A 63,019-nucleotide genomic window follows, 5' to 3' on the forward strand; every position below is an offset into this window, starting at 1 on the left:
ATTTTTTCTCAAATTGTTTGTGCGGTTTTTTTTTCGGTTAAAAACACTGACAAAATTTTCAAATCGGGGCTCAACATTTGAAAAAAAATTATTTTCAAAAATGAGGCACAAGAACCATATATGATAGTTTCAGAGTTAAGCTCATGATTTTCATGGCTCTGACCAATTCTTTTGGTAAACTTTTATGGAGTTCTTAGGTTTTGCTTTCATTTTTATGCATTTTTAGTAGTCCAGTGACTTAATATTCTCAATCAATGACCATTTGGCATTTTTAAGTTGTATAATTGAACCTGCACAATGCTTTCAGTTGTTATCTACTGTCTTTTACCAATTTGAATTTAATCGTTTTAGGAAAATGTCGAGGAAATTTAGAACTTTGCCAGTGTCTTTTTTTCTCTCAACTTCTGGCGTAGTCCCTTTAAAAACAGGCGCAAAACACGTTTCCGGTATAGAATAGGTTAATGTCTGGAAAAACTTTTACAAATTTAACTAATATTTTCTTGGTTTTGTCACAACGAGTTTTGATTTTTGAGCATAATTGAACACTTTATAAATTTTCTACGTTTCCTTGTCGGATTTTCACATTATTTCCTATCTGATTGAAGAAAGTCATGATCGCAAAGATGCAGAGCGTTGCAAAAACGCATATCTAAATATGTTTTCTGTTTTTGTCAAATATTTTATGCTTTTGGGCTGCGACACACTTCTCTCGCAATATTAAGTAAATTTTTGTTGTTTTTGCCTGTGTTTGTTTTTTGTTCGTTTTTGTATGAAATATACCTAATAATATGAGATCTCAATTGCTTCCCAAGGACGTATAATTGAACTTATTTAAAGATTTCAGTTTAAAGCTATTTCTTTAAATGTCATTCAAATTAACTGTTGAAAAAAGTATTTTCAAATGTCTTATTTTTGCTTTCCTTCTGGTCACCACGTAACTCAATTTCACTAATAAGAAAGATTGGGGACGGCCTGTCTTTGTTGTTTTTTGGTAGCCGTGTGATTTTGTAGTCTCTTTAATAGCAGGACAAATGGCTTGCTGAGATGTTGCAATATAATCCATTAGGTTTTTGTTGAAAACTTATTTCACGACTTTTGAATGTATTTGCTTTCAGAAAACATTTTTCGATTTTTGAGCTTCTCCATTTCCTAATTGGTTTTTTTGGTCATTTTTCAACGCAGTCTCTGTAAAGACAGGTCACAAACCGTTTCCAGTAAGCTGTAATTTTTTTTTTTCAACGGTTTTAGTTGCAACCATTTGTTTCTTATTACTGTTACTACGCGATTTCAAAAAAAAAGATTTTTTTATAATTGTCGATTTTAAATTTTTTTCTTTTCGTTTAAACTGTAGTAATTCTGCTATGTCCCATTGGTTTTAAAATATGGATCAAATGAGGGTTTTTAATGCTCTTATTGACGTTTATGGTTTTAACGGATTCACAGCCCTTTTCCCGCGATGTTTAATTTAAAGTTTTTAAATTCTGCCAGTATTTGACTGTCTTTTTATATTCGTATGACGTACACTGGATAATGAAAGCTCTCAAATGCTTCCTATGCGGATTAGAATTGAAATTTTTGTGATTTCAGGCAATATCTAACGATATTAATCTCTTTGAAGTTAATTGTTTTCAAAAATAGAAACGTATTGTTGAACTTTGCAATTTCTGTTGCTCTTTCTGTTGACCTGTATCCAGTCGCATTGAGGACAGTTATCCATATCTATTCCAATGAAGTATAGGTTAACTATACGTTAACTTATTTTGTTTAGGTTTTATCTGATGCGAGTTTGGTTTTGTTATGATTTTTTTTATAAAATTTGTTATGATTTTCTTGTTATGATTTTTTTTAAAATATAGACATCGAGTTTCGATCGTAATTAATGTTTGTTGTTTGATTTTTTGTTGTCTTTTCTAGTAGTCCTATTGACAACAAGTTTCATAGGCCCGCTAGCCTGACATTATTGTATTTCATTATTGTTTTGTGGGACGATAAATATTTTTGAAAGTTCTCTATCTCGCCATGATTTGGTAGCCAATTAAGTCAAGAATTTATATGAGCGGGTTCGGATCATTTTGTGCGTAGATAGAAGAAACCAAAGATTTCTGGATATTACGTAGCATTGAATTATCTTTTCCAAACCTTCGCAGTGAAAAACCAGTGAATGTTAGCGGTATACATAAGAAAGATCAGTTCAGTTTGGACTATCAGTACTTAAATCAAGGTAATCTGCATGCCAGAGACGATCTGCAATCTCTGACAAGACAAAGATACTTGATATATCTCAAATAGGCGGGGGCTGTGGCAACAACTCAGTTCGAATTTGTTGCTACCTTGAGCCAAGCCGAGAGAACTATGCAATCAAACCGCATCAACTAAATGAAAACATTTCCTTTATATAATATTTTTTTGCAAAAAATGCTATATAACGAAAATGTTATAAAAATGTTTTAGCAAAAAATTCAACTCCTGCTTACAAATCAGACAGCAATTAGAACTACTTATATTGGTAACAACTTAGACCGCCTGTTTTATGTACAATATGTTTTATTAGAGAACCACGTGAAGAATAAACAAGATTAAACCATTTCACACAAGCTTAGACGTTAATTTATGAAAACACCATTTACATGAAAAAATCGGGATCTAATCTGTTTTGCCCCCCCCCCCCCCCCCCCAGCTTAGTGAGCATAAATCTTTTATGACCCCCAGGCGCTCGTGCTATTTTGTTACATAGTAACGCGCTTTATAACAACATATAATTTGTAACGGGGGGTCATAAAAAACACTGGGGACCGAAACAGAATAGAACCAAAAATCGTTATGAAAATACCATCAACTGATATGGAAAGACCGTGCTTGACCCAATTAACGTATTAAACGACTTCAGCTCGACTCAAATTATTCACGCTCTACCTTTGCTAAATCCACATTTTCATCGACTTTTGCTACCAATAACTGTCAATAAGGTTGTGATTGTAACCATTTTAACACCACTAATTTTTGATTTTAAGGTTGTGATTGTAACAATTTAAACACCACTAATTTTTGATGAAAAAGAGATCTTTTTATTGGTTTTTCTGCTTTTTTTTATTCATTTCAGCGAATGATACATCACATGTTTTGCTCACTTCCTTATATTAGTCATAAAAGTTGATTTTGGAAATTTTACTCCGGTCAAATAATTATTTTAATCATTTGCTTGGGGTTCAAATTCAAGACCTCTTTCAGTTTTTCTATTCCCCATCTTCCTCGATTCATGTTACGACCGTCTCAGCTGGTGAAGATATTTCAAAGAACGATTATTTAAAGGTAAAATCTACCTTTAAGCAGCTTATAATCTGACTACACCAGGTCAGTTTCTACTGGGTTGTGTAGGGTTTTTTGAGGGTCCATAACTTTACTTCACTCGGTAAATTTATTAGTGCACCCACGTACGTAAGCTGAAAAGAGAATTCAAAATCCAATAGATTATAAAGAGACCTCGACCCAGTTTAATATTTATTAAGCAAGATCACTCGACGAACAGTAGTTTTCGAAATTTTGTTCAACTATTGTAAAATGGATTATATTTTGTTTATTCAATTTTTTGCTCTGTAGGACTTTGTTGCTCATTGTTAAGAAAAAAATAACGTAACTGTTGTACATCCGCGGTCTGTACTTGAAATTTCATCATCAATGAAGTTTACACAGTTTTATATTGAATGCTTATTCTCTCTTTTTTATTTGGTAGATAAATTAGCACAGATCCAGCACTCAGTTTTATATTGCAAAATTTCCTCTATCTATCTCGTTTGGTAGATAATAAAGATTAGAATGTTGACGGATGGGGTTGGAATTATGTGCAAAACACGCACATTACTTAGCCGCCTTGTTTATATATATATATATATATATATATATATATATAAATATATATATATATATATATATATATATATATATATAGATATGTATGTATATGTAGTATATATAAATATGGGATATATATAAACGCAAACACACACCCAAACACACACACACACACAAAAACACACACGAACACCCACCTGAGCACACATACACAAACACGAACAAGCATTAAAATACGCACACAAACAAACACGCATAAAACCACTCGCACTCATTTACACGACAGACACACACACAAACACACACACACACACGTATGCAAACACGGTTACAAGCATGGACTTACAGATATATTCAAGAACACACACATTTACGCGCATAGAAACACAAACACACACAGAAATATACACGCACAGAAATACACATAACACACACACACACACACACACACACACACACACACACACACACACACACACACACACACACACACACATTCTCACACACACTCAAACGCACACACACACATTCACACACACAAGGAAACACACGCAAACATATACACATGCACACACATACACAAATGATCACAAAGATACACTCACTGACAGACACAAAAAACACACACACAAACGCACACTCACAAACATATGTACACACATACACAAACAAACATACACATGCACAGACATGCTTACACACACACACACACACACACACACACACACACACACACACACACACACACACACGCACGTACGTACTTTTTTAAAATTTATAATGAGTTTTATATTACAAACCAACCTTCACTTTACAAACCAACTTGACGTTTGTAACCTAAAACAATTATGTTAAATAAATAGATGTGATAGTCAATTGAATTCAGATGGCGCCTGGGGTTAGTTGAGAAGCATCCAGGGTCACTCCGTGGAATAATTAATTCTTCATTTGACAATTACGTACGTGTTTATATGCGTATGCATGTGGGTGCATGTGCGTGCATGTGTGTGTATGTTTTTGTATGTGTGTGCATGTGTTTGTAAATGCGCGTTTGTGTTCGTGTGTGTTTTTGTTTGTGTCTGTCAGTGAGCGTTTAACTGTGTTCATGTGTGTGTGAGTGTGTGCATGTGTGTATTTTTGTTTGTGTATATATGTGCATTTGTGTAAACGTTTATGTTTGTGTGTGTGTTTGCGTGTGTGTGCGAGTGTGTGTATGCGTGTAACTGTGCGCATGTGTGTATGTGTGTTTGCGTGTGTTTGCGAGCATGCGTGCGTGTGGCGTGTGTGTGCGTGTCTGTGTGAGTGTGTCTGTGTGTCTGCTTGCGCTTTTGTATATATATATATATATATATATATATAAATATAAGTGTTTGTGTGTGTGTGTGTTTGTGTTTGTTTGTTGTTTGTTTGTGTATGCGTGCGTGTGCTTATAGTTGCCTGCGTGTGAGTCTGTATTTGTAAGTTTGTGTATATGTGTGTATGTGTGTGTGTTTGTGTGTCTGTATGTATGTACATGTGTATGAGAGCATGTGTGTGCGGATATCTTTTTATGAGTGTTTGTATATGTATGTTTGTGTGTTTAAGTGCGTGCAGGCGAGTGTATGTGTGCGCGTGTGTGTGGTATGTTTTTATATGTTTCTGTGTGCGTCTGTTTGTGTGTATGTGTGTTTGTGCTCGAGCGTGTGTGTATGCGTGTGTGCGCGTGTTTTGTTGTGTTTTTGTGTTTGTACGTGTGCGTAGGTGAGTGCAGTTGGCTGTATGCGTTTTGTGTGTGTTTGAACGTTTGTGTGTGTGTGTGTGTTTGTGTGTGATTGTGTGTATCTGTGTGTGTCTGTGTGTGTTTAAATGTGTGCAGGTGTGTATGTGTGTAAGTGTATGAATTTGTGTATATATGTTTTTTGTGTGTGTATGTGGTTGTTTTTGTGTGAGTGTGTGCGCGTATATATATATATATATATATATATATATATATATATATATGTGTGTGTGTGTGTGTGTGTGTGTGTGTGTTTGTTTGTTTGTTTGTTTGGGTGTTTTCGTGTGTGTGTGTGTGTGTGTGTGTGTGTGTGTGTGTGTGTGCGTGTGTGTGTGTGTGTGTTTGTCTATGTGTTTTCGTGTGTGTGTGTGTTTGTCTATGTGTTTTCGTGTGTGTGTGTGTTTTTTGTTTGTCTGTGTGTGTTTTTGTGTGTATCAGTGTGTGTATTTGTTTGTCTGTGTGAGTGTGTGTGTGTGTGTGTGTGTGCGCTTGCGTGAGTGCGTGTTTATCTAATTTTCTTAAAATCAAAATCCAGTGCCTTGAAAAAACTCAAATCATTGTGAATTCTGCAATATTTATCAAACCTCTGTTACCATGATCAGAAGTAGTGAGAAGTTGGTATAAAAATGACCATGCGATAAAAGTGACCATAGTATTACACCCACATAGAGTTTTGCACAAGTTGAACTATGATATAGCCAACCCCCAAATTAATCCGGCATTTGCATCTCTTGTCCTGAAGTTGACTTAGTCGTGTCCAAAAGTGTTCAAGTACATCCGACTGTTTTATTGTTCAATGACTTTGAGTGTGTGACTGAATCTTATCTTTGAATGATAATCTCTCAATTAAGATCTGACCGCGTCCTAAGTCTTGATCTGCAAACTAACGTTGATATGCTGTGCTGTATCTTTCAACCGAACTGCCTTTTAACAGAAAACTTGTCTCTGTAATAATGATACCTAACAGTTTGAGTTGACTCGCCACATACTTGCAATCAAGTTTAGTTTGGAAAATTGAAACAATTTGGAACAATTTTTCTTTTTCAAGACGACGCAAAAATGCGGCCCAGTTATGCGGTTTTTTGCGGTTTTTTTTAACTGCTCTGAAAATGGGCAATCCATTTGTATAAAAACATCGTGCTAAAGGTAAGTTGCTGATAAACTTAAGCTAGATCAAATATTGAAAATCATAATATTCGCATTTTTAGCCACTAAGTTTGCTGTGAAGTTTTATTAATAAAGCTAACTTTTGATTAAGATTACAGCAAATTCATAACCTAGAATAAGTTTGTCTTCAAATATTTCTCAAATTAGGTCTTGAGATCCTGTAACTCTTAACTTGCTCAATTGGTCGCACGTCTTCGAAACTAGTTAAATATTGTTATCAGTAGATAAATTAATTAACATTAAACTTTCCTATCTTTGAACTTGTTTGCAGTGACTGCCAATGCATTTTCTTGAGTATCTATATGCTGAGACAACAATTTACAATAAAATTATTCAACATCATAAATCATAACATAAATTAATTTGACAGTTTTATCAACGGTCAGTTATTTTTTTGCAATTTTGAAAATTGGTGGGGTAATTGGGCTTCAAAATTAGCAAGAAACATCAAAATGATTTTCGTGAAATTTTTGCTGATTGCTATGATTGGCATTGCGGTAGTTTTTGGCGCTCATAAAAACGCAAAATCAAATTTGCTGAGCAAAATTAGATCGGAGAAAATTGACGGTGAATTCAGCCAGGAGTGGGAAATTTGGAAGAAACTATACAATAAGGAGTACAAAAGTACCGAAGACGAAGCTACAAAGTATTCAAACTGGCTGACAAATTTGAAGTTTGTCAACCAGCACAACTTGAAGGCAAATCTGAACATGCATTCGTTCACGACTGGACTGAATGAGTATGCAGATTTGTCAATTCATGACGTCAGAAACACGATGAATGGATACAAAATGAACCAGAAAGATATATCAAGAGTGAAATCTACTAGGAAAATGTTTACCAAACCAGAGAACTTCGTAAGTTAAAAATCAATCCGCCTTTTTGTTTGGGTTCAAAATGGATCTGGAGTTGAAATTTTTGGATATTGTCAGCAATTGTCTCATTATGCAAAAGGGGGCTATTCTTGAATAGAAGTAAAGCGAGCGATTTATTAAGCAATTAGAGACAACTAATAACTTTCCACGTATGCGAATAATTTGATAAACTGAATAGAATAAAATACGCTATGCTATGACAATTAACGGAATTTGAATACAAAGTGAAAAGAATATCCGACTCGCAGTTCGGGGGCGGCTTAGCCGCGATAACCGAACCGCGATTTCTGGATTACAACCCACAGCGCATTAGAGGCATGGCCATGAACAGCGGTACGAATTAATATTTGACTATCTAAACTGTAGGGCAAGTACTTTTGTGGTAAAGTATAGCTGATAAGGGGGCAATTCTCTACTAGGTAGCAAACGGATGGTAAACTGTTGAAAAGGTCTAAATTTTTTATTCTGTAGATTTTGATTTGAAAATTTTGGTTGCCAATGATATTTGTTTTCAGAACTTGCTGCTACTAACCCCCAAATACAGACCAAAGTTCGTCTTCTAAGAAAAGTCAATCCTCTGTAGTCTTGCAAGACAAAGTTAAAATTACAACATTTTTGCAAGAAGTTGCATCATTAACTTCCTTTTCTCACGATTCGGACAATATAACTTCCCTTTTTTAGAAAATTTTTTGAAGATTAGTATGAAATTTTTGCGTTTCTTTGGAAGTGTTACTTGATTTTCTAATACGTAGTATTGTCTTTTGCATTTTCATATTTTTAATTGAATTAGATATCAAGAAAAACCATAAGTAAATATGATCATATTTATGTCTCCTTAACAATGTCAAATTTTTCTTGATGACTTGAATTAATTTTACTACTAGAAAAGCGTTCTCAATTTTTCTACGTGGAACGTTTTCCTTATGTAACTGATTTTTATTCAAAATAATCAATCAATAATTTTTTTGAACGACTAGTTAATTTTATATGATTACTTGAGAGAAACTTATCTTAGATGATTCAACAACGCCTCGTAAAAATGAGTAGAAAGCATTTTTGCAAAATCTAAGAATAAATTTAGACGGAGTAAAATTTCGGTGGAAATAAATTTTCTTTGATAATAAAGAAACGCATCATATTAATTGGTTATAATCATGCTTTTATTTCTGAGAAATCATCATCTACAATAAATGTTCTCAAGCGTTTTGATGTAGAATGAAGTTTTTCTGATTTAAATGTATAGAGTTCATAATATAGAGTTTTTAATTTTATATCAAAGAACTTGAAATGGAACAAGTATTACTGAGTTGAAAAAGGTACGTGTCATTGACATGTTTGATGCTTGATTGCTTGAAGAATTTCAAACAACTTTTATAGGTCATCTTCAGTTTTTAGCCCATTAATATCCTGGTACTGTTCCCGGAACGAATGCACAGAAATCTCTACTCAAATCAAAAACTACTACGTCTAAAAAATCGCAGCAAATATTTTCCTTCTGAGGTTAACGTGATAAATTTGGTGCGTTGCACTGTAACAACCAGTTTCTATTTATGTTTACAGCAATTATCTTAAACCGTATGGCAAATCGAATCGAAAAACGGACCAGAAAGTTTCTCATGTGGTTTTAAGGGTTGCATGTCATTAAAAATTTCTGCATTTTTCTGTAAGTTTAAATGTGTTAGGAATAAAGTTACTTCAATGAATGATTTATAGTCAAAACGTCCGAACTGAATTGGCGCTGATTGCATACCTATTTTCTTTCCCACAAATTTGAAAAAATTTGCTATAAAACTCTGTGGTTGAAATGCAGCGATGAAGCAGTTTTTAATGAAGCCAGCAGGTTTCAAGGAGCATGGCTTGAGCATTTATTCACATGGTTGACCTAGATTCTCATGAATGTGCGCAAAAGCGCTCTCGTAAATTGAACCCAATGGTTGATAAGTTAAAGTTTAAATGTTTTCTTTTTTAACGAATAATCATAAATATTTTGGTTTGTCAAAATAACGAATGCATGGATGAGGTACTGAGCCTCTTCTGCTTTGAAAATGGGCTATAAACTTGTATACCTTTTCCACTGTTAAAAACTGGGGATAAAAGTGGAAGAATGGACAGGTTAAAAATTCAACCCTATGTTCACCCTTATTCTACTTTATTTTTGTTTTTTCCACTTTTATCATTTTTCCTATCGCGGGAAAATGATTTATGTTCTATTTTTTGTCGTTTTTTAGTAGAAAATTTGCCACTTCAAGCGTGAGTTATAACGTGTTTTGATTCCCTCATTTTAGAAAGCGCCCGATCGAGTTGATTGGCGTGAAGAAGGGTACGTCACAGGTGTGAAAAACCAGGGACAGTGCGGCTCATGTTGGTCATTCTCCACCACTGGATCTCTGGAAGGTCAGCACTTTGCCGCAACTGGACATCTGGTTTCACTCAGTGAACAGAACTTGCTGGACTGCACAGGTCCCTACGGAAATGACGGGTGTGATGGTGGTCTGATGGACAACGCGTTTCTCTATATTTTGTACAATGGAGGAATCGACACTGAGAAAAGTTATCCCTATGAGGGCGAAGAGAAAAACTGCAGGTAGGTCCAGAGGATGTCCAGGCAAAATATGCAAATATAAATACCAAAAATAAAAAAATACACTTTGTGAGAAAATTACTCAAATTTTACCGTGTACTTTGCAACCTTGTTCAAATTATCAGAAGTGTTTTTTTTTGGATATTCTCATATGAGTGAAAAATTGTATGATGCTAGGCCCTTGCTATGCCTTAGCGACGCGTTGGACTTGATATGAAACTATCTCAACTTAACTTTGAGATCAAATTTACAGCGTAAATTTAGGGACACTTTTATAATACCAAGCGATATTTTATTATCTCACCATTGAGCCCAAAGAAGAAAAAGAGATTCTTTCTTTTGTATGTGGTGTTTCGGTTTTGGGCAAATGTCATATAAATGTCAACCAGAGAGAAAAATATGACAAATGGGACTTTTTCCGGAAATGTGAAAAACTCAAGTGTTCCAATAATCGAAAAACCTATTGTTGAGATTGGTTGATATATAAGACTCGCACATATACGCACATAATTTTTCGACCCCGCTCAACACGTTTTTTTTACTAAATTGTGCGCCAAATGAGGAACAGATAGAAAAGCTTCAAAATTCATAAATAGTTCAAAAAATGGTTCATCCATTAAAAATAGTTTAAGCTAAAAACGCTATACAAATCGAATAATAAGTTATTAGAAAACCGATGATAAAAGATTAAAAGAGTAAGAACTTAATGTTTATATATTGAAAAAACTTAATGAAAAGTCAGCAAAACATTCGATAAAAATTCAATTCAACCGATAGACTCGTAATTCACCCGAAAAATATCGGAGCTGTCTTAATTGAGAATAACTGAGAAGTAGACACAAAACGAAAAGCGGTAATTTAAAAGATACGATTAAACTTTTTCGAAACAACGAATCAAAGTTACAGCGTAAGTTTAGAGAAACTTTTGTAATACCGAAACTTTTTGGAAACATCTTATATCAAAAGCATGGAAACAACTAGCTATCAACTTAAAACTTTAAATAGGTTCATTTGATTCTGTATAGGACGCCATTGAGCTTTTAATATCCAGAATGTCGTAAGCTACAAAAAAAATTAGCATAAACTAACCAAACTCAAAAAATCTTCCCAAGGAAACGACGTCGAAGCCTATAAAATCAAAATCTATTCAATAAAAACTTATATATAATCAATTGCTACTTCTTTTAAAATCATGAAAGTGATTAATGACTTGTCGGCATAAAGCCATTAATGTGATCATCGGAAAAGATAGGAAAAGAAGACCACAAATTGAAAAATGTCCGTAAAATTAAAAGAAAAACATTTGAAAACTCGCAGCGTCAACGCCAAAGAGCATTATTTAAATCCTAAAATAGCAAGGAAGATTACAATTTTATTTGAAAGAGAAATCAACTTTTCCGTGCTCGAACTACTCTAAGAGGTAGAAGAATTCGTCTTAAACAATTGTTTTCAATCAAACTTTTGAAACCATTAATCATAACAACCATAAATTCTCAATTACAAAATAGTAAATATATTAACAGGTCAATTTTTAGGAAGTCAATTGGACAAATCATTATTGAGATTTAGACAAAATGTATAGAAAAATAACAAACACAAATTTACGCCAACGGTATTGAAGCCAAAAAATTATAAGACATTCCCTGAAATTATCCTGTTACTTTTTTGGCCTTCAGTGTCACAAAAAAGACTTTATTAATTAAGTTTTGATTTCAAATTATTCTGTTTTAAAGTTAACATAAACTAAAAACTTAAAAAGGCAAAAAGAATGTTTGAAAAGGTAAAGCGCCTTGATACAATTCGGATAATAATTGAATATCAAAACTCCAAACGTAGACAAAATCTGGTCCTTCCTATAGCTCTGTTTCCACTAAACGAAAAATTATTTCAATTGTTAGCAAAAAAAACAACTTGACAAAAATGCCAATACAAAAGGGTTTTTCAGCAACAAACCCTTATGTGTGTTTCTTTGGTAGCTTCTTAGTTACCGCATTAGATATTTTATTAATTACACATAGTCATGAAAAGAAAGCTAGAACTTCAAGTGGTGGCGAAACTTAAGAATTCAGTACGATTATACTTGAACAATTTTTTAAAGCCAAAAAACCACGTGTTTTAATTCAGAAAACACAATATTTGTTCCTTTTACCTCATTTAATCAGAAGGGCGACATATGATCAATTGAATTTTTAAGAAAAGGAAACTGTTTTTAAGCTATGCAAAAATGCAGAAAATTTTTTAAAAGGGGAGTGACCCTAAAATACAATCCAAAGCATTTTCCATGACATAAATCAGCGATGAGACCAACAATGGTCTTGCTATTACGGCGTGGCCGTTAAGAGAAGCAGTTGATCCAATTAATTGTGTAATAGATTTTTTGACAAACAATCTTAACATATCAACTTTTAATGATGCTATGATATAATGAGTGTATAAACATTAGTATAAATTAGCGAAAGACCGCTAAATTGTTACTTTCAGAAATCGGAGGAAAAATAGGCCTTTTCTGGGTAAACAAAGATTTTGTCAGCCCATTTATATATGCACTAGCGGTCGAACAGAACAAGTCAAATAAGCATATTTGTTGCCTTTTTTGAAAAAAAGTGCTGAACTGCAAAAAAAAATTAGCCAAAACAGTCGGTTCAAACACTTCAACAACTCTCTTTTTATCTTTAAACGTAACATCAATAAGACTATCGGTATAAATTTTGTTGTATTTTCAGCAAAAATTAGTCAAAATGTCCACAAAAATCACGAAAATGGTGGGTCGATGAAACAATGGAAGTTAGGTTCACGTTCACAAAACTTTAAACCTCCGCAACTCCTCGGAGAATGCGATACTCAAAAGAATGTTTTTCATTTGATTTTTTTACGCTTGATAAGGTTTTGAATGATACGTTAACAACTCTTTTAGATCTGTTAGATGAATATATCAATGGGCAAAAATTGACAGATAAAAAAAGTTCAGCATATAGTTACCCTCCCCTTTAAAGTGGGTGGGAACAAAATAAGAGAAATTCTTTTGAGTTCGGTGTTTCTCCTTTCAATAAATGTTATGTGAGTCTCAAAAGGTACAACATTCGCATGGTTTGTTTATTGAAGAGATATGCGATGTGTGCTTCCCCCAAAATAACTGTACAAGGAGATTTGATCACGTATACAGTTCCATAATTCAATTTCACATTAATATAATATCCTATAATTTTCTTCAGATGCCAGACAACTTCTAATATCAAGACAAACATTTTCATACGATGAACACGTCTAGAAAGAAAACCCCAAGGTAAAATATCACCACAAATATAATTGATAGCAAAATAAACCACAGAAGTGATTACCTCCAGAAAATAATCTGTGAGGGGAATAAATCTCCCCTTTTGTGTTAACTGTATAGAGGCATGCAAACATCGATGGTATAACGAACCAAATAATTGAGAAAATAAACCGAACCAAATAATTGAAATGTATCAAGACGCTAAATTTGCTGCTTCATGAGGCACCACATGACGAGGCAACACTGCTTTTTGGTGTTCTCTCGATTCAGTATGTGTGTATACAAAAAGTGTTGAACTATATACTTTTTTTGTTTGTCTGTTCCGAAAACAATTATTATTATTATTATTATTATTATTATTATTATTATTATTATTATTATTATTATTATTATTATTATTATTATTATTATTATTATTATTATTATTATTATTATTATTATTATTATTAACATTATTATTATTATTATTATTATTATTATTATTATTATTATTATTATTATTATCATTATTATTACTTTTATTATTATTATTATTATTATTATTATTATTATTATTATTATTATTATTATTATTATTATTATTATTATTATTATTATTATTATTATTATTATTATTATTATTATTATTATTATTATTATTATTATTATCGATGGTATAATACCATAAGATTCTTTAAATTGAGTTGTCCTGCTTATCATAGGAACAAAATACTATTATACTACATAAAATTATAAAATCTTAGTGAAATCAATGTTGCATTTAGTTTGATTTAGACAGTAATGCTCAGTTTCTTTGTTCCCCTTTACATAAAAAAATTAAGTAAACTTGGCTTGAATTTCATTTACAGATTGTAACAGTAGCTTTGGGATTTTAGCCGATAGCAAATTTGAAGTAGAAATTTTTTCTCGAATTTGTTCAAAGGTGTGATTACTCGATAAAATTTTGTGACCAGTTAGGTTTGCTCGAAAAAGTCTCTCGTCACATGTTAGCATTTACAAGCTCTAACACATTTGTATTGAAGAATACTATAAGGACTATGATAAAAACTTTCAACCTAACTATCAGACTATTACTAAACTGTGTCAACTCAGAAGATGTGTCAGAGTTATTAAATGGAGTAATGAAGTTAACTGAAAATTGAGGTTATAATTTTATTTTCTACATGAAAGCAATCAATAAGTATTTTCAGTTGACATTTTTCTTATGGATTACGATGAAGGCATAATGAGGTGTTTATATTTCGCACGATTAGACTTCCCGACCTCACAGACGGAAACTGAGCATGTTTAGACTTCTGTAGAATCTAGACTATACACTTTTGTTTTCACAACGCCCCTCTCTTGCGCGTCCACTTTTTCTCTGGGTACACCGACTTTTGGCTTGGGACACCCGCCTGGGATTCCAATTAATTTTCCCCTATAACAGAGGAAAACAAGATGGTTCGCGGTAGACTGCAAAGCAGCTATAGTTCTGAAGCTTGTTAAAAACTTTTTTTTAGTTCTGAGTCCAAAAGCTCGTCTGACTATCAATTTTTCGAACATTAGTTTTTTTAGCAACCTAGAGGACGACTATTTTATTTCCACAAATTGACAATTAAGGAACCTTTAGTTGATGTGATTTTTCAATCGATGAACAAGCCATTGCTTCATCGATTATTATGCAATATAAAACTGATTTTTAATGAAGTCTAATTTTCAAAATATCAAAAAAACACCAGTTGAAAATTCTAAAATTGCGAATGAAATGAAAGAAAAACTAGATTCGAATATTCCGTCAAGTTTTGTTTGTTTTCACATAAACTTAATTTCAAATAAAAATTTCCGAGTTCAAGAATTGTTTTTTATTTTCTCCTAACTAAAAAACTGGAGTTTTTCATTGTCACTTATCTCACGTAAGTGAACTCTGGTGTATGTTGATATCATGTGTCAATAAAATGTCGATCAATTGGAGAATGCATTTGCAAAGTAAGAGAGAACTTCAGTTTAGAGGAGCCAAGCACTAGTCAAAAAAATTTTCTTCGTTTTTTTCAAATTACTTTTTTTGTTGTTGCTACAAATCTTGCATAGGCAATCAACTCGCAGTCAAGTAGAACCCCTAATGAAATTGATAATAGATATGATACCAATTTGACTGTTTCAAACTGAATTTAACTCTCAAATGTGAAAAAATTGCCAAAGAAAACATGTTGATCGTTCTTTCTTCGAGTGGATATGTCTCTTTTGTCTTTTGTCTTCATAGTAAATTTAGGTTTTTTCAATTTGCCATGTAATTTCAGATTTGGGTTATTTGTTTCTTGATGAAAAAAAAGGTGTACCACTAATTACTTCACTTTTCAAATTAATTGGAATAAAAAGTCAACTGTTAGCTAGTTGAGAGCAATATTTTTTTTTCAATTCATTTCAAGGATTAGTAACAATCATTACGAAGAAAATGAAATAAAAAACAGCTTCTTCTCTATTCAGAAGTCTAAATTTTGGGTAATTAGGTCCAACGTACCCGATTTGTGTGCCACTCTGTCTCTTAATCTAAATCTATTAATTTGGAAATCCTAAACGAAAATTCCTAGCCGAGCGTCTTCTATTAATTTTTTTCCATATTCATATTTTATGACATTTTTATGTTTTGAGTATTTTGGATTCGCAAAAACTTTTTTTTAAAAACTTTTTTCCATCTTCAAATGGTAACTAAGAAGAACAGAAAAAACGCGTGAAATGTAAAGGAAGGCATTTTTATTGTTTTTGTTTCTTGAATACTTTATTTTTTCGTAGCTTCTTTAAAAAATTCATTTCGTTTTGTGTTTTTAGAGATGTTTGTATAATCAAATTTAATCTTTTCGGTATAGTGTACTAATTTTTTCATCACATCTTATTTAGTAAAACATAATAATGTTCATCTTTTAAAAATTTTTTCCCTTCCGATTCCCTTCCTTACGCTTTTACAATAAAATTTGCAGCTTCTTAGCAGAAGAAGACTCTAAGAGCTACAAATTGTTGTTTCTCGCATACTCTCCCATCTTTTACATTCTCCCATTTTGAAAAATGTTGGAACAAAATCTATTACATTCAGTTCAAAATTTTATATGTTCAGAAAGGACTCAGTTAATAAAACCCGACTAAGAAATTTAACGAAATGCAGTTAATACCTATTACAAAACAGGTGTGAGTTTATAACTCAGCGCTGAAGCAGTAGCTGGAAATATATTCATTCATAGTGTCGTCATATTTTGATACAACTATTTGAACATAAAATTATTAAAATTTCTTTGAAAAATTGAGATGTTTACAAGAGCTCAGTCGCCATCTCTTTGGGAAAAGAGAGTCTCAAACAAAAGTTTGAATCAATTGTTATAAATTGTCCCAAGTTTTTTTCTATATCAACTGATGTTGTTTAGCATTTTTTGTAACTTAACAACATAACGGTTCTTATTTGAGATATATTTGCATAGATTCGACTGGTGGTCTGTGGGGGCAACTATAAGTAACTTCTACGACATTATCAATGATGAAGAGGCTCTGAAAGAAGTAGTGGCAGCAGTCGGACCAATCAGCATCGCTATTGACGCATCTAAACCCAGTTTCCAACTATACTCCGGAGGTGAAAAAGTACAATCTTAACAGTTTTCAATCTTCCGATTTAGGCTTCCGTTTTTAGGGCTTAACGACAGCACATGTTTAACAAACCTCAAGGTCACGTAATTTTTTTAATAATTTTTTTAAAAACTTTTTCTAAGACTTTTTAAGATTACATTAAGCTCATTTTAGGTAAATTTTTTATTGGATATTTTTGTTTACAATGTGGAAAATAGGAAAATATGCTCGTTTACAATGTGGAAAATACGCCCGAAAATATGTGGAAAATACCTGAAAAATTTTATTTCATTACTGTAATTGCGTAATGAAAAAAACCTTGCCATTTTTTCTAGTTTTTCTAGTCTCGATAAAACGAAGATATAAATCTCGTTTTTTTTCTATTTAACTATTTTTATTGATACTTTGATTGAAAACTAGTTAATTAAATTAAATTTAGTTCACGATTTTCTTACTCATTTTTACGCACATTAAAAACTCTCTAAATTATTGTCTGATCATGACCTCCTCATAATATTGACTGTTAAGCGACAACAGTTTTCTCATTTTGGAAGAAATATTTTTAAAGCTCAAGTTGTTTTAAAATCGGCTATAAGATGACATCGATAATTGACAACTTTAATCGAAAATGGTAATTTTAATCGATAATTGTGATACCGGAATTTTGCTAATGTATCCTTTCTCTTACCTGTCCAGCTAGTCTGGTTACTTAAAGTTGAAAATTAACTTTTTAATTGCAGCAAAGCGGAAAAAAGCGCTTTTTAATTGCAGCAGAGCTGTGGCCATGCCTAAACGGCCCGTGGGACCTGATATAAAACTATCACAACCGAACAAATCACGACCAAATCTCAAATTTAAAATGGGGTTATTTCCGTGGGGGTTTATTTCCTATCTAATTTTTTCTGTGGGTTTTCTAGTTTTTTTTCCGTGGGGGGTTTATTTCTTAGAACCCCTCTGATCACATTTTTCGAGTAGCATACGCAGGTAAAGTTGGCACAAATTATATTATCTGTAATAAGACAAAATTGAATTATAGATCATAGACTTAATAGACTGAATAATAGACTGAATATTTTCTGATCAGAAGCCAAAGTCTGCAATATGGCTTCATCATACTCTGAAAATAGTCTGATCAGAGCCAAAGTCAGGATAGAATCTCAGCTTGAGATATACCATATTTTTAAATAATTTTTTTGTCGAATATAATTTTTTCTCCAAATAAAGCAAAAATAAGTAAACCACATACACTAACAAAAAAAATTTTGAAAAAAAATTACACTGAGAATGTGGCAATACGAAAATATGAGGAAAAACAACGGCTCTCAAGCGTTTTCCCTGGCATAAATCAATAAATGAATGAATTATTTTTTTTTTCAAAATTGCGGGGAATATTTCACTAAGTGTTTTTACTAAGCGAAAAAAAAACGCATGACACTTTGATAATTTCACAGGCGTTTATGATGAGCCCGAATGCAGCTCCACCGCAGTAGATCACGCAGTGCTGCTTGTGGGGTACGGCACTGAAAATGGAAAAGACTACTGGCTGGTGAAGAACAGTTGGGGAACTTCCTGGGGAGATGAGGGATACGTGAAGATGTCCAGGAACAAAAACAACCAGTGTGGAATCGCTTCTATGGCTAGCTTCCCTGTTGTTTAGGCAACTGGACTCTCTACCCAGACTCGACTCCAAACTTAGTACGCTTTTAGAAGAAGGAAACAAATTAAGCCATCGTAACTACTCATCGATCATTACCAACTAGAAGTTAAGGGATCATTGAAGTTATTAACTTATATATAAAGTGGATTTCGCTGATGGAAGTTAGCAAATTTGGGCGAAAAAATTATGGTGTCTGCTCTAGCCGGTAATGACCTCGACCAGAAGAAAAAATCCTGACTTGCTTTCACAAAAAATATTTTGCTAATAGAGACTGCTGCGCTTATTTTTAATAAATTGATAATTCTGCTTACGTAATATTCATTTTGCTTCTATTCTAATTTAGCATTACGAACAAAGATAAATTCAAAATTATAGTGAAATGATCTAATAGTATTACAAAAAATTACCAGCATTCTAGCATGGCTGATAGTTGTATACTTGCTGAGAACGATAGCGAAGAAGCTTTTCAATTTTTCTGGTAAATATAATTACCGGGCAAGATTTCATATTTTTTGCACAGCGCACATTACGTGGCCAATGTCCGTAAAGGCTATTTTCAATAAATTTTGCGTTTTCTGGAATTGAGTGACAAAACTGTTCCCTGGTTTTCACGTGCAATATTCAATTTTCAACCATGGAATGTAGTTACGAAAAACAAGAAAATAAGTTAATTATACCTCGTGGAAAAGGCTTATATTTTGTCACCAGCTTTCATGGATAAATGTAACCCATTTCTACAACCTTATTTAGTCTAAAACTTTAAGGCCCGATTTCGTTTGCAAACAATTGAGACTCAAATCAAAGACTTAATGGTTCTTGAGAACAATGATATGAGTAATCGCAACACTGTTAATTGTCCTCTTAATCTGCAATTGTTATCAGTAAGGCAATTTATGAAATTAATCACCAATTGGGCTTTTTTCAATTCGGTCAAATTGATATTATCTCAAGCCTTCGCAAAGAGTCACTCATAGTGTGGACACTATTGAGTTATGTCGTGGAAAGTATTAACAAGAGATTGTCCCAAGTTTTCGCGCTAGCCCCAAAACACTTTTTGGCAAAAGTGACTTCACATTTATCCAATTTTGAAGCAAACTTAGTTAACCTAGTGTAACTCGTTTCCACACAAGCTTAAAATCTAATCATAAGACGTTGGCCGTGAAAATTCCCGGCAAATTATAGTATTTATACTCATTTTTTTCGGACATTGGCCACGTAATTGCGTTGATTCCCTGTTAGCCAATTACTGTCGAGGCTACTATTCTATTATTTCACTTCATGCTTCTCTGTCGACGAGAGAAAGTTTTAAAAAAAATTGAAACAAAGATCTATGAATGGACATTTTAATGAGAAACACAAAACCAATTATAAATTTTGGGTCCTGTTAAATTAATTTACGAACTTGCTGCTCGAAGGTATCTAAACTTCGAGTGAGACAATGGCCCAAGGGAATTTCTAGAAAAGGATAAAAAACTTCAGGCAGCGAAAATCAAGTTAGGGGTTGAGAAACACCACTATTGGGAAACTTGATAATCGTGCCACAGTTGAATTAAGCAGTGCTATCCAATCTTAGGGGAGCAACCACAAATGAAAACCTGAAGATGTTACAAAAGAATGTGAATAATGTGACCTAGCCCTCAGTTGATCTAAATATCAATCATTTCAACGTCCTGACCATGAGAAATGGCACTTAACCTGTAATTAGGGAGCTCTTTTTTCACATTATAGCTCTCCAACTTCAGACTTACATTGACATCCACGAGATAAACAATCTTTCTAATCACTACAAAAATTAAAAAAGACAACCAATTCCCTAAAATTCATCATAAATAATTGCTAAAAAAATAATTCACATTTGAGTTTCAGTTTAAATAACATCTGTTGCCAAATTTAGTGGAGAGATAAGAATTGAAGACAAATAACTGTTCAGGAGCTTATTATTTTTCCTTGTTTTTAGTCTGACAATTCTCTAAGTACTCCAAAATTTTCACAATTAATAAAAGACGACATTCACATTATGTATTGAATACAGCGGTTGGGCATTTATAATTTTTGGCCGACAATTTTTTTTGTTTAAAAAACAATAAATTGCTCTTTGGGTTATGAGAAGTAAAAAAAATAGTTTTGGGATATATTTTTTCCAATTGTTTGCCCAGTCAACCCATTAAGAAAACTTGGATGTTTTTTGATCTTTTCTTTGTTTCATGCAAATATTACGTTTCTAGAAAAAAAACTCTGACTGGGTGTTAATCGAGTAGAAAGAAAAAAAAATTTTTTGTTGTTAATTTTCTGCCTTTTTTTGCTTTTCCAACTTTGAAAAAACGTGGCCTTATCTACTCTACGACTGTGTAAATATTGCCACTTTTCTTGCCTGGCTATTGCAACAGAAAAATTAATGAGAGAGGCATGCTTACTGTGACAGCTATTCGGTATATACAGAGAGGTTATGCCTGCCTCCTGTAACATACCGGAGAGGAAAAATTTTTAGTCAAAAACTATTGGATGTAAATTTTTCGCCCCCTTGTTAGTTTCTGCCAAAAAATTGCTTTTTTTGAATTTTTTTTCAATTTGAAGTTAAGGTTTTTTTGATAAGACGAAAAAATTTATGTGGCTAATTTTTTTAGTGTCAAATTAAAGCGCATTTGACATATTGATAAAATTTGCCTCATTTTGCTCTACGCTTGAATAAATATTGTCGCCTGTTATGCGGAGTCACTGCTACAGACAAATTAACATGGTTGTTTCTAGAGGGTGACAGTTAGTTATTCAGGAGCCCCTGAGAAGCTGGTTAAGCCTCTAGTAACATGCAGGAGGCAATTTTTTGTAAGAAATGATTGGTTGTTTTCTATTGTCGCCATGTCATCTTCTGCAAAGAAATTCTTCCTTAAAAACTTTTCTCGAAAGCGTTTTCGTTGTTTTAAGAGGTGGCTTATTTGTTCTGATAAACTTTTTTGTCGGCTTCGTACGCTGTCAACCCATTGAAAAAAATTGCCTGTTTTTACTCTTCGCTTGTGTAAATATTATCTTTTCGGGCTGCTTCTATGCCGTGACATTATCCCCGCAATTTTACATTTGAAGCAATTGGTTGTGAACAATCCACCACTAAACTAAAACTTCTGCCATTGTGTGGTTTCTTGGACTATTGTCTGCAACAAAAAACACTAATTTTTTTCTTAATTGTCTTTTTATGTGATATTCGAGTTTTGGATGTGATCCGTCGCCTCTAAATCAAATCATTTTTGAATTCTCCTATTGTTAGTTATTATACAAAGTTTATTTAATTTTATTACCTTTTTTCTGTTCTATTGATGCTTGGTAGTCAGTTATTTTTTTATTAGAGACACAATATGTTAAATATCAAGTTATATATATATATATATATATATATATATATATATATAAAGTGATTTTATTCATTGGAAATTTGTCTTTCATTGGAATTCATTCATCACAGAATCAATTCAAGTTGTTTTGTAGGTCTTACGGATTTGTCTGCAAAAGTAGCAGGATCTAATAATTTGATCTACTGAGTTCATGCAAAAAAGATAATAAGTTCTTTGTCTTTGATTTCTGAAAATTTTCAAGACAATATATAAACACAGTCAAGAACCTCAAATCTCATGTACAATTTCTATAGGAACATCTGGAATTTGCCAAATGTTCCAAGAATCAGTTTCAACAGGGTTATTTTGTACACTAATAAAGCATTTTTCTAAGAAATTACGTATGAAAACTTTTTAGGGAACTGGTTTCAGGCAGTCGAAAAAAGGATTGTGTTTTCAAGCACCCAACTTAAGAAAATTTTTTTGAGAATTAAATACATGGACGTTGCCATAAATATGTGTTTGATGCCATTTTTATTCGGAGAAAATTTGTGTTGTTTCAAATAAACTTCACTGAAGTGTATTGAAATCCAGTCATCAAAAATTTTGCCATTTAATTCCGCGTAAAGTGGTAGAAGAAGCACTTTTGCTATTGACCGACTGAACTGCTACAACCCTGTTGATTGAAGCAAAAAAATAAAAAAAAGACTGTTTTCGTATTTTGTTTTGCAGAAGACTACGGAGTGAGTCAAGATTTGCATTAATAACTGAACTTGCATGAAAATTTTTTAATAATTTCCGAGAAAAATGCTTGGTGCTGCTAGTTGTATAAAAATCAATATAAGGAGAGATATTTCGTACACAAACTGAACAATTTTTTTCTAAGAGATCAAATATAAATGTATTTAGTCAAAAAAATGGTTTTGGTTAGTCAAAAAACAATTTTATGATATTAGGCACCTATTATAATCTTTTGTTTTGAGAATTGATTAAAGAACTTTTACCTGAAAATAGAATAATATGCTATTGCTAATTTTATCCAGAATGTTTTGAATTATTTTTCCATTGTGTTAGGTTTTAAATAAAAGTTGTTGAAGTTTTTTGCAACCCAGTCAACGCAAGCTCTTTGTATAACTGTCAATAATGCAGCAGAAACGAAAAATGCAAGAACAACCGACAAAACTTAGTTCAAAAATCTTCGATTTTTTTCAGCGAAGTAGAGTAATGGATATACGGCGTGGTTGAAAAACTTCTGATCTCATTGTTAGTTTTCTTAGGACTTATTATTTGTTGTTGCTGACTGTTTAGAAAATCAGTTAGATGAGAAGCAGTCCATGACTGAATCTGAGAACTTGTTTTCTGAAAATATGACTGTTTTTGTTTCGAAAATTGGTTTTAGGCAGACAAAAGTGTTTTTCCACTTTAAACGACCTTTGACATGACATTTGTTTATCCTTTTAGAGTTAGCTATAAACACCTTGCCTGAAAATAGAAGAAAAACTTAGAGCCCTTTTTATTTAAAAAGTTTCAGTTGATTATCACTTGTTTTAAGTTTCAAAACAATAATTTTGAAGTGTTTAGCAATCTCGTTAAATTTCAGCTTTTTTCATAATTATTAGCAGTGCAACAAAAACAAAAAGGGAATTCCAAAACCTTCGGATAATTTGAAGCAAAAAGATCATTTTTTCCACAACTGTACACAATCGGTATACGGAATCAGTCATAAAGATCATTTCATTTTATTACTTTCTATAATAGTTGAATCGTTATCTTGAACCATCTGAAATTAATATTCATGAGAAACATAGTTGCAAAAAAAACAATTGGAACAATTTTAAAAATCGTACTGATTAAAGGTTTGAAGATGCAAAAATAAAGAAAAAACGATTTGATTCTGATAACTCAACTATTTCAGAGAAACTCTCTGTGTTTCTGTTTTTTTCTTCAGCCATTTTCTCTGTGTGATGATTTGAGTATGAAGACTGTGTTTTTTTATGTTCAAATTCGTTGTATCTCCAATTGACAGAAATATTTTGATAGTAGGAAACAAATTGTCTGCTATATGCATTTAGTAAAATTTAGTAAATTGTAAAATAAATGAAAATCAGGAATGAAATTTGTCCATGTTATGATTATCAGAAACAGGCGATTGAAACAAAAGCGCATTTGTCACGTTTCTTGTTCTCCCCTCAGTATAGGCTCCCTATGTCTCCAGTAGCTTCGACAGACCCGTACCGAACCCCCAGAGCCCATCAGGCCTGATTCAGAGATTTTCCAGAGGCCAAGTCTTGGCAGAGAGATGCCAAGACTTGGGTAGCGGAGCCAAGACTTGAGACCTCTCTGGGCAGAGAGAGGCCAAGACTTGGGTTTTTCTGGGCAGCGAAGACCCCAAGTCTTGGGTTTCTCTGAGCAGAGTTAAGGTTGACATCATAAGAATCCGGAGTTTTTATTTAATGAGGGCAACTTTTTTTTATAAATTTGGTGCCCAATTATACGTTTTCTGTCAAAAAAACCATTTGCAGGTGAAATTCGTGAACTTCACCCCAAGACTTGGGGCCTCTCTGGGCAGAGAAAATCCAAGTCTTGGGTTTCTCTGCCAAGTCTTAGAATCAATTTCTTCTCTTCACGTTCACTGATATACAAAATATCCCCATGATAAAGGTAAAAACTGAGTATTTGTTTCAAAAATGGACCCATGCTTATGTATTTAGTCTCAAAAAAGATTAGCTGCAATCTTAAGTTCAAAAAAAACGTTTGCGGTTTAACTAGTTCAAATTACCTTGTGGACATTTTTAAACAATAAACAGTCCTTAAAACTTACACAGTTGATAAATAGAGCCTAAAACATAAGCAAAAAGTTATTAAGAAAGTAACGATACGAAAAGATTAGTTTAATTCGTTCGCGGTCGGTTAAATTAATTCTGTTCTAATTTCTGTAAAAAAATATTTTTGAAACTTTGTCACCTTCAAGAATTCAGCAAAGATTTTTGTTGCATATCTTCTCCTCTGAGTCTTTGTGTTTTGTGTATCAACGGTTGGGGAATTATAAGCTGAGTTTCATTTGGTTCCTAATATAGAGAGAAGCACATTTTTGATTTTCACAGATTGTTAAGTAACTCAATCTCCCAATATTGATTATTTTTGCAGTCATTGTTATAAGTGAAGAAGAAAAACGCTCAGTTCTGAAAAACCAATGAGAGAATCAGCACTGAGAAATTCATGGTCAGATTGGATCAATACTTACATTTTACGTCTCAAAAAATATTAGCTGAAAACTGAAGTTAAAAAAAAATCGCGGATTAACTGGATCAAACTACCTTGCTGACTTTTTTTAAACATTAAACAGTCCTTACAACTTACACAGCTGATAAATAGAGCCTGAAATTTAAGCAAAAAGTTATTAAGAAAGTAACGATACGAAAAGATTAGTTTAATTCATTCGCGGTCGGTTAAATTATTTCTGTTCTAATTTCTGAAAAAAAAAAACATTTTTGAAACTTTGTCACCTTCAAGAATTCAGCAAAACTTTTTGTTGCATATCTTGTCCTCTGAGTCTTTGTGTTTTGTGTTTCAACGGTTGGGGAATTATAAGCTGAGTTTCATTTGGTTCCTAATATAGAGAGAAGCACATTTTTGATTTTCACAGATTGTTAAGTAACTCAATCTCCCAATATTGATAATTTTTGCAGTCATTGTTATAAATGGATAAGAAAAACGCTCAGTTCATAAAAACCAAAGAAAGAATCACCACTGAGAAATTGTAACTACGAATCAAAGATCCCCTATATCACTGGGATCCAAGTCAAAAAGAATTTTTGACCTAGCTTGCTTAGGAAAAAAGTTAGATTTTCAAACGGTTTTTTCGTTGTTTTGCAAAATGTATTTTTAAAATATATTTTTTTCAAGCTAGTCAAGGAGTTGTTCAAATTTATTGTTACTACGAATAAAAGTTCCCCTATATCACTGGGATCCAAGTCAAAAAGAATTTTTGACCTAGCTTGCTTAGGAAAAAAGTTAGATTTTCAAACGGTTTTTTCGTTGTTTTGCAAAATGTATTTTTAAAACATATTTTTTTCAAGCTAGTCAAGGAGTTGTTCAAATCTATTGTTACTACGAATCAAAGTTCCCCTATATCACTGGGATCCAAGTCAAAAAGAATTTTTGACCTAGCTTGCTTAGGAAAAAAGTTAGATTTTCAAACGGTTTTTTCGTTGTTTTGCAAAATGTATTTTTAAAACATATTTTTTCAAGCTAGTCAAGGAGTTGTTCAAATCTATTGTTACTGCGAATCAAAGTTCCCCTATATCACTGGGATCCAATTCAAAAAGAATTTTTGACCTAGCTTGCTTAGGAAAAAAGTTAGATTTTCAAACGGTTTTTTCGTTGTTTTGCAAAATGTATTTTTAAAACATATTTTTCTTCAAGCTAGTCAAGAAGTTGTTCATATCGAGCGTTACTACAAATCGAAGTTCCCCTATATCCATAAAATCCAACTCATTTTTTTTGCTTTAGCTTGTTGTTTTATATATATATATATATATATATATATATATATATATATATATATATATATATATATATATATATATGTAATTTTCGGTATTGTATTGGTTCTTTTTAGCTATAGCTCTTCATTTCTCTTCAACAGTGAGTATTGAATTTGTATTTTTAAGGACCTCTTTGGCCTTGAAAAGGTGACCATACCTTACCAAGAGCCACGAACATAGTTTAAATAGCATTCATAATCATATTTGGTGCTTTATTTGTACATAAGGGTACTCAAACTTATGTTAAAAGTGCCCATGAACCTAGAAAATGCACCATTCTAACCCTCTGTCCAGAAAAAATCAAGTCTTGGATCCTTTCTGCCAAGAGAAATCCCAAGTCTTGTGTCTTGCCTGCCAAGAGGTCACCAAGTCTTGGTTGTACTCTGCACAGAGTGACCCAAGACTTGGACCTTCTCTTGGCAGAGAGACCCAAGACTTGGGATTTCTCTGGGCAGAGACCCCCAAGTCTTGATTTTTCTGTCAATAGAAACCTCAGAGATCGACTCTGGAGTGTTCTCTTAGCAGCCTTGTATTTGACATGATCAGACTCTGAATCAGGCCTGGGACCTTGTCTGATTTTTTTCTGAATCAGGCCTGATGGTCTCTGGAGGCTCAGTACGGGCACTTACACTTAGTGGCCAATGTTTAATTTTAGTTTGCCCCATCTAGTAAGGTATATTGATTGCGTCACATTAGGATTATGTTTCATTTTTGTTTATCTGTTTTTCTCTCCCTGCCCCCTTTGTTTGTGGCGCAATTATTAGGTAAAGTTTTGCTTTTGTCCTGCTCTACACTCGCCTCTTTATGTTGTTTATGGTGGCATACATGCACGTTTGTGCATTGAATTGTTTATCCTGTTCTGTGTTATTCAGTTTCCTCTTCTTTTCAGGATATCGAATCAATAATTTGTCGAGAAAGTTGAAAAGAACCGAAACCGAAAAAAATTGAAACAAGAAAGAAAAAGAAGAAATGTTATTCTCTTTTTTGTTCTGAAAAATTGATAAAACTGTATCTCGCTCACAATACTGTACAAACAATTTTCTCTCCTCTACAAGGATAAGACGTAGGACAGTGAGTTTTTGTTTTTTGAGAGCTTTTTTTCGCTCTGTTTGGGCCATATTTTTTCTTCCTTAAAAAGGGATAGCTCTGCAAGAATCTTGCAAGGTTAACTTTTGCTTTCAACTCGGGTACTCAAATCAACAAAAGATGTCATCAGTCATTTTCTGTCAACGATTAGATGTAACAAAATGTTGGTGATTACACCAGCTGAAATTTACACCCACCTTGAATTATTTTGTTTGATACTCCTCCTTTAGGCAACCCTCAAACAGGATACAGTAATTTGTCGCTTTGTTCTGAAGTTGTCTTTTGTCGTGTCCGTCTAAACTTTTGTAACTGAACCTGACTGCGTCTTAAATGGCTTGCAGCTGAGGACACAATCTTATCTGATGAGATTCCACTTTCAATTGAGAATTTGTAACATTTGCTGTCTGGCTTCTGACAATCGAGAGAGTTGCTGACAGTCGAGTAACAAAATCATTCAACCGAACTGTCTTTTGAAGATTTCCCAGGCTGAGTTCACAGACCGAAAGTCGATATGTCCAGACCGAAATGAACGCACAAGGGAGTGTCGTGCGTTCAAAATTACACGGTCTGGAAAAACGAATGAACGCCCGATAGTTTGGTCATAGGCAACTTTGAACGACCAATAAATAACTCATGATCAGTAACTCGTTAACAAATCGAACTTTTTTTGCTTCGGACTCCATTTCTGTTCATTGTTGATTCGAAAAACAATTTAATATTTTCAAAGTGCTTTTGTATACAGAGAACATTTGCAAATTTCAAAGACAACGAAGACCCAAGTTTATGTGAAATCATTTTTAAATGGACTGTGAAACCTCAAACATGGCCAATAAGGATTGTCGTAACGAATACGATTAACGGCATAAGAAAAATACCTAAAATCTTGGAAAGGGAAATTTGGCCATTCTAAATACCCCCCCCCCAGGGCTGTTATCCGCGCTGCCCGCTTTTATCAACAAAAATTATCACATACTTGATCAACAAAATCGGCTATTAGAATCGTCGTCTTGATGTTATTCTGGTGTTAGATCCCGAATTGGTGTACACGAGAGTTCTCGAATCAAACCCACGTGAATAAGTTTAGTTAAATAATGTTATCGGTAGACAAATTGAATAAAAATAAACTTTCGTATCTCTGAAATTAATTGCATTACTTTTGAGACGAATTTTTACACCTACTTATAGACAAATTTGTCTAAAATTTCTTATTTGATGAACACTAACTGGTAACTTGACCCAATTTTATAGACCGTCATTTCCAGTTAAGAATTTCAGAAATTAGTTGTCAGCTTATATTGCATTAAAAACAGGAGACAAATTTGGTCAGATATTTAAAAAAATGAGTTTCGCGGAAATTTTGTTGATTTCGCTGATTTGCGCCGCGGCAGTTTCTAGCGCTCATAAAAACGCAAAATCAAATTTGCTGAACAAATTTAGATCAGAAAAAATTGACGGTGAATTTAGTGAGGAGTGGGAAATTTGGAAGAAGCTATACAAGAAGGAGTACAAAAGTACCGAAGAAGAAGCTACAAAATATTCAAACTGGCTCACAAATTTGAATTATGTCAACAAGCACAACTTGAAGGCAAGCCTGAACATGCATTCGTTCACGACTGGATTGAACGAGTATGCAGACTTGTCGATTCAAGACGTCAGAAACACGATGAATGGATACAAAATGAACAAGGAAGATAAAATGAGATTGAAGGCAAACAGAACAGTGTTCACCAAACCGGAAAACTTTGTAAGTTGATGACTTCATCGGATGAAAAATTTTGAGCGCGCGTTGAATTTTTGAATCATGGTTGTGCCATAAAGTTTCAAATTGTTTTTGATCAGTGTTCCTTGAGAACAACAACATGATTCATTTTTTTTGCTCGTTATGGATCAGATTTAGAAGTATTAAATCAACTTTGTGCACATTTTTATGTCCGACAAGTCAATTGTAGTAGGAATTTTAAAAACGTTTCCCATTCAGGTAAAACTTATGCAACCCTGGTACGATCTTGAAAAAGTTTTTGGTAATAAAGCGTTTATGATATGCACCCAATTGCGCGACCTGTTGCTGTCTTATTGCAATGTTGATACGACAGAAAAAAAATGTCATTGTTTTGATTATAATCGCTTCAAGACCTGTCAACATTAATCTTAATTGTTATTTGAACAATAACATAAAGATAATTGTCTAGAAAATCAAGATCTTGCATGCCTCAAAAAAGCGCAAACAAAAAGTATCTAGTGGCGCTTCCCAACGATTTCCATTATGCCCGCTCCTTCCTCTTTTCTCTTATTAACTGATCAATTTGGTCTGTACTATATGCCCGAATTTGAAAAATAGATTAGGATCAGTGGGAAATTAAGGCAAAACCTTGCGAAGACAAACATAATTTGTGCTATAACTATGCAAAAATTTCGAACTCAAGTTTTATGGTTAATACAAAAAAACCCACTTAGAGCGGCCCCTGAAAATCCTCCTTTTTCCATAAATAACTCAAGCGTTCCTAATAAAAATTGTACATAAAAATAACTTGCAATTTTTTTTTTGAAATATTAACATTCAATTTACAATAATATAATTAATGTTTCAATAAACATTATAATATATTTTAGCATTTCATTTTAGATTGCTCCAGCAATTATGGCAACAACTTTCTCCATTTTTTTCTACACTACATATCTCTACTATTTAGAGTAATAACGGGAAAAACGTTTCATTACGTTCTCCATTTTTTTCTTGTAATTTTGGCCAACGTCTTTTGTAGGGGCGAGAATAAGTGATGTAATATCTTTAAAAGAAAATAAAACAATTTACAAACTTTTAATAGATTTACAAACATTTTTTGTTAACTCAATCTCATGTAAAGACGATTTTTAGGAATATATGGATTATTTATCTACTTTGGGGAGTCACGTGAGCGCTAAAAAGCTTCAATTGGATTTCGGCGTTCCAGCTTTAATTGTTTTAATTAATTTTTGCATAATTTCCACAAAAGTTTTCTAAAAAATTATCTATTGGCTACAAATTTGGTTTCAACTAATCGAGTTTACGTCTAATATGCTACTCCTCAAAATAAGCATTCAGACACATAGCTTACCTTATCTTTCAAGGTTTTATAACATTACACCAATATTTGTTCAGACTCATCTGAAGTGTCTTACATGATAAGTGATTTTTTTAAGAATCCTTCAAGATTACCATTTTATGAGAAATCTACAACGAATTGAGACAAATCGACTGGCACGGTAACCTTTTGCTTTTTTCAGATGAATTTGTTTGCTGAGCACGTTCAGATGAATTTGTTTGCTGAGCACGATGAATTTGTTTGCTGAGCACGTGAGATTAGTGAATTTTTTTGGTGAATTTGTTTTATAGATATTTGTTTTTGTGATTTTTTTTGCGATACTTATTCTAGAAAATTAACGAAAGAGTTAAAGTAGGAATTGGCGACAGTGAGAAAATGTAGTTCAAAATACCTCGAATTAGAAATGTAGGTAATTTAAATCTACAAAGTCTATTTTTCTAATAGCTTGAAAACCGTCAATGGTATTCGCTGTCATTATTTTTTTCTTCGTTACGGTAACATTCTTACCAGTAAAGAATAAATTTCAAATTATTAAAATGTTTTTAAGATTAGTTTTTACATTTTTGACGATAAACAATTTTAAGTCTATAAATAGATTTCAAAATTAAATTTTTGATTGCGAGCATACGCTTGATGAAAAACGAGATAGAATGCATGTTTCACCATGGATCCTTTTACAATATCTCTAACTGAGACTGCTTAGACTCATTACATGCCATTCTTTTTAGAAGGCGCCCGATCGAATTGACTGGCGTGAAGAAGGGTACGTCACCGGTGTGAAAAACCAGGGTCACTGCGGCTCCTGCTGGTCATTCTCCGCCACTGGATCTCTGGAAGGTCAACACTTTGCCGCGACTGGACATCTGGTTTCACTCAGTGAACAGAACTTGCTGGACTGTACATCTTTGTTTGGAAATTGGGGATGTGTGGGTGGCGATGTGGATAATGCATTCATCTATATTTGGCTGAATGGGGGAGTTGACACCGAGAGGAGCTACCCCTACGAGGGAGAGGTCGGTGACTGCAGGTGGGTTCAAAGACGATTTCTTAGCTTAAAACAACCCCCCAGCCCCCACCGCCCGAATTGACGACCGTACAAAGTTGCTGGTAATCAATCATAACAAAATGATGCATTATTTGAACGCAAATTTTGTAATATTGGTTATAAATCCACAAACTAGAGGCCAATTTGCTCATTTTACATCAAATAAGATTGATATAGGTTTGAGGTTGCAGCATCGTGGAAAACCGAGAAAAGTCAAAGAAAAATACGTTTCCAATATTGCCTCCATATTGTTCCTACGTTACTATCAGGAATCTTTTTATTCAAACAAACATTCTTCCAGAAGAACTCCAAATAAGCAAAGTTTTGTTAAATAAGTTTTTCTATTTTCTACTGCAGACACAAAACTGCTCAAACAAAAGCTTCAAAATAATCCATAATATGCCAATCAATGTAAATCAGCATACCCATAGCCTCTTTTTGGCATCAAAATTTAAGTCAAAATCTGGTAACTGTACAATTACGCATTTTATACGGAAGTGGAATAAACTTCCAATTACAATTTAAGAGATGTCCAAGAGAAAGTTTAAGCAGAAAAAATGATTAGATGGCTCAAACGAATTCCGATAGACAAAAAAGGATCAGGAGACAAATAGATTTTGTGTTAGAAATTTTGAAGAAAAACGAACCTTAGGTTGTTCTAATTTAAAAAAATACTTTTGCTTGGTTTATAATTTTCAGTCAGATAACTTTAACCAAGTCGCTACCGAGTATTGCCTCATTTGGTAACCACGCAAGCGTTATAGAAAGATTAGCCAATCAGAATCAATAACTATAAAATGGGTCTAAATCTTTGCAAAATGCGTGCAAAACACCAAAACCTTTCAGATAACACAACGTATTTGAAGCCTATTAATAAACTTGCGCTCTTAGTCTTAATAAATTTAGGTTTCAAAAAAAAATATCGCGGCCAATCTTAGACTAAGACCTGTCAACAAGTAATGCTATATTTGACATTTTGATGCCATTTGATTTTGCCTTGAACGTCATGATGCCAAAAATGTTTGTCTTGATGTTGTTGAGATGCTATCGACTGAAAAATTTTATGTAACGAGTCGGAATCAAAAACGCTGATTTTTCACCTGTACCTAGTGTTTATATTTAATTTACATGTATCCGGCTCAAAAATATGAGGAACTAAGCACAAAAGTGATAGATTAGCGGATGTGTCGCACTTTTTGAGCCATTAGGTTCAATTTTTAACCGTTGGGTTAAGTTTACCAGTCAAACTAGGTTTAAATGGACATAGTCTGTTCTGCCCCTCATCCTCCCACCTATCTTAGCTCTGTTTTGAACCCCCACCAATTAGTAAGTACTACCCTGGCCGACCACTTAGAGCATTGCAGTACTGAACCATTGTAAATCCAGAGACTGTATATTGACTGGTTTATTTTTGTACAGATTTTGCTCATGTCACAATCTACACCGATCAATGTATTTTTCAGAGTGAAATTGTACCTCTGAATTTAACCCAATTTTGATCTGATCATAACTATTATCATGCAATTATCAGCCTAATTAACGTTAATGTTCAACTCTTGCCACCTTGCACCCACAACGGAACCCGAACGCACCCCTGACGTACCCCGAACGCATCCCAAAACATCCCAATCGCTCCGTGTCAGTATTGAGAATCAGTATCAGCAGTAGTATGTAGCGTGTATGTAGCTGTTAACTGAACTTGTCTATACAAATGCATGCATTTTGCATGTTTTTCTGACATGCTCAGGCAGTTTCATCATTTTCAAAATTTTTACTGTTGTTTTTACTATGAAATTACTCTGAACAGTCTGGACAGTCTCAAGTTAATATGGAAATAGGCAGGTTCAGTACTGAAGCACTCTGGGTGGTAAGCCCGGGTACCTTACTTAGCATGTTGCCATAGATTCAAACGGTGGTCTGTTGGCGCAACTATGAGCGACTACTATGACGTCAGCTATGGAGAAGAGAACCTGAAAGCTGCAGTGGCTCTCATTGGACCAATCAGCATTGCCATCGACGCATCCAACCAGAGTTTCCAACTCTATTCAGGGGGTAAACCTTAAAAACCCTGTCAGTCACCCCTGACCCCCCGAGTCATCATGTTATTTGCATTCCCCAATTATGCGCTGGAGGGGGGGGGGGGGTGGGGGAGGTGCAAAATTTACCAAGGCAAATATAAAACTTATAGTCACGAATGACAGTTCAATTAGAGAGCAAAAGCAACAAAAATAAATGAGTTTTGTATTTTAACGGCCATTCGTACAAAGACAGTCATAATACATCTGGTGTTCTCTACACTTCGTGAGAAAAGAAGGATCTATTCTGTTTTGCCCACCCCCCCCAGCTTAGTGAGCATAAATCTTTTATGACCTCCAGGTGCACGTGCTATTTTTTTACATAGTAACGTGCTGTGTAACAACATATAATTTATAACTGGGGGTCATAAAAAACACTGGGGGGGGGGGGGGACAGAATAGATCCGAATAAAATAATGCAAACCAAATCTCGACAATGACGGCAAAAGTTCAATAAAGAGAAATAGCCTTTTCCGCGATTATAGATGTCATAGTTCTTACAAATTTGCATACATTTTGCAATTTGTGTATATAATAGTGAGCAAGCTACAAAATATTCAAAAAAATGGTTTACGATTTTTTAACACCTTCTCACTTTGATTTGAACTTAAATGCAAACGTTTGACCTTAAAGTTAGAATGTCAAAAAGTTGCAAGTAGAGAATTTTAATCCTTTTTACATCATCTGGTTTTCTCAATTCTCTTCTCAAAAATTTTCGGCAAATTTGCGGCGTAAAAATATATTTAAAGTAATCTTTAGAACAGGAAGCTCAAATTTAACTTCACGGCTGATTGCTTGAGGTTGAAAGTTGCGGTTTGATTTGTAACAAATTTTTGTACTTTTTTCGTCTTTTTGCTGGCAATATATATTTTTTTATGTATAAAGGAAACATAATAAATAATAGTGAATTTCTGCTATTACGCAGGTATATACGATGAGCCCGAATGCAGTTCGACCCAATTGGATCATGCAGTGCTTCTTGTGGGGTACGGAACCGAAGATGGACAGGACTACTGGCTGGTGAAAAACAGTTGGGGGACTTCCTGGGGAGAGGAGGGATACATCAGGATGTCCAGGAACAAAAACAACCAATGTGGAGTCTCAACCACAGCCAGCTACCCCGTTGTATGAGTAATAAATCAGTACTTCTGACACTGGATTCGAAAACTGGCTCCGAACACTGATTCTTATTAATGGGGGAAACATATATACACAAAATTTTTTGAGCTTGAACAAAGAAAATATATTTCTCTATATTCTTCCATAAATTGTTTTGCTTATACAGATTACTGCTTGTTAGATATAGTTTTGCTTTTGATGCTAATCTGCTTCGGTTGAAATTTATTTTTTGGGACCGCTGAAAAATATGCATAGTATGAGTTGATTAACCTCTATGATCGCATGAAGGTGTCTCTATACCCATGAACTATTCAAAACAAAAATTTTAACAGTTTTCTAATTATTGAGAAAAATGTTCACCAAATTTTTTTTACTGTTTTCCGCTATACAAATTTGTTTAGTCTGAAACTTTCCCCATAAGAGTTTCGTCATCAATAACTTACGATCTTTTTTAGATACTAAATTTTCTGTTGAACCAAAATATGCTTAAGTGCTAAATAAGTTCATATTTATTTTTAGAACTCAATTAGTAGTCCAAAGAACTACCAAATGTTTTGTAACCGAACAAAACTACTTGTTATATTAACTGAGCGCTGTGCTGTTGCAACGGCCCGCCCCCATCTCGCAACCACAATAAAATTTTGGGTCTTTCCCATTATAGCCCCCCGAGCTTAGTGGTCAGATAACCTATAGCCCCCCCCCCCCATAACGGTAAATATACCATAATGGGGGGCTATAATTTCATGGGGGAGCTATAATGGGAAGACCAAAGATTTTCAGGCTACAAACCTTCTGCAAGATGTAAGACTGACTTTCAACTATGCAATAATTTTTTTTAGCAGGCCGATATTTTCTGTGGAGAGAAATTAAAGACACCAATGGAAAGAAATTGGGAAATGCTGATCATTACAAAGATTTCTTCATTTTTTTCTCGAATTTTTGAAGGAAAATTGAGGAACGATGGTTTACTATTAAATCAACTTCACGGTTTACACAGCTAAAACCATTTGAACAATTAAGAGATGAATCAATTTTAGCCTAGCAAGAAATGGCTAACAGAAGACTCTATACAGAAAAGAGATGCTGTAGCAGTTCGACGGTAAGCCTGATTACTTTTAAAAAAATTAGGCAAACATTTTCTCTTTTGTAATTCCTCATTGAAGTTGTAATTTTAAAACACAGAGCAATTTGGAGTTTACGATTATCAGAAAACATGTGCACTATGACATTGGCTTCATGAACTTTTGCTCTTACTAGAAGAATGTTCATCTTGATTTTTTCTGGAACAGCTCGTAAAACGTTTTCATTGATTTTTGTCTCGTAAAAAACTATTTTTGCTACTTGAAAGTCAAATTTAATATGAACATTTGCCAAGAAAAATTTTGATTAAAAGGGCTGGACCATTTTTAATGGATGCTATGGATAAACGAAGAAAGCATATACAGTTTATTCTCCATTTTTTAAAAAATTTAGCCATAATTGAAAGTTCAAAATATTGAAATGTTTGTTTACTTTAATGCTAACGTTCACAGCTTTAAATGTACAGATTTTTTCAGGTTTTTTTGCAATCGAACTTAGAAATGCCATTTATTGTTGCACGTCAAGATGATTCTTTGAATTACGGTTTGAAATTCAGAACAAAAGTGTTTTTGTACCTAAATAGTTTTTTCACATAAAACAGTTACGTTTTAGCAAAATGTTACTATACCTCATTTTAGTCTTTATACACAATTAAATCTTTCATTTAAGAAAACTTGACCGTATGGATCATTATTTTTAGATAAAATACTTTTTTAATGTGACGTGTATTCACACAGAGAACAAATTTTAGTCAAGATTTATGGAAAAAATGCGAGGAACACTCTGACATTAGGAAAGGTTTCAAATTGATACAAAGTCATGTCGGCTCACAGAGAAGTGTCACAACTATGATAAATTTTTAAAAATTTCGACTCTCATCTAACACAAAGAACGTTTTTTTCCAATTATTATTATTTTTTAATCACGCCTTAAGCGGGTTGGAAAACGCAGTGCAAACGAACATCTCAAACTCTCATTATTAACATTTATGAATTATCGCGGGCAGGATGCTTATAAAAATGATATAGGAGGCTGGTGAGCACGCGTGGATTGCAAGTTGTTTTTATCATCTGTCAAATGAAATCTCTGTATTCAGGTTCAATAAACATTGTTAAGAAATTTTACGGATAAGTTTTTGTGAAAATTGGTATTTGGAAAAAATGATTTGTGTCTGTGATCATAGTTAAACGTATAGTTAAACGTATCATAAAATTAAGTTAATGCTGAAATCAGTGAAGAAATATCGAACAAAATGTGAGCATTTATTGTTTTTTAGCATTGTTTTCATGGAACGTCGTACCATCTTTGTGTTTTTCAAGGTCAGCAATACTAATCGTTTCCTAACTGTATTATAGCAGTATAACTCTAGCGCAAGAACGTTTAATTTTCAGCTTACTTTTAGCTTCCACATCTGTTACTGTTCTGTTTTTCGAAATTTATCCTGACTCATTTTTTTATTTTAAAAGTAGCTTTTTTCATTTAGCTATTTTTGCTATGTTGACAATTTACTGCAAAAATCGACGTGAACTAAATGCCACAAGTTTTCAGAGAAAATAGAGTATCTGCAACCAATTGTCTTAGCTCTATAACAGTTTTGCTTGTGATAAGTAACAATTTTTTCAGCAACTCTGTTCTTTTTAAAATTTAATCAGACTTATCTCCAATCCGCTGCAGTTATATGGCGAAAATTGTTAGCCGAATTGCTTGTTACGTTCGTTTTTTGTCTCTAAGACACATTTAATAGAGACTTCGATGCTTCAGTGTTTTCCGTGCCCAGTTTATCTAACCAGTCATTGGCGACAATTCTTTATGAAATCGCTCATTTTCTGTGGAAAAAAGTGCCTTAAATGTGTAAAGTATTTTTCCAAAAGAAACGCAAAATTACTAGTCGTGTAAATCTGCTTGTGGTTTGCATTTCATTTATTTTGGCAATTCTCCGGTGGTTAACTTTTTAATATAATGAGCAATGTTTTCGGGGTCAAAATTAATTTCATTGTGTGAACTTTCCTTGCATCTGGCTGGCACCTCCAGCTGTTAATTTTTTCACCATGTCACTTGTGTTTACTCTTGCAAGTTTTTTAGGTGAAATTTTTCATTCACTCGAGCATCACTATTTTGAATTAGATATTTCTAGAAATGTTATGTACAAAAAGTTACAACACCTTCGTGTATTGGCTAGATTAAAAACTAACTGGAACTGCGAAAAAAGCAAACAGATTGAAAATTCTTCTGCAAATTCTGGCATAATTTAGGTGAACATTTAAAATAGGCTTAAAATTGATCAAAACTAATGATCTAAGCTGTAGAAAAAACCTATTGTTCTTTAAAAGCTGAGATGCAAATAATAGAAACAAGAGAATGACCTGCAAAATCGATATTTTTTACTGGTGCCTGTAAGGCAATCAATTACATCATAGTGCTACAAATTTGTAGCAAAAATTTACAGGATTGAAAAATGATTATAAAAAGCGGCAAAAACCGCAGTGACCAAAAATTATGATTGCATAAAAAATGTTATTACTTGAAATTCGAATTTAAATTTCTATTATTTTAAATATTGGTTTGCAAAATTTAGTTGGAGAATTTTTGGCATGTTTTGCAACAATGGAATTATACATTTTGATGAAAAATTTAGGGGTCCAATTTATGTAGTTTGTCAAAGCGATTAAACAAAATCTAAATGGTTATTATAAGACTACCTGATATTAATAATGGTGAATTTGAATGCTTGGAGGATTAAAAAAACAGAAACTGGGTCAAGTAAGAAAACTGTCTTAAGTCTGATATTTTAAATACATATACTGATGAGAGTCCTGCTGGTAGACAAAATGCGCAGGAGTGGATTTTCCGAAAAGAGTATTAGGATATAATAATTGGTATCAATTGAATTTGATATCAAAACTTCTTGTGATCTGGGTTACTAAAAGCTTGATCATTTAAGGCTTGCTTGGTTTCGGAACATAACCATGAAGCGTAAAACTAAATGTTATCCTGATTGGTTCTATATAGATTTGAAGATCAAAATGGCAGACATTCTCCTTTCTGAGTTTGAGAAATAAGCAAGATAAGAAGATGAAATTCAATTTCTCGACAAAGCTTTTCTAAGAAGGTAAATAACATCATGAACAGTATTTATAGAAACGCTGTTAAACTGGGTTTTTTAAATTAAACTAAGGGGTAACTGGCATCGGTAGCAATTCCACATTGGTTTTTCTTGTTCCTGGACATTTTAATATATCCCTGTTCACCCCAAGACGTTCCCCAGCTGTTTTTCACAAGCCAGTAATCCTTATTATCCTCCACGCCGTATCCCACCAACAGCATTGCGTGATCAAGTTTGACCCTGCTGCACTCCGGCTCGTCATACACGCCTAAAAACACAATAATTATGTTTGGAAACAATTGTTTTTTTTTCCAAATCAGTCCAATGCTGCTCGCTTTTTAAACTATAACGTTTAAAATTTTTGAAACTTTTTTCCTATTTGTATTTAAAAACAATTAATCTAGAACCGGGATCGAGGATTCAGTGGCAAAAACAGCTAATTTTGTAAAAATTGCGATGATAGATGAAAATTAACAAAAAAGGCAGGGAAAAATTTTAAAGTAGGAAATTTCATTTCTATTAAATTTTCCAACAGTTATGACAAAAGTTCTCCACTTAAGAAAAATATTGCCAAATATGCTAGAAATAACATGATTTGCGGTAACTCCATAAAATATGGAAAATGAATGAATAAATGTGTCTCATTTTTAACCGCACCAAGGAACGTTTTTAAGATGACAATTTATAGAAAGCAAGTTTAAACTATGGGAAGTATTGAAATTAATCTATTAAAAATAGATGGCTAGTTTAAATTAATGTATCTGTTGCTTAATGTATAGTGAATTTTTCCTCGCGTACATTTTTTTTTTGAAATAGAGGAGGAAGGTTTTTAATTTGTGGTCGGAAAGCAAGATAAACATTTAAATATTGCATGTTTTTTAAGCATTTATTGATGAAAATGTTTACCAAGCCACCAGAAAAACAGATAAAAAAAACATAATGTTCACAAAATTTCTTGGCTTGATACAATTAACCACTTTCATAACTTAAAACTCATAATTCGTTGGCAAACATACAGATGTTTATATACACAGCACTAGAGTCCCTGCAAAGTTTTGTTTTTTATAAACACACAAATTTTAATTTTTTAAGCGGTTCTCCTACTTTGAACACTTCAATCTTAAGAGAGTAGTTTCCGTTATTTTGCTAACTTTTCCTCTAACTTTCCTATTCTACCTTTTTTCAGCTCAAATCTTAAACATATTGTTTGAGCCTGGTGTGTCGTTACGCCAGTATTTAAGTTACAGAGTTTTTTCATAGATGGTAACAATAGGTTGCAATCGCTATTATATGCATGTAAGGAACAGTCAAAGAACATTTACTACACTAACTTGTATTTCACTTTCTGCAATCATACCCCAGTCGAAAAATAATGAGTAATTTATAAAAATTTATAAATTAGTTTATAAAGATTTGCAAAAAAGATGAATCGTTTTATAAACATTTATAATTTTTTGCAATTTTTGCATTTATCTATATTTTATTTTTAAATCTTTGGATTGTTTTATAAATTATTTGTTAACTTTTGGCTTAGTTTACAAATATTTATAAAATTTTGGATGAATTTATGAAGTCGAACAAAAATCTTTGTCCAGCAAATAATTGGAAAAAACCTCCGCTAAAAAAAGCTCTAAAAAATTTTACTGATTGCAAGAAAACTCAATTCAAAAATTGAAAGGAAAAAGTTAACTTCAATGAAAACCAAGACAGAAAACACACAATTTCGGGTATCGGGCAACAAGCATACCTTGGCAAAAAAATTAGAAAGTGCTTCAAACTTAAAAATCCCGTCCAATCAAGATTTTTCCGGTTAACAAAAAAAAAGAAAACTAAGGAGAAACGCCCACCATATTGCGACTGGAGCACTTGTTGCGGTTTTTTTCAATTTTTAAAATACTGAAATAGAGAACAAAATCATCAACGCATACAATTTTTACTATATTTTAACAGTTATTTAGAAAAAGAAAACCGAAAACTCATTTATGAAAGCACAAAGTTTTGGTATCAATCAACAAACGAACTTAGGTAAAAAACCGAGAATTTTTTTTCAAAGAATGTAAAACTGGAGTCCGATAATTTGATTGCAAAATTGTTCACAGTTAAGTTTTTTAGACTTGGTTATTTCAAAAATGTTTAATCAGTTTAATCAGAGGTTGTAACATGCACAATAATACTTGTTACAACGTTTTGTGTTCGAAGTTTTTTCTTCAACTAGCTGCCATCATTTGTACAGAATATCAGGTCAGAAAAAGTCTGATTGTTGGCTTTCATCATAACATTATTTCAACTGCTGGAAATTAGTTCACAAGTAATTGTCGGATATTTTCTGCTAGTGCACCCCCTCCCGCTTTGTTTGGCATCCCCATTTATGCATATTCAGATATAATGATAAAGCTAATAAGTTTATACATGAAATTTTCTGTCTAATATGCATTTTGATCAATATGCATGATCAAAGAGCACATTTGAAATTATTCTATGTATCTCAACCATAATTTGCAGCATATAACGTAAACATCAATAAAAATGTCTGTAACGTACCATTTTTGGTGTTATCGGCTACACTAAGTGCTCAAATTTTAAAATGTTTTAAGGAAACTACTCTAAAAGAGCTTTCAATCTACCTAGACACCCACTCCTATTTCAATGAAATGCAAATATCACTCATACAATTTGCCAAAACTTAGATTTTTGGGGGTGCTAAATTAATGGCTACATAGGGTGGGGGCGCTAGCAGAAAAGATCCTAATTGTCATAAAACATTCAGAAATCACAAATCTGTTCAATGTAATCAACTTTACCTAAATTTAGTTGAATCATTTTGAATTTGCATGGCAAAACAATTAAGTTTCGTCGAATCGACAGGTTCGTAGATCCATTGTCAAGCAAATATCAACTGAGAATGCTTTACTAAGGTTCTTCTTTTTTAATGACAATTTATAGAAAGCAAGTTTAAACTATGGGAAGTATTGAATTTAAATTATTAAGAAAAGATTGCTAGTTTAAATTGATATATCTGTTGCGGAATGTATAGTGTATTTTTCCATTCAGCCTTTTTTTGGAAAAGAGGAGGGACATTTTTAGTTTGTGGTTGGAAAGCAAATTGTACATTCAAATTTTGCATGTATTTTTGCGCATTTAGTGATGAAAAAGTTTAACCCGCCACCAGAAGAAAGAAGAAAAAACTCAGAACTTTCATCAAGTTTCTTGATACAATTAATCACTTTTATAACTTAGAACTCATAATTCATTGGCAATATTACAGATGTCTGTATATCCAGCACTATAAACCTTGCAAATGTTTGTTTTTCCAAAAAACACACAAATTACACTTATTAAGGCGGTATCTTCTTTGAATACTTCTTTGTTGGGTGTTCAAAGCGGTACTCCTACTTTGTTTCTTGCCGGCCAAATACTCATAGGCGCAGGCATGAGACTGAGATGAGGGAGTTGAGTTAGAGCATTGAACAGTGCCCTTGAAAGAAGAGAGCAAAGTGGAGTAGTCGTCGGTGGGACCGTGTATAAAAGTGGCCCTTGAGTCCCTGTATTGCCAACTTCTACCTGTTGGAAATGTCTCCAATGAGCGAAACATGGTCTACTGACTCAAAAATCAACAAAGTAACGAAAGTGAAATCGAGACTAGTAGATGAAGTTCGACCATTTAGTAGCGATTTGTCTAGACTCCAATGAAAGTCTCTTGTGAACTCTAATAAGCCTGAACCCCCTTGCCAGTATGCAACGAAAGCAGGGTAAGTACGGTTGAGATGGATGTGAGAGAGCTTGGGATGATTGCTACACTGTATGACTGAATTGACTGAAAGTTGATGATTAGTGGATGAGAAAACTGTGTGTGATCCCTGTGCACAATTAGTATCTGCAATAAAAATCTACTAGTAGGAAAAATTGTGTAAGGTCCAGACAATTGATAGATGTAGTGATAGTCACAGAAGTACATCAAATTATAGTGTTATATCTGTGATGGCCAAGCTTAAAAGATAAGAGAGGCTACTTTACATGTCTGGTCCAGACAACACATGCTCTACTATGTCCCGAAAGATGGTTTAAGGAGACTTGAGGCTCACGGGACTCCTCCGAGAGCTGGACCCCAGACAGTCTTTGCATCAAAACTTTGGTCTTCATGGCTTGGAACAATTTTTCTAAAAGTTTGATGACCAAATACCTCAGGCTTCGGCCAAAAGGGAGGTGCACTCCTACTTTGAACACTTGAGTTTTAATAAATTAGTTTTCGTTAATTTGATAGATTTTCTTCTAACTTTGTTATTCTACCTATTTTCAACGCAAATTTAAAAAATATTGTTTCTTTGCCTGGTGTGTCGTTACTCCGATAGTTATTTTAGAGTTTTTTGTCACAGACGGCAGCAATAGGTTGCAATCGCTATTACATGCATGTAGGGAAAAGTCATAGTAAATTAACAACACTAGCTTGTTTGTCTTTTCTGCAATCATACAACATTCAAAAATAATGATTACTTTTTAAAAAACAAGAAATAGTTTATAAACATTTTCAAAAAAGAAACATTATTTTTATAAGTTTGGCAATTTTAGCAATAATCAGTAAACTATTTGTAAATTTTTGGATTAATTTATAAATTATATATTTTTGGAATATTTTACAAATTATTTAAAAACTTTTTGTTAGTTAATGAAACATTTATAAAATTTTGGATTAATTTTTAAATTGGAACAAAAATTTTTGTTATGTGGAAAAATGACATGGAAATAAACTTTGCTAAACGAAGCTCTAAAAACTTTACTGATTGCCAGAAAACTAACTTACAAAATAAGAGGAAAAGGGTAACTTCAATGAAAACCAATAATCAAGAGCACACAATTTTGGGTATCAAGCAACAGGCACACCTAGGCGAGCAACCTAGAATTTTTTTTAAAATTTGCAAAAAAAGCTTCAAACTTAAAAATCCTGCCCGGTCAAATTTTTTCCGGTTAAACAAAAAAATGAAAAAAAAACTAAGTAAAACTGCCCACTTTATAAAGATTGCAGCACTTTTTTTCATTCTCTTGAATTTTTAAAACATTGAAATAGTCATTTCTAAAGAGAACCGAAAGCTCATTTATGAAAGCACACAATTTCGGGTATCAAGCAACAAGCACGCCTAGGCAAAAACCTAGAATATTTTTTCAAAATTTGCAAAAAAGTGCTTCAAAAGTAAATATCCCGTCCAGTCAAGATTTTTCCAGTTAGACACAAAACGAAAATAAACTAAGTAGACACTCCCACCATATCGAGATTTGAGCATTTTTTGCGTTTTTTTTAATTTTTAAAACATAGAAATAGAGATCAAAAACATAAACGCGGGTAATTTTTACTTTAATTTAACAGTAATTTGAAATGAGAGCCGAAAACTCATTTATGAAAGCACAAAATTGTTTAAAAACTTTTGGATTAGTTAATAAAACATTTATAAATTTTTGGATTAATTTTTTAATTCGAACAAAAATTTTTGTTACGCGGAAAATTTACGTGGAAATAATCTTTGCTTAACGAAGCTCTAAAAAATTTACTGATTGCCAGAAAATTAGTTTACAAAATTAGAGGAAAATGGTAACTTCAATGAAAACCAATAATAAAGAGCACACAGATTTGGGTATCAAGCAACAGGCACACCTAGGCGAGCAACCTAGAGTTTTTTTTTGAATTAGCAAAAAAAGCTTCAAACTTAAAAATCCTGCCCACTCAAATTTTTTCCGGTTAAACAAAAAAATGAAAAAAAACTAAGTAAAACTGCCCACTTTATGAAGATTGCAGCACTTTTTTTCATTCTCTTGAATTTTTAAAACATTGAAATAGTCATTTATAAAGAGAACCGAAAGCTCATTTATGAAAGCACACAATTTCGGGTATCAAGCAACAAGCACGCATAGGCAAAAACCTAGAATATTTTTTCAAAATTTGCAAAAAAGTGCTTCAAATGTAAATATCCCGACCAGTCAAGATTTTTCCAGTTAGACACAAAACGAAAATAAACTAAGTAGACACTCCCACCATATTGAGATTTGAGCATTTTTTGCGTTTTTTTTTAATTTTTAAAACATAGAAATAGAGATCAAAAACTTAAACGCGGATAATTTTTACTTCAATTTAACAGTTATTTGAAATGATAGCCGAAAACTCATTTATGAAAGCACAAAATTGTTTAAAAACTTTTGGATTAGTTAATGAAACATTTATAAAATTTTGGATTAATTTTTTAATTCGAACAAAAATTTTTGTTACGCGGAAAATTTACGTGGAAATAATCTTTGCTTAACGAAGCTCTAAAAAATTTACTGATTGCCAGAAAACTAATTTACAAAATAAGAGGAAATTGGTAACTTTAATGAAAACCAATGATCAAGAGCACACAATTCTGGGTATCAAGCAACAAGCAAACCTAGGCAAGAAACCTAGAATTTGTTTCAAAAAATGCAAAAAAAGCTTCAAACTTAAATATCCTGCCCAGTCAAAACTTTTCTGCTTAAACAAAAAATGAAGAAAACTAAGTAAAACTGCCCACTCTATTGAGATTGGAGCAGTTTTTTTGCATTTTCTTGAGTTCTTAAACCGTTGAAATAGTCATTTCAAAAGAAAACCGAAAGCTCATTTATGAAAGCACACAATTTCGGGTATCAAGCAACAAGCACGCCTAGGCAAAAACCTAGAATACTTTTTTCAAATTGGCAAAAAAATGCTTCAAACGTAAGTATCCCGTCCAGTCAAAATTTTTCCAATTAGACAAAAACAACGAAAAAAAACTAAGTCGAAACTCCCACCACATTGAGATTTGAGCAATTTTTGCGTTTTTTTTTTCAATTATTAAAACACAGAAATAGAGATCAAAAACATAAACGCAGATAATTATTACTTTAATTTAACAGTAATTTGAAATGAGAGCCGAAAACTCATTTATGAAAGCACAAAATTATTTTAAAACTTTTGGATTATTTAATGAAGCATTTATAAAATTTTGGATTAAGTTTTTTAATTCGAACAAAAATTTTTGTTACGTGGAAAGTTTAGGTGGAAATAATCTTTGCTTAACGAAGCTCTAAAATCTTTACTGATTGCCAGAAAACTAATTTACAAAATAAGAGGAAATGGGTAACTTCAATGAAAACCAATAATCAAGAGCACACAATTTTGGGTATCAAGCAACAGGTACACCTAGGCGAGCTACCTAGAATTTTTTTAAAAATATGCAGAAAAAGGTTCAAAGTTTAATGTCCTGCCCAGTCAAAATTTTTCCGGTTAAACAAAAATATGAAAAAAAACTAAGTGAAATTGCCCACTTTATAAAGATTGGAGCACTTTTTTTGCATTCTCTTGAGTTTTTAAAACGTTGAAATAGTCATTTCAAAAGAAAACCGAAAGCTCATTTTTGAAAGCACACAATTTCGGGTATCAAGCAACAAACACGCCTGGACAAAAACCTAGAATAATTTTTCAAAATTTGCAAATAAAATGCTTAAAACGTAAATATCCCGTCTAGTCAAGATTTCTCCAGTTGGACAAAAAAAATACGAAAATAAACTAAGTAGAAACTCCCAACATATTGAGAATTGAGCACTTTTTGCGTTTTTTCAATATTTAAAACATATAGATAGAGATCAAAGACATAAACGCAGATAATTAATACTTTAATTTAACAGTAATTTGAAATGAGAGTCGAAAACTCATTTAAGAAAGCACACAATTATTTAAAAACTTTTGGATTAGTTAATGAAACATTTATAAAATTTTTGATTAAATTTTTAATTCGAACAAAAATTTTTGTTTCGTGGAAAAACTACGTGGAAATATTCATTGATAAACGAAGCTCTAAAAAATTTACTGATTGCCAGAAAACTAATTTACAAAATTAGAGGAAAATGGTAACTTCATTGAAAACCAATAACCAAGAGCACACAAATTTGGGTATCAAGCAACAAGCAGACCTAGGCAAGAAACCTAGAATTTTTTTTAAAATATGCAAAAAAGCTTCAAACTTTTATATCCTGCCCTGTCAAAATTAGAGAAAAATGGTAACTTCAATGAAAACCAATAATCATGAGCACAAACTTTTGGGTATCAAGCAACAAGCACACCTAGCGAAGTAACCTAGACTTTTTTTAAAAAATATGCAAAAAAAGCTTCAAACTTAAATATCCTGCCCAGTCAAAACTTTTCCGGTTAAACAAAAAAAAATGAAAAAAAACTAAGTAAAACTGCCCACTCTATTGAGATTGGAGCACTTTTTTTGCATTATCTTGAATTTTTAAAACTCTGAAATAATCATTTCAAGAGAAAACCGACGACAGCTCATTTATGAAAATACACAATTTCGGGTATCAAACAACAAGCACACCTAGTCAAAAACCTAAAATGTTTATTTCAAAATGTGCAAAAAAATGCTTCAAACGTAAATATCCCGTCTAGTCAAGATTTTTCCAGTTAGACAAAAAAAACACACTCCCACCATATTGAGATTTGAGCACTTTTTGCGTTTTTTTTTCAATTTTTAAAACGTAGAAATAGAGATCAAAAACATAAACGCAGATAATTATTACTATAATTTAACAGTAATTTGAAATGAGAGCCGAAAACTTATTTATGAAAGCACAAAATTTCGGGAATCAAGAAACAAACAAACTTAGGTAAAAAACCGGGAATTTTTTTCAATGAATGCAAAACTCATAAAAAAAACTGGAGTCTGATAATTTGATTGCAAATATTGTTCACAGGTAAGCCTTTTAGAAGTGGTTATTAGAAAAATGTTTAATCAGTTTTTTGAGGTTGTAACATGCACAATATTACTGATCACAACGTTTTGTGTTCGATGTTTCTTTTTCAACTAGCTGCCATCGTTTGTACAGTATATCAAGTCAGAAAAAGTTTGATTGTTGGTTTTGATCATAACATTATTTGAACTGCTGGAAATTTCTTCACTTGTAATTGTCGGATATTTTCTATAGTGCACCCCCTCCCGCTTTGTTTGGCATCCCATTTATACTTATTTAGATATAATGTTAAAGCTACGTAAGTTTATACATGAAATTTTATGATCAATATGTATTTACTAAAAGGTAGCACAGCCAATTTGAAAGTATTACACATTTCAAACAAAATTTGCAGCATATAACGTAAGAATCAATTGAAATTTCTGTAATGTATCATTTTTGGTGTTATCGGCTACAATAAGGTCTCGATTTTTAAAATTTTTAAAGAAACAATTTTAAATGAGCTTTTAATCTACCTAGATACTCTTGTTTCAATGAAATGCAAATATCGCCCTTACAGTTTGCAAAAGCTTAGATTTTTGCGGATGCTAAATTAACGGTTATATAGGGCGGGGCGCTAGCAGAAAAGATCCTAATTGTCCTAAAACATTCAGAAATTACGAGTCTGATCAATGTAACCAATTTAATCTAAATTTAGTTGTAGCATCCCGATTCTGCATGGCAAAACAATGAAGTTTTTGACGGAGTGACAGGTGCGAAGATCTTGTTTGTCAAGCAAATGTCAACTAAGGAAAGCTTTAATAAGGTTATAACAAAAATATGAAAAAAAACTAAGTGAAATTGCCCACTTTATAAAGATTGGAGCACTTTTTTTGCATTCTCTTGAGTTTTTAAAACATTGAAATAGTCATTTCAGAAGAAAACCAAAATCTCATTTATGAAAGAACACAATTTCGGGTATCAAGCCACAAGCACGCCTAGGCAAAAGCCTAGAATAAATTTTAAAAATTTGCAAAACAAATAATTCAAACGTAAATATCCCGTCCAGTCAAGATTTTTCCAGTTAGACAAAAAAAACGTATATAAACTAAGTAGAAACTCCCACCATAATGAGATTTGAGCACTTTTTGAGTTTTTATTCAATCTTTAAAACATAGAAATAGAGAACAAAAACATAAGCGCAGATAATTATTACTATAAATCAACAGTAATTTGAAATGAGAGCCAAAAACTCATTTATGAAAGCACAAAAATATTTGAAAACTTTTGGATTAGTTATTGCAACATTTATAAAATTTTGGATTAATTTTTCAATTCGAATAATATTTTTTGTTACGTAGAAAAATTACTTGGAAATAATCTTTGCTAAACGAAGCTCTAAAAAATTTACTGATTGCCAGAAAACTCATTTACGAAATTAGAGGAAAATGGTAACTTCAATGAAAAACAATAAACAAGAGCACACAATTTTGGGTCTCAAGCAAGAAGCAAACCTAGGCAAGAAACCTAGAATTTTTTTAAATGAGCCAAAAAAGCTTCAAACTTAAATATCCTGCACATTCAAAAAATTTTCCGGTTAAACAAAAAAATGAAAAAAAAACTAAGTAAGACTGCCTCGTCTATTGAGATTGGAGCACTTTTTTTGCATTCTCTTAAATTTTAAAAACAATGAAATAGTCGTTTCAAAAGAAAACTGAAAGCTCATTTATGAAAGCACACAATTTCGGGTATCAAGCAACAAGCACGCCTAGGCAAAAACCTAGAAGATTTTTTCAAAATTTGCAAAAAAATGCTTCACAAGTAAATAACCCGTCCAGTCAAAATTTTTCCAGTTAGACAAAAAAACGAAAACAAACTAAGTAGAAACTCCCACATATTGAGATTTGAGCACTTTTTGCGTTTTTTTTAATTTTAAAAACATAGAAATAGAGAACAAAAACATAAACGCAGATAATTATTACTTTAATTTAACAGTAATTTGAAATCAGAGCCGAAAACTCATTTATGAAAGCACAAAATTATTTTAAAACTTTTGGATTAGTTAATGAAACTTTTATAAAATTTTTGATTAAATTTTTAATTCGAACAAAAATTTTTGTTACGCGGAAAATTTACGTGGAAATAATCTTTGCTTAACGAAGCTCTAAAAAATTTACTGATTGCCAGAAAATTAGTTTACAAAATTAGAGGAAAATGGTAACTTCAATGAAAACCAATAATAAAGAGCACACAGATTTGGGTATCAAGCAACAGGCACACCTAGGCGAGCAACCTAGAATTTTTTTTAAAATTTGCAAAAGCTTCAAACTTAAATATCCTGCCTAGTCAAAACTTTTCCGTTTAAACAAAAAAATAATAAAAAAAACCAAGTAAAACTGCCTACTCCATTGATATTCGAGCACTTTTTTGCATTATCTTGAATTTTTAAAACTCTGAAATAATCATTTCAAGAGAAAACCGACGACAGCTCATTTATGAAAATACACAATTTCGGGTATCAAACAACAAGCACACCTAGTCAAAAACCTAAAATGTTTATTTCAAAATGTGCAAAAAAATGCTTCAAACGTAAATATCCCGTCTAGTCAAGATTTTTCCAGTTAGACAAAAAAAACACACTCCCACCATATTGAGATTTGAGCACTTTTTGCGTTTTTTTTTCAATTTTTAAAACGTAGAAATAGAGATCAAAAACATAAACGCAGATAATTATTACTATAATTTAACAGTAATTTGAAATGAGAGCCGAAAACTTATTTATGAAAGCACAAAATTTCGGGAATCAAGAAACAAACAAACTTAGGTAAAAAACCGGGAATTTTTTTCAATGAATGCAAAACTCATAAAAAAAACTGGAGTCTGATAATTTGATTGCAAATATTGTTCACAGGTAAGCCTTTTAGAAGTGGTTATTAGAAAAATGTTTAATCAGTTTTTTGAGGTTGTAACATGCACAATATTACTGATCACAACGTTTTGTGTTCGAGGTTTCTTTTTCAACTAGCTGCCATCGTTTGTACAGTATATCAAGTCAGAAAAAGTTTGATTGTTGGTTTTGATCATAACATTATTTGAACTGCTGGAAATTTCTTCACTTGTAATTGTCGGATATTTTCTATAGTGCACCCCCTCCCGCTTTGTTTGGCATCCCATTTATACTTATTTAGATATAATGTTAAAGCTACGTAAGTTTATACATGAAATTTTATGATCAATATGTATTTACTAAAAGGTAGCACAGCCAATTTGAAAGTATTACACATTTCAAACAAAATTTGCAGCATATAACGTAAGAATCAATTGAAATTTCTGTAATGTATCATTTTTGGTGTTATCGGCTACAATAAGGTCTCGATTTTTAAAATTTTTAAAGAAACAATTTTAAATGAGCTTTTAATCTACCTAGATACTCTTGTTTCAATGAAATGCAAATATCGCCCTTACAGTTTGCAAAAGCTTAGATTTTTGCGGATGCTAAATTAACGGTTATATAGGGCGGGGCGCTAGCAGAAAAGATCCTAATTGTCCTAAAACATTCAGAAATTACGAGTCTGATCAATGTAACCAATTTAATCTAAATTTAGTTGTAGCATCCCGATTCTGCATGGCAAAACAATGAAGTTTTTGACGGAGTGACAGGTGCGAAGATCTTGTTTGTCAAGCAAATGTCAACTAAGGAAAGCTTTAATAAGGTTATTGGGTGTATTTTTTTCTGTCAAGGAATCATATTTCTTTCCTGCTTGTATGTTTTTGTACGTTTTTTGTTATTTGAATTGTCCTTGAAATTTTTATTATGCCTGCAAAAGCTGTTTTTTTTCACATTTGCTATGTTATTTATGTATTATCAAATGAAATGAAATTTAGCACTTTGACATTCATTTTGGTAATGAATTGTTTGCAGAAAAGCTCACGGAAGATTCATAAAGCAAAAGGAGTGACGATTTGCACTCTATACTGATTCCATGCCAAAGTTGCTGGAGAAAGAGAAAAAAGTTTTTTTTTGAACCAACAATTTTTCAATTGATTTTCTCCACACACAGCCAACCCGACAACGCTGGGATTTTTTCTATCCCTCTTAGACCGAGATCTCATGTCAAGCTCCACCTAATGACAACAACTTACTTTAATTGCATGCAGTTTAAGTGCAAAATAACCAAAGGTTGAGGTCCTCTTTCAAAAGTCCTTATGAAAATACCCATCCAAACCATTTTTGCCTATGAAAATACCCAAGCAGAACAATAAATCTTATGATCCAGACATTGCCTCGTTCAAATTTTTGGTGCGTTCAAGTGCTCTTTCAAAAACGCTTATGAAAAGACCCGTCCCGACCAAAATGCGATATGATACAGACTTTGGCTCGTTCAATTTATGAAAAGACTCAGAAAGACCAAACAAGTTCATGCTCCAGTCTTTAGCTCGTTCAAGTAGTGAAAAGACTCAGGTAGATCAAACACAACCTATGATCCATACTTTGCCTCGTTCTTTCTAATGTGCCCATTTGGGGACCTTCTCACATGTGCTGTAGATTAAATGTGACCTAAAGAGTGTGCTATAAAAAAGCCTTGATTTCTTCTTCGGTTGCCAGAAAAAATCTCACAATTTTTTTTTGTGGTTTTGGACAGTAAAAAGCCTAGTGATGAGTGAAAACTTGCAAGATTCTTTCAATGATCTTACAAAACATCAATCAAAGCAAAAAAATCTTTTTGAAGCAAATTATTGTTTATTGAACAAATTACAAAACCGAATTCAATAAAAAATTTTAGCCTGGATTCAAAATCTTGAAAGAATCTTGCAAGTTTTTGAATTCTGGAAAATTTATTTGTGTACTTTTGGTAGCTAAAATTATCTGAAAACCAAATGAAATGACTGATATCAGAATTTTTGATCAGCGAAGCTTAGCCTAACTGACTTTTTTTGTAAATGCCTTTTGAATGTGAAATCTTGCAAGAATATTGTCCACCATTTGCATGTAACAAAAATCACTCTTGAGCCAGTCTTAAAACATAACTCTCTTGTGAAAAGAGTGTTTCATTTTTATAATTTTTCCCTCTCAAACAACGCAACAATTTTTACTGAGAAGTACGATCCAAATATCAGTTGATGTTCAGTTTGTCAGTTATTCGATTTTGTAGAGTAGGTACCTTCTTTGTAGAGCTGAAAACTCTTGTGAGACGAATCGACTGCCACGCTGATTGGTCCAGCCATTGCCACTGCGTACATCAAAGTATGTTCGTCTGCCCTGGGAAGAGTGACGTATCCTCTCGCTGTTGCACCAATAGAATCGTTGCTAAATCTACGGAAACGATAACATAAATAAAAAAAACATCATTAACAAAATTTTTTTAGCGCATTCAGTGCATCTCCTATAAAATAATATGCTCAAAATGAGCTATCCCCTCGAAACTGGGAAAAACTATAAGTATGTTGTTACTTGTAATACCTCAAAAAATTGATACTGTAAATTTTTTAACAAAATTTATTGTACCTGATCCACCAAACATTCTATAAAACCTCTGCAAAGCAATTCAAGTATCTGAAAAGTCTGTCGAGGTTTTTAAGGAATTTTGTTGTATATCAAGCTGTTAGGTTGCAGATCTTGATTAATTTGGAAATCAATATAGTGAAGATGGATGAAATTCTTTGAGTTGACTGATAAAATTGCCAGAAGTAACAGATGCTTTAGAAAAGAAAGTGATAAAGAACTGAAATTTGAGACTTACTTCGAAAAAGTGTTTCAAAGAGAGCGTCAGTAATATGTATCATATGTGTGCCTTTTTCAACAGCAACCAGCTAGACCAAGTTGATAAGACGTACAATAAACCAATTCAGCAGTATGGAACATCAATTTACCGCTCTGCAAACAATTCAATCCTAATTAATTTCGAAAAGCAACAAATAATGATAATTCGGAATTACTTTACATAGAAAGTATGAATGCCTCGTTAAAATTGCAAGAAAAAAACTATTATCTGCTACATTAGGGAACTCCGTAAACATGAGTTGTTTTGGTTAATGGCAAAAAAGTCGAGACGAGAATCGGAACACCTCGATGTTAATATAGTCATAACAGAAAAAAAATCATTTTTGATAACTCTCATAAAACTCAAAACAGGGGCCGATTAAAATTGGTGCGCATTTTGCCGGATTTGTATATATGTAATAAGAAAATCCCCTAAGTTCATTCTGTTAGCGTTTTTTATCTAAAACAAAAATTGCCATGGCTTTTTTCTACGGTGATTCCGTCATAAAGCATTAATCATTGCTTATTTATTTGAGTAAAAATCACTATAGTTTTTGTTGAAAATGTACTTTGACTATTATTTAAGCTTTGTGAAGTTTTTAATATTATTATTGAGCTTAATAAAACCTTTGAGCAAAAATGTAGTAATAGAATCCGGTTATAAGAAAATTTTTCACAATGATTGCAAAGATGAAGTTTTAGTTAGTGTATTTTAACTATAAGAAATCTTAAAAATTGAATACATGATGAAATTAACTTTGAGATGGAGACAGCAAAAGTTTTGATCTACCTTACGCAGAGCAAAAGTGACTGACAAGATTGCTTTCTTTCCAAAACGGTTTTTTGCTTCCTCACTGGGAATTTTGCTACCTTTCTTTGCATGCTTGTAAGTGCTCGTCGCGTTTGATGATGTTTTATTTGTATTTATTTTGTTGGGTATTGCAGAACCTAGACCTTAATTTTTTGTTCAAAAAACTTCAAAAAAATGCTGTAGTATGTTTCTTTAGCAGCCATACTTATTTTGACTTGATCAGTCTTTGAATCAGCCCTGGGACCCTTTCACGTTTTTTCTTTGTATAGTAAATAATTTCAGAAAACTTTAAAGTTTAAATTAGCGCGCGTATGATAAATGAATAAACTTAGTTGGTTTCATAAGTATTATTTTCAAAAAAAAATTGCAGCATTAATTTTTTCTTTTTGTCTTAAATAAACCTCTCTTATTGATGAGAGAAAGTATTTCTGTCCGTAGATTACGTTTCAAGCACATCAAGATAACCCTTGCACTTTGTTTTTTTTTTGGTGGAGTTCTAATCCAATCGAGGAGGGAATAGATTGATTTTTTTTTCAATTAATCAAACAATCTTCATAATCATCATCATGATTGAAAATTCGGTAAGACATTTTTTCAAGCAACAAATAAGAAAATCGTTTGCTCAAAATCTTTTTATCATTTTGAGGGGTAGAGGAATGATATCTAGCTACAAAAGGTCGAATACTCTATTCGAGAAAAACCTCACAGGACAATTCAACAACTACAAAAAAAAAGAAAAAATACCAATTGAAAAATAACACAAAATTTGCTTAATGACCTGGACAATGCAGGATGTTGAAGTGTTCTAGCAGCCAAGACCATTATACGACAGAAAGAAATAAAATTTATTGGTTTTATTTGATGAAATATTTCAGGTGGTATCAAGAGAAGAACAAAATAAAAGCAAATTCTTTTTTCAAAAAATGACGCTCTGAAAATGTTGTAGTTTTTGTTGAATATGTACCTTGACTATATATTTTTTCAGAATTCCTAGACGATTCCAAATCGTCCACAAAAACAGGTGTATAGATAGTATCAGCGTACTATTTAGGCAAAAACTAGGAATTTTTTAGCCTTATGTGCTGGTTGATAACAAAGTTTTGATATTTAGGTTTTTAAGCAGAGGTTTCAGGGAAAGAACAAAACAAAAACTAAATTTTATAATCAAACAGTGACCCAGTTATTCAAAATCAATCTTATACAAAAGCACGTGTATTGCAGGTTAAAATGTATTCTTAAGCAATAAACTAGGCACTTGCTGACCTTTATATTTTGGCACTACAGAGTTTTCTGCACTACATTAAACAATAGTCAACCCAAATTTTTTCTTATCCAAAAAACTGTAACTTAGATGGATTTCAATCAGAACAATTTGTAAACGAGTTGAATGCAACACGAACATACAAAAGTTATTCATGAGATTGTTTCCTTTCAAGATCTCGGCAAGAAATTTCAAGTTTTGCCAGAGTTATCAAGATCTTGCATGAAATAAAATTTCGTTTCATAGGGAATATCTCGTGCGTCCAAAAAAAGCAATACCGAATCTGTTTTCCACCATTTTGTTTGTGTTCGGGGATGGTATTTTAAGGAGTCTAGACGATAACAAATGAATTTTTTGGATTGATCGTTTTTTTTGTTGAATAATGACATCGAGATTTTCGTAAAAATTCGAAAAAATCAAGATGCAGCCCTTGCGCAGTTTTATTTTTAAAGTTCTATTCTCTAGCGTCCTGAATGTAGATCCAAGCACATGATATTATGTCTAAAACCGAACATACAGACAATCTCTTAGTTTTAAATACCAAACATGCCGGATCTTCTGAAACCGAACATACCGAACCTCTCTTGCGTCCAAAAACGCCAATACCAAAGATACTGAAAATACCGGAGAAACCGTTTGAAACCGAAAATCACAACCTTATCTTACGTTTGAAACCGAAAATTTCTTACGTTTGAAACCGAAAATCACAACCTTATCTACCGTCGTTTATGTTGGTGTTCTCGACTAGGACAGTGAATTAATTATTCACAGGTCATTTTGAACGCAATTGATCGGAATCAGTAAAATTCCGAAAAACTAACTCAATAGAAAGGTTCCAATTTGAACAGCCCACTCGGTGATTTTGCAACGCAAATTGAACAAAAAGTAATAGTTAAATTTTAGTTTCCACTTGAAAAAAAAATGTATGAAGTCATTGACAACAAATTTTCGATAAATGTCATATTACTTAAGAATTTCGTATTTAACAACTTTTTTTGTTCGGTTTAAAGCATGTTTTGCCCTTTGTTTTTGTTTTAGCGCGTCTTAGTTGTTCTTTAATAAGCTGATTTCTTTAATATTTCATTTTATGAAAGTTTTATGACTACAACTTTTATGATAGACGTCATAATAGGAACTTGTAATTTTAAATAACTTTTTGATTAGGGTAAAAGCGGTCGTTTTTGTTCGGTCATCTGGACTAGGATGAGCTATGCAATTTTTGCTCATTCATCTTTCTCGCGATAAAAATAACAAACCTGCAGACCCCGTCCATTGCTTCGTAGGGGTAACTCGCCTCAGTATCAACTCCTCCATTGTGTTTCACATACTGGAATGCGTATGTCGGCAACCCTCCATTGCAACCCTGGTTTCCATAATCCCAGCTGCAGTCCAGCAAGTTCTGCTCACTCAACGAGACTAAATTTCCGGTTGAAAAATAGTGCTGGCCTTCCAGCGCTCCAGTGGCTGAGAATGACCAGCATGAACCGCACTGTCCCTGGTCCTTAACACCCGTTACAACTCCCCTCTTACTCCAGTCAAGATCAGTGGGTAATGCCTGGAAAAAAGAGTGGACTGCAGACATACGGAAAGTTATTTTTTTTCTATTATTGCCAAGGCGATGGTTGATACGTAGAAAATTCAATTTAGTTTTCTATCCCCATGCGTTCCAGTTATGTAAACGCATTTTAATAGTTATCTAGGGTAGTTCTTTGGCTAGGTATGCATCGCGTCAACCATCCTCTCCTATTGTGATCCAGTAATACTTAAAATCTTTGCTTAAAAATTCTGTATTATAATTTTCTCATAATGTTTTATATGAGAGAAATACATTCTTTATTCTTGCTTTCTGATGCATCAGCCAGGTTGAGGTCCCATCCTGACGCGACGTCTGATCAGACCAAGTCCAATGCACACAATGTGTTCCCAGACCAAAATTACAGGGTCTGGGATTTGGTTCGAGCGCACAATAGTATGATCAGCAGTCACTGCGGTCTGGGGATGGTATGATCAGAGATCATTTCCGGATGGTAATGGTCTGATTAGAGGTCATTCCCCTCTAGGATATTCTAATCAGGGGTAACTTTCAAGCGCATTTCAGTATGACCAGAGGTCACTTCAGATGGTCAGATCAGAGGGCTTTTGAGCGCACTATAGTCTGATCAGAAGGAAGGGCTTTTAAGCACAATCAAATTGTTGTTTGCTTGTTGTCTTTGGTAGATAACGCAAAAATGGTTTCCGAATAATTAAGGCACAAAAGTTATCTAGTCATATTCAAGGCCTGTATTTATAAAGCTATCTCCGATTATTTCTGTGTTTAACTGTAAAATTGCTTATACGATTATAAAGATATTTTTGATGGCAGAAAACGCTTAAGTAATTTATTGAGATTTCATTTCTTTCTTGCTGGACCCTAATTACGACCAAAGGAAGAGCTTGCAAGATATTGTAAGATTCTTGCAAGAAATGGTTTTTTTGCAAGATCAAGCTTGTCTTGCAAGATTTTGCAGACGATGTCTAATTTGTAAGACCTTGCTAGCTAAATGCTTATCTTGCAAGATGAGTAGAAGTTGATTTTGGTCGAACACATTATCATCCATTTCAAGCAAAAATGTGTCAGGATATAGCTGCGTGTGTTTTGATTGATATTTTGGTACAACATTGCATTAGTTATTTGTTTTTGTTAGAGGCCAACTCAAGTTATGTCAACAAAGCAAAAACTAAAAACTATTCTTGTTCTGTTGATTCATAAAAATTATTCAAAAAAATTTATTGAGAACTTCTCAAAAACTTTGTACCTTTCCTTTAATATTTTCGAATCTCCGCAATTACACTATTCATTTATGTAAGTTTTTTGACTGATAATAAAACCAATTTCTAAAACTACGGTAATTAGTTTCCACGCAAAATACGAATCCAGTTTTCCGATTAGTCCAAAAGTTGATCTTTTTATTTCTCCCGTAAAAGACTCATGATCCAACTCCAAACCCCAATCTTCAAAACAGTGATGGTAGATAAGTCAAAATCTTGCGATTCACCCCCCCCCCCCCTATTTTAGTCGATTGTAGTAATTGCGTAATTGCGTGGGACTTTCATGCAATTTGATACCAATCGTGTTTTATCTAAAATATCAATTTGAACAGATAGTGGAAACTGTGTTGAAACTGTGCTATGGTAGATAAGTTCAAATCTGCTATTTACCTCGTTTTAGTCTTCGATTCAACCCAAAAATAGAAATACCAATATTTTGATTGTTGAAGAGGCTTGCTTTGTCGAGAATTAAACGGACTGAAATTTTGAGCGTTAAATTAACCTATGTTTGACATAATTTTTAGATGCGGTCTTTTGCTGCATATGGCTATGCCTCACTGTGTATGGCCATGCCTCTGTGGCCTAATGAAAATTGATACCAATCTATTATAAACGAACGTGAGATAAACGTTCCCCAGAACTTCCATATATTTTCTCTTTGGGATTAACGCGATTTCTGAGAAATTATGTTAATGTTCATGTCCCATTTTAAATGGAAAATTTGTTGAGTTCATTATGGAGCCGTTAACCAATCATAAAACAGTATCGAGTTTTTATCAACTCTGATTGAACAGTAAAAATTTCTCTATTTTGATACGTCTCTCATTTTGACTAGCGCTGTGGATGAGGGTTATATTAGACTGTGAACAACGATTTCAAAAGCAATTGAGAACAATGTTCCATAAATGCACCCAATTTTCCACAATTTTTCAATAATCGCACCAAATTTGAGGCTTAAAACAAGTGTTGCTATATACACTGACAAAATACACTGAGTAAATTTATTCAAGAGAACTGCAGATTTTAAGGAGTAATAAAGAATATAGTTTCCAAATGTGATTGAGTCAATTCAAGATTGAAAGTTGAAATTAACTGTCTGAAAATAAACATATTGTTTCGTGGTTTTTTTCTACCTTTTCTCCTCTTTTGGACAATTTATTTATACTATATATATCTAAGATAGATGGTAGTTATTATCCAACTTACATGTTACGGAAGTTCGAGCGATATGGGATTGAACCTATTAATTAAACAATAATTGAAAACCACATTGCTGAAAATGCAATTTCTGGCTTGGAAAAACATCATCACTGCTTTAGACTTACCAGTCCTTTGGGCTTCGAAAACTCTTTTGCAGTTTTTGCCATCCATCCACTTTTCAAATGACGCCTGTACCCGTTCATCCTCTTTCTGGCATCATCGATTGATAAATCCGCGTACTTGTTCAGTGAAGTCGTGAACGATTTTTTGCCCAAACTCGCTTTCAAGTTGTGCCTATTGACAAATTGCAAGTTGCTAAGCCAAATTCCATATTTTTCCGTTTCTTCAGAAAGATTTCTGTACTCTTTTTTGTATAAACTTTTCCACATTCTCCATTCTTGTTTGAAATCTCTTCCATTATCCTCTAAAGAAGTTTTAACTGATATTTCTGATGTTTGCTTAAGTTGGGATGCCAAAATAGCCCCAGCGCAAGACACAAAAATCAAAGACAATTTTATATTTGGGCTCATTTTTACAAGTCTGCCGACGAGAATGGATATCTGCGTTTGTTAAAGTAGATATCGAAATTGATTAATAGTTCTTTCATAGTTCTAGGAGCTGTTTTCAGCTATTAAATTGCAGCCCTTATAATAAATCAAAAATAAGGTTTAATTTATAGATGGCTATCATTTTAAATGCTTGCAATAGCTAAAACTTCAAGAAAGGTCTGAAAATGAAGCGACAAGAATTTCAAGTCACAATTATTGCGTTACAATTTGCTAAATTAATGTTTTGCTATTGAATTTTGAAGTTATCAGAGATGTCACGTTTCTGTACCTCAAATTCAATTGTCAAGATAAGACGACACGTCCTGTCAAAAATCGCGAAACAAAGAAACTGTCGCTCTAATTGATTTGATTTGGTCTGGAACATTCCCAGACTTGTTCACACAATCTTGGCCAAATGAAAATAAGAGTCGTAACAGGTTTTTGCTATTTTGAACTGTTTCAAGGTAAAATTTTTGACCGTCAGGCCTAACTACAGATCAAATTAACGTTTGGAAACATACCTTGGGAAAAATACAAAACTTGGTACGGCCTTATACGGCGACGTACTAAGTTTTGTAATTTTTCATAGATGTGAAAGGTGCCAAAAAGTAATGAAAAAATGACTTGTATGGGATAAGCGTTGTTATTAAAACCGCTTTTAGGAAGTTAGAATTTAGAAATTGGTAATTACATCAATTTGATATGGTGCCGTAGAAAACTTATTACGGCCTTATACGGTGCCGTACAAAGTTTTGTAAGTTTTCTACGGCAGCGTGTAAGTCTTAGTAAGTTTTCAAAATTTCGTCTAAGGTGGGTAACCTGGGTAAACAATAAGAAAAATTAAATTAACTTTATTGATGATGCATAAATTCAAGATGGCCGAAGCCATTATTGTAAATCCCTAGTAGCTGGAACCGTCAAAAATGGGAACCTTGCCCTTTCTGAACCGTTGTGTAATCCAGTAGCTCTCCATTGACCTTAAACTTGTGAACCTTTAAAGTTACTAGACACCTGTCCCTTTAGGAACAAACAAATTTAGGGTAGGACTTGTGACAACAATCGGATCTTTTCCATTTGTGCCCCCCCCAGTAAGTTATGCACCCCTAGTTACGAAGCACGTGCCCTTGCAGAAACATGGCACGAGCATCTGAGGAAAACAAATGATAAGAAACCTCTAAGCTGGGGTGGGGGAAGTGGTTGGCACAAACAGGAAAATCATAACTTTTTCAGGGATCTACTCTGTTTCGGCCCCCCCAGTGTTTCTCTTGACCCCCCGTTACAAAAAAATATGTTGTTATATAGCACGTTACTATGTAAGACAATAGCATGTGCGCCTGGGGGTCATAAAAGATTTATGCTCACTAAGCTGGGGGGGGGCATACAGAATAGATCCTCTTTAAGCAAATTGAGGGCAAACTTCATTTCTTCAATGCTCGATCAGTTGAAACCAGAAGGAATGGTTTCTTGATAAGTTTCAGAACTCATTTTAAAATATCAAAAAATTACAAAAACAGTTGGAGTAAATCTATTCTTTCTCACAGCACAGTAATTGAGGGAAAAAAGTTTGCAAAAACAATTAATCTGAGAAATTCATATCAGTTTTACTCTTTTTTCTCCACGGATGATGATTTCCCAAAAGGTATGTCTTTGAAGTAACATTTTACTTTGAAAGTCCTGGTGTAACATTGCCAATCGCCTGCTCGAACAATTTCCGGAGAGCCAGCCCTTCTGCTAGGCCGCGCGCGCTCCTCGACTTTTTTCAGGTTCTCGTGCATCTTGCGCAGAGGAGCAATCTCACTTCAGCTGTTGCTATTGTACTCAGAGGAAAAGGAAAAGTGCAATTAGAAGACATATTTGGTCCTCTTTTGTTTCTTTTTGGAGGAGGTTGCTGAAAAGAAGTCCAACCTATAGTTGATGCTCCAATATTCTCTTTTTCAAGAAGACTTGAGTCGTAGTCAATCAAAACCATTGACGTTAGAACCTTGCTACTTTTCTTTTGGTATTACGTTCAGCATGTAGAAAGCACTTAGAATTACCAGCCCTCTCTTCCGCATCCCTCTATTTATTTCATGCATAGAAAATGTAATCAGAACAGCACACCCAAATTATAGGTGAATTTCTATTTAATCAATTCCTTATATGATTTTCTGATTTTCTACTAAAAGAGGGATTTGAAATTGGTGTTTAGATAATAATATTATGATCAAAACAGTTTTGTAACTTTAAGAGGCAACCCACAGTGTGATGGGGAATTTTTTTTATAAATATTTGCTTTGATAAAAATTATTTTGTTTATTTTGCGAGTTGAAATTATTTGTAAAATTTGTCCTTTTTCTAGATTTGAGACTTTCCTAAGATCCGTTTGACACTTGTGCGACAAAAACAAAAAAAAATTGTAATGTGTTCACGAATGAAACTTCCAAAATAAGTACAAACAAAATAATCTTGCCAAACATTAGATCAATTTGCAGAAGTTTAAGTAATTTCGAAGTGCTGATGGAACTACAAGAGATTCAACCATTGACTATATCTACGACGGAGACGTAGTTCAAGGATGATTCTAGCCAAAAATTTGCAAATGTTTTCATTAGCAGTGATCTAAACCAAACGGAATACAAGCATCAAAGAAATGTTGGAGACTTGTGCAGAAGAGATCAATTTTGTCATATAGTGATAAACAACAAGTAGGCTTTTTATCAAAAATTTACAT

General features: G+C 33.1%; 3 protein-coding genes across 3 annotated transcripts; 2 read left to right on the forward strand and 1 right to left on the reverse strand.

The window, feature by feature from the left end:
• Positions 1-7,027: 7,027 nt before the first annotated feature.
• On the forward strand, positions 7,028-19,062 carry LOC142339616 (cathepsin L-like). Its single transcript, XM_075389780.1, has 4 exons — positions 7,028-7,629; positions 9,933-10,231; positions 16,949-17,097; positions 18,542-19,062. The coding sequence occupies exons 1-4, from the start codon at positions 7,225-7,227 to the stop codon at positions 18,745-18,747; spliced, it is 1,059 nt and encodes a 352-aa protein (XP_075245895.1). The 5' UTR covers positions 7,028-7,224; the 3' UTR covers positions 18,748-19,062.
• A 9,861-nt stretch (positions 19,063-28,923) lies between these two features.
• LOC142340237 (cathepsin L-like) lies at positions 28,924-35,262 on the forward strand. Its single transcript, XM_075390759.1, has 4 exons — positions 28,924-29,447; positions 31,515-31,813; positions 33,735-33,883; positions 34,832-35,262. The coding sequence occupies exons 1-4, from the start codon at positions 29,043-29,045 to the stop codon at positions 35,035-35,037; spliced, it is 1,059 nt and encodes a 352-aa protein (XP_075246874.1). The 5' UTR covers positions 28,924-29,042; the 3' UTR covers positions 35,038-35,262.
• Positions 35,263-39,170: 3,908 nt separating this feature from the next.
• Positions 39,171-60,347, reverse strand: LOC142340238 (procathepsin L-like). The gene is made up of 4 exons (XM_075390760.1): positions 59,887-60,347; positions 57,010-57,308; positions 53,083-53,234; positions 39,171-39,476 (listed from the first exon to the last, which is right to left on the reverse strand). The coding sequence occupies exons 1-4, from the start codon at positions 60,289-60,291 to the stop codon at positions 39,271-39,273; spliced, it is 1,062 nt and encodes a 353-aa protein (XP_075246875.1). The 5' UTR covers positions 60,292-60,347; the 3' UTR covers positions 39,171-39,270.
• Between the last annotated feature and the right edge of the window lie 2,672 nt (positions 60,348-63,019).

The sequence above is a fragment of the Convolutriloba macropyga genome, chromosome 5 (assembly GCF_964194025.1).
Source record: "Convolutriloba macropyga chromosome 5, txConMacr16.3, whole genome shotgun sequence".
In the NCBI taxonomy this organism is placed as follows: Eukaryota; Metazoa; Xenacoelomorpha; order Acoela; family Convolutidae; genus Convolutriloba; species Convolutriloba macropyga.

What these genes read in the sequence shown, in the direction of transcription:
- LOC142339616 (XM_075389780.1), top strand. Translation starts at nt 7,225, where the DNA reads ATGATTTTCGTGAAATTTTTGCTGATTGCTATGATTGGCATTGCGGTA. An exon ending in TTACCAAACCAGAGAACTTC is followed by an intron (nt 7,630 to 9,932) that starts GTAAGTTAAAAA and finishes CCCTCATTTTAG; the next exon opens with AAAGCGCCCGATCGAGTTGA. An exon ending in TTTCCAACTATACTCCGGAG is followed by an intron (nt 17,098 to 18,541) that starts GTGAAAAAGTAC and finishes ATAATTTCACAG; the next exon opens with GCGTTTATGATGAGCCCGAA.
- LOC142340237 (XM_075390759.1), top strand. Translation starts at nt 29,043, where the DNA reads ATGAGTTTCGCGGAAATTTTGTTGATTTCGCTGATTTGCGCCGCGGCA. An exon ending in TCACCAAACCGGAAAACTTT is followed by an intron (nt 29,448 to 31,514) that starts GTAAGTTGATGA and finishes CATTCTTTTTAG; the next exon opens with AAGGCGCCCGATCGAATTGA. An exon ending in TTTCCAACTCTATTCAGGGG is followed by an intron (nt 33,884 to 34,831) that starts GTAAACCTTAAA and finishes GCTATTACGCAG; the next exon opens with GTATATACGATGAGCCCGAA.
- LOC142340238 (XM_075390760.1), bottom strand. Translation starts at nt 60,291, where the DNA reads ATGAGCCCAAATATAAAATTGTCTTTGATTTTTGTGTCTTGCGCTGGG. An exon ending in TTTCGAAGCCCAAAGGACTG is followed by an intron (nt 57,309 to 59,886) that starts GTAAGTCTAAAG and finishes TCTTTTTTCCAG; the next exon opens with GCATTACCCACTGATCTTGA. An exon ending in GCAATGGACGGGGTCTGCAG is followed by an intron (nt 53,235 to 57,009) that starts GTTTGTTATTTT and finishes TCGTTTCCGTAG; the next exon opens with ATTTAGCAACGATTCTATTG.